This window comes from Haematobia irritans, chromosome 3 (genome assembly GCF_050003625.1).
Source record: "Haematobia irritans isolate KBUSLIRL chromosome 3, ASM5000362v1, whole genome shotgun sequence".
NCBI lineage: Eukaryota > Metazoa > Arthropoda > Insecta > Diptera > Muscidae > Haematobia > Haematobia irritans.
The window spans coordinates 12,270,098-12,342,186 of record NC_134399.1 but is presented as its reverse complement, the minus strand read 5'-3'; the positions used below and the strand labels follow the sequence as shown (position 1 = coordinate 12,342,186).

Genomic DNA, 72,089 nt, shown 5'->3' with positions numbered 1-72,089 from the left:
ACTTTTCTATACGAATAAAATTATGACAAAATTTTCTACAGAGATAAAATTTTGACAAAATTTTTCTATAGAAATAAAATTTTGCTAAACTTTTCTATACGAATAAAATTTTGACAAAATTTTCTACAGAGATAAAATTTTGACAACATTTTTCATAGAGAAAAATTTTCTATAGAAATAAAATTTTGACAAAATTTTCTATAGAAATAAAATTTTGACAACATTTTCTTTAGAAATAAAATTTTGACAAAATTTTTTAAAGAAATAAAATTTTGACAAAATGACGCAAAAGAAGTTTCGACAAAATTTGCTATTATGACAAAATTTTCTATAGAAATAAAATTTTGACAAAATTTTCTATAGAAATAAAATTTTGACAAAATGTTCTATACAAATAAAATTTTGACAAAATGTTCTATACAAATAAAATTTTGACAAAATTGTCTATAAAAATAACATTTATAATCCTGCACTGTAATTAAAAGATTTTAATCTTGTTGTGTAGGTACTCAATAAAATGAAATGAAAATGAAAAAAAAAAATAAATAAAATCTTGACAAAATATTCTATAGAAATAAAATTTTGACAAAATTTTCTGTAAAAATAAAATTTTCACAAAATTTTCTACAGAAATAAAATTTTCACAAAATTTTCTACAGAAATAAAATTTTGACAAATTTTTCCATACAAATAAAATTTTGACAAAATTTTTCATATAGAAAAATTTTCTATAGATAAAATTTTGACAAAATGTTCTATAGAAATAAAATTTTGACAAAATGTTCTATACAAATAAAATTTTGACAAAATTTTCTATAGAAATAAAATTTTGACAAAATTTTCTATAGATATAAAATTTTGAAAAAATTTTCCATAGAAACAAAAGTTTGACAAAATATTCTATAAACATAAAATTTTGACAAAAATTTCTATACAAATAAAATTTTCTATAGAAATAAAATTTTGACAAAATTTTCTATAGAAATAAAATTTTGACAAAATTTTCTAAAGAAATAAAATTTTGACAAAATTTTCTATAGAAATAAAATTTTGACAAAATTTTTTTCTATAGAAATAAAATTTTCTATAGAAATGAAATTTTGACAAAATTTTCTATAGAAATAAAATTTTGACAAAATTTTCGAAAGAAATAAAATTTTGACAAAATTTTTTTCTATAGAAATAAAATTTTGACAAAATTTTCTATAGAAATAAAATTTCGACAAAATTTTCTAAAGAAATAAAATTTTGACAAAATTTTCTATTAAAAAAAAATTGCAAAAATTTTCTATAGAACTAAAATTTTGACAAAATTTTCTATAGAACTAAAATTTTGACAAAATTTTCTATAGAACTAAAATTTTGATAAAATCTTATATAGAAATAAAATTTTGACAAAATTTTCTATAGAAATAAAATGTTGACAAAATTTTCTACAGAAATAAAATTTTGACAAAAAATTTCTACAAAAATAAAAAGTTTACTAGGATCCAAAGATTTTTACCTGTCCTTAATGTTTTTGGTATTGGTTCCGAATCAAAGATTTAGAATGCATTATCTTTCATATTAGTTCAATATTTTTTTCAGTGTATTTAGAAATGATTTATTACTCTTATTAATGCAAAATTGTTGCAAACACAATTCTGAACCAAATCAAAATCTGTCCATCCGTCTATTAAAATGATGCTAACTTCCGAATGTACTCTCAAGGTTTCTTCGGTCACATGCAACTAAATTTACTCATTTATTTTTAAAATTTTCTTTCGAAAACTTTAAAATAAATTTTAAAAGCACGTGCTTTTCTCTTCCCAACAGCCTCCCAGGGCACACGAAAAAAATTATTATTGATAAGGTTCCCTCCAAAGCAGAGTCCGCTCCTTGTCTGCACATATTGGCCTTATAAACTTTCATGAGTTATTGCCTTTTGTCAACGGTCATAATTTAAAATTTTATTTGATTGTTTTATGGAAATACATATAAATTAATTATAATAATTGCTTGTTGTATTGCAGTATTAGTGTGCGTGTGTGTGTGTATTATCCGCATATAATTGTTAATAATTTGCGATAAGAATTAGTCCGAATTTTAGCAACAACAAAAATAAGATTGATTATCAATTTATTGTGACACATGAAGAAACATTTTATATAAAATTTGAAAAGAAATATCGACGAGGTGATATGAAATCATAGTCGACTAAAATCATGTCGGGCAGCAGGATGCATTCATTCTGATTTCCGGATAAAATGGGAAAGAAAATTACTGCAATTTCGATCTACATACCCCCAAAGAAAAAATTATTTCCTCCGGAATGAAAATTTAGACAAACGAAGTTCTTCTTTCTTATAATGTATTTTTATTGTATTAATGGGTGCCCCAAAGGCTAGTCTCGTGGCATCAATGATTTCAAGTGTGCAAGGGACTACGTTCTGATTCATGGAAGACTTAGAAGCAGACTGCAGATCTTTGTATATGGAAAACTTGTCTTAATCATATCTCCTAAACTATGCGTCTTAGATCGAAAAAGAAGCTTAATACGTGATCAACCCCCAAAAAATCAAAAATTCCAAACAAAATTCTTAAAAAACTCGAAATTCAAAAAAAGTATTTTACTGATATCTTCGTCGTACACTGAAAAAAAAATAGACTTGATATGAAAGATTACACAGAAAAAAATTTCACGAAAAATTTTCCAATTAAAATTTTAATTGAGTTTTAAAAAATATTCAATTAAAAATTTAATTGAATCCACAAATTTTTTAATTGAAACAAAAATCAATCACACAAATTAATAGTATCAATTAATTTTTTAATTGTTTCAATTAATTTTTTAATTGACCTTCAATTAATTTTTTAATTGATACTATCATTTCTGTGATTGAAGACATTTCAATTAAAAAATTAATTGGATCAATTAATTTCGTGATTGAATCAGAATTTTTTTTTTTGTGTGTATGCAACCTCAATTTTCAATTTTCATCCGATTCGGCTGAAATTTGGCACATGGTGTTGGTATATGGTCCTTAACATCCAAGCAAAAATTGGTCCACATCGACCCATAAATATATATAGCCCCCATATAAAACGATCCCCAGATTTGGCTTGCGAAGCCTCAAAGAGAAGCAAATTTCATCCGATACGGCTGAAATTTGGTACATGGTATAAGTATATGGTATCTAACAATCATGCAAAAATTGGTTCATATCGATCCATAATTATATATAGCCCCCATATAAACCGATCCCCAGATTTGAACTCCGGAGCCTCTTAGAGGAGCAAAATTCATCCGATCCAGTTGAAATTTGGTACGTGGTGTTAGTATATGGTCTCTAACAACCATGTAAAAATTGGTCCATATTGGTCCATAATTATATATAGCCCCATATTATAAACCGATTCCCAGATTTGGTTTGCGGATCCTCTAAGAGAAGCAAATTTCATCCGATCCGGCTGAAATTTGGTACATGGTATTAGTATATAGTCTTGGGAGCCACCGTGGTGCAATAGTTAGCATGCCTGCCTTGCATACACAAGGTCGTGGGTTCGATTCCTGCTTCGACCGAACACCAAAAAGTTTTTCAGCGGTGGATTATCCCACCTCAGTAATGCTGGTGACATTTCTAAGGGTTTCAAAGCTTCTCTAAGTGGTTTCACTGCAATATGGAACGCCGTTCGGACTCGGCTATAAAAAGGAGGTCCCTTGTCATTGAGCTTAACATGGAATCGGGCAGCACTCAGTGATAAGAGAGAAGTTCACCAATGTGGTATCACAATGGACTGAATAATCTAAGTGAGCCTGATAGATCGGGCTGCCACCTAACCTAACCTAGTATATAGTCTCTAACAACCATTCAAAAATTTGTTCACATCGGTCCATAATTATATATAGCCCCCATATAAACCGATCCCCAGATTTGAACTCCGGAGCCACTTGGAGGAGCAAAATTCATCCGATCCGGTTCAAATTTGCAACGTGGTGTTAGTATATGGCCGCTAATAACCATGCCAAATTGGTCCATATCGGTCTATAGTTATATATAGCCGATCCCCAATCACATAAAAATTGGTCCATATCGGTTCATAATCATGGTTGCCATTCGAGTCAAAAATAATCTAGCAAAATTTTATTTCTATAGAAAATTTTGTCAAAATTTTATTCCTATAGAAAATTTTGTCAAATTTTATTTCTATAGAAAATTTTGGCAAAATTTTATTTCTATAGAAAATATTGTCAAAATTTTAATTCTATAGAGAATGTTGTCAAAATTTTAAATCTTTTGAAAATTTTGTCAAAATTTTATTTCTATAGAAAATTTTGTCAAATTGTTATTTCTATAGAAAATTTGGTTAAAATCGTATTTCTTTAGAAAATTTTGTCCAAATTTTACTTCTATAGAAAATGTTGTCAAAATTTTATTTGTATAGAAAATTTTGTCAAACTTAATTATATACGTATTTACCCAAGTAATTCGATTGTGGATGACAGTCTTCAGTAGAAGTTTCTACGGAATCCATGGTGGAGGGTACATAAGCTTGGGCCTGGCCGAACTTACGGCCGTATATACTTGTTAATGAGTAATTTTAGTTTTTGTTTTGTCTCAAATAGGTTAAGAACAGATTATTATTAATGAAATGGTACGAATTATTATTATATTTACATTTGGTTAAAAAAAATACTAAATCCATTCCAGAAGTATAGCGATTTTTTTTAAATATGTGAAGTCAAACGTTTCAGACAAGCGTTAGAATGCATTAAAAATCATAAAAAAATATAAAAATTATTTATTTTGCAAAAAACCACAACATTTTTTAATCCACATCCTAAACACTGCATTTGGATTACACCTTAAGGAGCGATGCAAATTCAGTGCAAAGGCACTGAATGGGACATCCGTCCTATGACAAGTCCACGTTAAATTCATCGCTTCTGCACCAATTTTGCACCACTTCCAGATACAAAAATAACAATTGCACTGTTTTTTGTCGACGCTTTTTTTGCTGGGTAATATTTCAAAATATGATTATCCACATTAAATAAAACTCAATATTAATATTAGACTTTCAACCCGGAGTGCAAATCAAATATCACAAACATTTATCGTCTGATAAGAATTTCGAAAATGTTTGGCAATTTAGACACATATACCCATGAAATAGAAAAATCGCATTAAATTCACGTTTTTGCAAAAAAAAAACTATCACGAGATTAGCATATTTTTATTGCAGCAAAATAAAAATATTAACTCAATAGCGAAGATTATCTGACCTAGATTTTAGGACAATATATTTAAACTATTTGAAGGGCAATTTTTTTTATTAAAAAAAAATATTATACACTTTGTTTTGAACAAAGTTTTATTTAAAAAAAAAATCCAAAAATATCCAACTAATAATCTCATTTATAACAACATTGAATATATTTTCCAACTTTGGTTTAAAGTGATTTAAAATAAAATTTGAAATGTGAAAATGAAGTTTATAACATTTTTTATTTCACATCAAAAAATAAAATGAAACTCCATTCAATCAAATCTATATAATGGTTTTAAATATCATATGGAAAATTTTTGATTTATAGATCATTTATTTCGCACATTCATTTAGCGTATTAATCTAAACAATAGGATAGTCATTGATAATGGGAAATGACCTTATGACTGACTGTGACTGCATTTTTTGTTTTGTGTGCTTATGGAGGATGCAGCCAAAATTTAATATAACATCAAAATTCTATCGTAGATAGATGATTAAACAAATATAATATAAAATAAAATGAATAATAAAATTAATATAAAATAGTATATATTTTCTTATCAATTATATTTATTTTTGGTTGTAAACTTTGACCTATTTTTTAGATGAATGAAATTGCTGCAGTTAAAAATTATTTTCCATTTATAAGAATTTACCTTAATTTCTAATTTCGCAAAAAAAAAATACACCAAAACAAGTATAAACGGCCGTAAGTTCGGCCAGGCCGAAGCTTATGTACCCTCCACCATGGATTGCATTGAAACTTGTACTAAAGACTGCCATCCACAATCGAATTACTTGGGTTGCGGTAACACTTGCCGATGGCAAGGTTTCTTAAAACTTCTTAACACCGTCTACTTAAGTGTAAGTTAGTCCATACGGAGTATATATTAAACAAAAATAGGTCGATTAAATACTATATAATTCAATTAGACAAAATTTTCTATAGAAATAAAATGTTGACAAAATTTTCTATAGAAATAAAATTTTGACAAAATTTTCTACAGAAATAAAATTTTGACAAAAAATTTCTATAGTAATAAAATTTTGACAAAATTTTCTATAGAAATAAAATTTTAACAAAATTTTCTATCGAAATAAAATGTTGACAAAATTTTCTATAGTAATAACATTTTGACAAAATTTTCTATAGAAATAAAATTTTGCTAGATTACTTTTGGGGATCGGCTATATATAACTATAGACGGATATGGACCAATTTTGGCATGGTTGTTAGCGGTCATATACTGCACAATGTACAAAATTTCACCAAGTACCAAATCTTAACCGGATCCGATGAATTTTGGTCCTCTAAGAGCTCCGGAGGTCAAATCGGGGGATTGGTTTAAATGGGGGTTATATAATTAAGACCGGCATGGACCAATTTTTGAATGGTTGTTAGAGACCATATACTAACACCACGTACCAAATTTCAACCGGATTGGGTGAATTTTGCTCTTCCAAGGGGCTCCGGAGTTCAAATCTGGGGATCGGTTTATATGGGGGCTATATATAATTATGGACTGATATGAACCAATTCATGCATGGTTGTTGGATACCATATACTAACATCACGTACCAAATTTCAACCGAATGCGATGAATTTTGCTCTTCCAAGGGGCTCCGGAGGTCAAATCTGGGGATCATTTTATATGGGGGCTATATATAATTATGGACCGATTTCGACCAATTTTTGCATAGTGGTTAGAGACCATATATTAACATCATGTACCAAATTTCAGCCGGATCGGATGAAATTTGCTTCTCTTAGAGGCTCCGCAAGCCAAATCTGGGGATCGGTTTATATGGGGGCTATATATAATTATAGACCGATATGGACCAATTTTTGCATGGTTGTTGGAGACCATATACTAACACTATGTACCAAATTTCAGCCGGATCGGATGAAATTTGCTTCTCTTAGAGGCCTCGCAATCCAAATCGGGGGATCGGTTTATATGGGGGCTATATATAATTATGGACCGATATGGACCAATTTTTGCATGGTTGTTAGAAACCATATACCAACACCATGTACCAAATTTCAGCCGGATCGGATGAAATTTGCTTCTCTTAGAGGCCTCGCAAGCCAAATTTGGGGGTCCGTTTGTATGGGGGCTATACGTAAAAGTGGACCGATATGGCCCATTTGCAATACCATCCGACCTACATCAATAACAACTACTTGTGCCAAGTTTCAAGTCGATAGCTTGTTTCGTTCGGAAGTTAGCGTGATTTCAACAGACGGACGGACGGACGGACGGACGGACGGACGGACATGCTCAGATCGACTCAGAATTTCACCACGACCCAGAAAATATATACTTTATGGGGTCTTAGACCAATATTTCGATGTGTTACAAACGGAATGACAAAGAATGGGGGTATAAAAATTTTATTCCTATAGAAAATTTTATCAAAATTTTATTTCTTTAGCAAATTTTATCAAAATTTTATTTCTATAGAAGATTTTGTCAAATTTTATTTTTATAGAAACTTTTTTTCAAAATTTTATTTCTATAGAAATTTTTGACAAAATTTCATTTCTATAGAAAAATTTTGCAAAATTTTATTTCTCTAGAAAATTTTTGCAAAATTTTATTTCTGTAGAAAATTTTTGCAAAATTTAATTTCTATAAAAAATTTTGTCAAAATTTTATTTCTAGAGAAAAATGTTTGTCACAATTTTATTTCTATAGAAAATTTTGTCAAAATTTTATTTCTATAGAAAATTTTGTCAAAATTTTATTTCTATAGAAAATTTTGTCAAAATTTTATTTCTATAGAAAATTTTGTCAAAATTTTATTTCTATAGAAAATTTTGTCAAAATTTTATTTCTATAGAAAATTTTGACAAAATTTTATATCTATAGATGGTTAGCGCAAAATTTTATTTCTATAGAATATTTTGTCAAGAGTTTATTTCTATAGAAAAATTTCTCAAAATTTTATTTTTATAGAAACTTTTTAGTCAAAATTTTATTTCTATAGATGGTTAATTATGGACCGATGTGGACCAATTTTTGCATGGTTGTTAGAGACCAAATACTAACACCATGTACCAAATTTCAGCCGGATCGGATGAAATTTGCCTCTCTTAGAGGCCTCGCAAGCCAAATCGGGGGATCGGTTTACATGGGGGCTATATATAATTATGGACCGATGTGGACCAATTTTTGCATGGTTGTTAGAGACCATATACTAACATCACGTACCAAATTTCAGCCGGATCGGATGAAATTTGCTTCTCTTAGCAGCCTCGCAAGCCACATCGGGGGATCGGTTTATATGGGGCTATATATAATTATGGACCGCTGTGGACCAATTTTTGCATGATTGTTAGAGACCATATACTAACACCATGTACCAAATTTCAGCCGGATCGGATGAAATTTGCTTCTCTTAGAGGCCTCGCAAGCCAAATCGGGGGATCGGTTTATATGGGTGCTATATATAATTATGTACCGATGTGGACCAATTTTTGCATGGTTGCTAGAGACCATATACTGACAACATGTACCAAATTTCAGCCGGATCGGTTGAAATTTGCTTCTCTTAGAGGCCTCGCAAACCAAATTTGGGGTCCGTTTATATGGCGGCTATACTTATAAGTGGACCGATATGGCCCGGAAGTTAGCGTGATTTCAACAAACGGACAGACGGACATGCTCAGATCGACTCAGAATTTCACCACGACCCAGAAAATATATACTTTATGGGGTCTTATAGCAGTATCTCGATGTGTTACAAACGGAATCACAAAGGATGGGGGTATAGGATGGGGGGTATAAAAATTTTATTCCTATAGAAAATTTTGTCAAAATTTTATTTCTATAGAAAATTTTGTCAAAAATTTATTTCCATAGAAAATTTTATCAAAGTATTATTTCTATAGAAAATTTTGTCAAAATTTTATTTCTATAGAAAATTTTGTAAAAATTTTATTTCTATAGAAAATTTTATCAACTTTTTTCCATAGAAAATTTTGTCAAAATTTTATTTCTACAGAAAATTTTGTCAAAATTTTATTTCTATAGTAAATTTTGTCAAAATTTTATTTCTATAGAAAATTTTGTCAAAATTTTATTTCTATAGAAAATTTTGTCAAAATTTTATTTCTATAGAAAATTTTGTCAAAATTTTATTTCTATGGAAAATTTTCTCAAAATTTTATTTCTTTAGAATATTTTGTTTTCTATTGCAAATTTTGTCAAAATTTTATTTCTATTGAAAATTTTGTCAAAATTTTATTTCTATAGAAGATTTTGTCAAAATTTTATTTTTATAGAAACTTTTTAGTCAAAATTTTATTTCTATACAAACTTTTGTCAAAATTTTATTTCTATAGAAAATTTTTGCAAAATTTTATTTCTATAGAAAATTTTGTCAAAATTTTACTTCTATAGAAAATTTTGACAAAATTCTATTTCTATAGAAAATTTTTGCAAAGTTTTATTTCTATAGAAAATTTTGTCAAAATTTCATTTCTATACAAAATTTTCTCAAAAGTTTATTTCAATAGAACATTTTGTCAACATTTTATTTCCATAGAAAATTTTGTCTACATTTTATTTCTGTAGAAATTTTTGTCAAAATTTTATTTCTATAGAAAATTTTGACAAAATTTTATTTCTATAGATAGTTATCGCAAAATTTTATTTCTATAGAAAATTTTGTCCAAATTTTATTTCTATAGATAGTTATCGCAAAATTTTATTTCTACAGAAAATTTTGGCAAAATTTTATTTCTACAGACAATTTTTCCAAAATTTTATTTCTATAGAAAATTTTGTCTAAATTTTATTTCCATAGAAAATTTTGTCAAAATTTTATTTCTATAGAAAATTTTGTTAAAATTTTATTTCTATAGAAAATTTTGTCAAAATTTTATTTCTATAGAAAATTTTATCAACATTTTATTTCCATAGAAAATTTTGTCAAAATTTTATTTCTGTAGAAAATTTTGTCAAAATTTTATTTCTATAGAAAATTTTGTCAAAATTTTATTTCTATAGAAAATTTGGCAAAATTTTATTTCTATAGAAAATTTTTGCAAAATTTAATTTCTCTAATTATACAATTATTTTTCGAGCTTTATGGACAGATATAGACTAAGGAACATGGTTAATAGAGCCATTGAAAAGAAAACGCCAGATACAAATCTATACACGCCTGGACTATACATGTTTCGGTTCGGGCAAATGAACCTTTCCACAGCCTTTAGTATAGATCTGCTTGGGAGAGATAACTCAATTTTGGTCCCTTTATGCTAACTCCTTATGGAGAAAACATTTGGGAAATTTCCTCTTACAAATTGAATCATCTTTTCTCCCACTGTACATCATCTTTTCATATAACTTACAAGTCCCTTAATCGTATGTTTATTTCGTTTTTGTTACATAGTAATGCAACAATTTGTAAGAGGAAATTTCCCAAATGTTTTCTCCATAAGGAGTTAGCATAAAGGGTCCAAAATTGAGTTATCTCTCCCAGCCAGATCTATACTAAAGGATGTGGAAATGTTCATTCGCCCGAACCGAAACATGTACAGTCCAGGCGTGTATAGATTTGTATCTGGCGTTTTCTTTTCAATGGCTCTATTAACCATGTTCCTTAATCTATATCTGTCCATAAAGCTCGAAAAAAAAATTGTATAATTAGATATAATGCATTTGGACGTCAATTGCCTGTTTCGGTATCAGGCTAACATGAAATATAATAAAATTTAATTTCTATAGAAAATTTTGTCAAAATTTCATTTCTATTTGACGAAAATGGACTAAAATCAATATAATTCCTTTTGGTCCGATGATCGGACCAATTTTAAAAATTAAAATTTTTTTGGACCAATTTTGGTCCGATCGGACCAAAATGGTGTTACAAAAACTTCTATAAGTGCACTCAAACCAAACGTTTAGTTAAAATCAAGGATCTTGGCTTTACATTAAAGATTTCGGCATTGATTCCGACCCAAAGATGTTGCATCTTTAAAATAAAGATATTTTTAGGGAGTGTTCTTTAAATCTAGGCTCCTTAAAATTAAAATGACAATACAAGTGTAATTTTCCCAATTTTCATTCTCTTTTTGCGATATATTAACAAGGTTATTCTTGTATAAATAAATTTCAGTTTAAAAAATCCAAATGCTATGTACACTAAAAAATATTGTCATGAGATTAAATGTCTTTAAATACGAATGGGAATTTTGCTTAGCATAGAAGACGTATTTCTCTGATATACACTTTTTTTCCTTGGCCAAAAGTCATGATTTTTTAATGTAGTAATTTTGTCCTTATAGTTAAGTGATTCGACTTAAAACTTTAAAAGTTTGTTCGACTTAGGTCACCTTGTCTTTAGTAATTCTGAAAAATTCTTCAAAATTAATGAAATCGTCTTTAAATTTGTTGACTTTTTGTATCTGGATTAAAATTTGTTTCCTAGAATCGAGTAAGCAAAACTCAAATTTAAAAGAGAATGGTATCTTAAATATATCCATTCTTCATTTTTCCGTTCGTAATCTATACCAAAATCATTTCAAGAGAGAAGTTTATAAATTTTATGCATAAACATTAGTTAATCTTTTTTTGTTAAAATTATTTATAAAATGTTTGCTAAAATTTATATTTAACTTGTTTAATCTCTTACTCCTTTTGTTGTTCATTATTATGTTATAAATTATGAACTTCGTATAGAGCTAAAGACTTGTTCACAATTTTAAATTCCAACTCTTTCAAAACTAAGTTGCTTAAACAACTGAAAAAAAAAATAAATTTTCTTAAATTGTAAAAAAAAATATTAACGTATTTGTATCATGTTTAGTAAAATATTTTAATTTATATTTTCTAAAATAAACTAAAGGTATGATTTCGTGTGAAATTTCTTTGAGTCTACATGATGATGCTTTTTTTGGAATGTCATTGACAATTTTTAGTTTAGACGGGACTTTTATCAGGTTGCGAACCTTTAATCCTCTGCGGTCAAGGTGAAAATTTTTGTTTGCCCACTACACTATAGTGGTAAGGAATTCTATTAAAAATTCTCTCTCTTCCAATAACTAACTCATTTCCCCTAATTAATAAACGTCGCTGGGAATCGGGCTCTCTTATCACTAACAACTATATTGGAAAATAAAATACATTTAGAAAAGAAAGAAAAAAATGAAAACAATCGTCATCTTATGGTCTTGCACTTGACTTTAATCGATTAATAACCCAATTACAATGCTATAAAAGATTTGTTTTTTGCCGGTTCTCTCGCGACATTTGAGATATCAGACTTTTGCCATCTCTTTCGTCGTTGGCAATCTTGAAGCCTATATAAAAAGCTATGTTTCCGTCATTAACTAACATTTCAAGGAATGTGACAGAAGTACTCAGTGCTACGCTAACAAGTAGTCCGGTCATAAATTAATAATCAAAATACAAATTTAAGTAGTTTTCCATTTTTCCAATAAATAACAAAAAAAACAAATAAATTAAAATAAAATAAAATGCGCATTTTACAAGAGGTATTAAATCACAAAAAAAATTTATAATAATATTAAGTGTTTTGAAGTATAAAAAAAAAAACAATCAAAATGTTTTGAAAAATTGTTTATGAGTGTGTATGTGTTTTTTTTTCATTATTTTTATAAATACAGCATCAACTTGATTTTATCGATCCCTCGGAATTATTGCGACCCGAACCCACATTTGCTGAAAAACAAATTTCTAAATTTCGTGACTACAGTGTCGATGAAAATGATCCTCTTAAGGAACGTGTTCGAAAAACCTATCGCCTAATGCATCAAAATCAAACTGTTGATTTTGTAAAAAGTCGCCATGATCGTTGGCTTCAATTCAATACGCTGAAAGCAACTGTCCGCCAGGCTTTGGAAAAACTAAATGATCTTATAGATGAATCCGATCCCGATATAGATTTACCAAATATTGTTCATGCATTTCAAGCAGCCGAACGGGCAAGAGAAGAATACCCTGAATTGGATTGGCTGCATTTGACTGCTTTAATTCATGATTTGGGTAAAATAATGGCATTCTATGATGAACCTCAATGGTAAGTTTGAATACCATAAACATGCATCATATTTTAAATTTTTTCAAAATTTTTTTTTCTATAGAAAATTTTGTCAAAATTGTATTTCTATAGAAAATTTTGTCAAGCTATAGGGATAAGTTTGTCAAAATTTTTCAAAATTTTATATCTATAGAAAATTTTGCCAAAATTTTATTTTTATAGAAAATTTTGTCAAAATTTTATCTCTATAGAAGGGAGCCACCGTGGTGCAATAGTTAGCATGCCCGCCTTGCATACACAAGATTGTGGGTTCGATTCCTGCTTCGACCAAACACCAAAAAGTTTTTCAGCGGTGGATTATCCCACCTCAGTAATGCTGGTGAAATTTCTGAGTGTTTCAAAGCTTCCCAGCAAAAAAATTTGGAAGTTCTTCCAAAGGCACAACTTTAAAAGCACTTCCAGAAGATGCACTCCCAATGAAGTTCTTTATTTTAACTACACAGGAAGTTCTTTTAATTCAATTTTTTATAACTTGGTTTGTTCATACATTTAATGGGTAAAAAATGCTAAATCCAATCTGAAAAATTGTGATTTTTTGAAAATATGTGAGGTCAAACGTTTCCGACAAGCGTTAAAATCCATTAAAAATTATAAAAAAATATCACAGAATTTTTTAATTTACATCCAAAACATTGAATTCGGATCACACCTAAAGAAGTGATGGAAATTCAGTGCAACGGCTGTTGAAATGGAGGACTTCCGTCCTATGACAAGCCCATGTTAAATTCATCGCTTCTGCGTCAATTTTGCACCACTTCCGGATCCAAAAATAACATTTTCATTACTTTTTTGGCTATGCTTTTTTTGCTGGGCTTCTAAGTGGTTTCACTGCAATGTGGAACGCTGTTCGGACTCGGCTATAAAAAGGAGGTACCTTGTCATTGAGGTTAACATGGAATCGGGCAGCACTCTGTGATAAGAGAGAAGTTCACCACTGTGGTATCACAATGGACTGAATAGTCTAAGTGAGCCTGATATATCGGGCTTCCACCTAACCTAACCTAACCTTATATCTCTATAGAAACTTTTGTCAAAATTTTATTTCTATAGAAAATTTTCTTAAAACTTTATTTCTATAGAAAATTTTCTTAAAATTTTATTTCTATAGAAAATTTTCTTAAAATTTTATTTCTATAGAAAATTTTGTCCAAATTTTATTTCTGTCAAAAATTTATCAAAATTTTATTTCTATAGAAAATGTTTTCAAAATTTTATCTCTATAGAAAATTTTGCAAAAATTTATTTCTTTAGAAATTTTTTTACAAAATTTTATCTCTATCGAAAATTTACTCAAAATTTTATCTCTATCGAAAATTTACTCAAAATTTTATTTCTGTAGAAAATTTTGTCAAAATTTTATTTCTATAGAAATTTTTTGCAAAATATTATTTCCATAGAAAATTTTTGTAATATTTTATTTCTATAGAAAATTTTGTCACGACTTTATTTCTATAGAAAAGTTTGCAAAAATTTATTTCTATAGAAAAATTTTTAACAAAATTTTATCTCTATCGAAAATTTTCTCAAAATGTTATCTCTATAGAAAATGTTCTTAAAATTTTATTTCTATAAAACATTTTCTCAAAATTTTATCCCTATAGAAAATTTTATCAAAATTTTGTCTCTATAAAAAAATTTGTCAAAATTTTATTTCTTAGCAAATCTTTCACAAAATGTTATCTCTATCTAAAATTTTCCCAAAATTTTATCTCTATAGAAAATTTTCTTAAAATTTTATTTCTATAAAAAAATTTTCTCAAAATTTTATTTCTATGGAAAATTTTGTCAAAATTTTATCTCTATAGAAAAATTTGTCAAAATTTTATTTCTATCGAAAATTTTCTCAAAATTTTATCTCTATAGAAAATTTTCTCAAAATTTTATTTCTTTAGAAAATTTTGACAAAATTTTATTTCTATAGCAAATTTTCTTAACACTTTATTTCTATAAAAATTTTTCTCCAAATTTTATTTCTATAGAAAATTTTGTCAAAAATTTAATTTTGTAGTACATTTTGTCAAAATTTTATTTTTATAGTAAATTTTGTCAAAAATTTGTTTCTATAGAAAATATTTGCAAAATTTTATTTCTATAGAAAATTTTTGCAAAATTTTATTTCTATAGAAAATTTTGTCAAAATTTTATCTCTATAGAAAATTTTGTCAAAATTTTATCTTTATAGAAAATTTTGTCAAAATGTTATCTCTATAAAAATTTTGTCAAAATTTTATCTCTATAGAAAATGTTGTCAACATTTTATCTCTATAAAAAATTTTCTCAAAATTTTATTGATTCCTTTAGAAAATTTTATCTCTATAGAAAATTTTGTCAAAATGTTATCTCTATCGAAAATTTTCTCAAAATTTTATCTCTATAGAAAACTTTCTCAAAATTTTATTTCTATAAAAATTTTTGTCCAAATAAATTTGACAAACATTATTTTCCTCTGTTGGTTAAGCTCCACTTGTAGTTTAGTCAATGTATGGTTTTAAACTGCAATAAAAAACAACAACAATTTTGTCAAAATTTTATTTTTATAGAAAATTTTGTCATAATTTAATTTTATGGAAAATTTTTTTACAAAATTTTATTTCTATAGAAAATTTTGTCAAAATTTTATTTCTATACAAAATGTTGCCAAATTTTTATTTCTATAGAAAATGTTTGCAAAATTTTATTTCTATAGAAAATTTTTGCAAAATTTTATTTCTATAGAAAATTTTGCAAAAATTTATTGCTATAGAAAATTTTGTCAAAATTTTATTTCTATAGAAATTTTTCTCAAAATTTCATTTCTATAGAAAATTTTGTCCAAATTTTATTTCTGTTGAAAAATTTATCAAAATTTTATTTCTATAGAAAATTTTGTCAACATTTTTTTTGTCATAGAAAATTTTGTCAAAATATTATTTTCATAGCAAATGTTTGTAATATTTTATTTCTATAGAAATTTTTGCAAAAATTTATTTCCATAGATTTTTTTTTACAAAATTATATCTCTATCGCAAATTTTCTCAAGTTTTTATCTCTATAGAAAATTTTGTCAAAATTTTATCTCTATAGAAAATTTTGTCAACATTTTATCTTTTTGTTTTTATCTCAATAGAAAATTTTCTCAAAATTTTATCTCTATCGAAAATTTTCTCAAAATTTTATCTCTATAGAAAATTTTGGCAAACTTTTATTTCTGTAGAAAAATTTACAAAATTTTATTTCTATAGACAATTTTGTCAAAATTTAATTTCTATAGAAATTTTTCTCAACATTTTATTTCTATAGAAAATTTTCTCACAATTTTAATCGTCAAAAACTGTATTTCTGTAGAAACATTTGTCAAAAATTTTATTTCCATAGGAAAACTTGCCAAAATTTGATTAAAATTTTATTTCTATAGAAAATGTTTGCAAAATTTAATTTCATTATTGTTGTTTTAGATTTCAGCTTAAAACCATGCATTGACCAAACCACAAGTGTAGTTTAACCAACAGAGGAAAAGAATGTTTGTCAAGCCGGCTATCGTAAACCCTTTTTCGGAAGGTTCAAGTGTGGTTCACTTTGGGTTTAGTGAACTGCCTGAATTTATTCTGATCATTGGTTGATAGTTTTGCTGCAAGTAGAGGATGCTGATGAGAAATGTGGTAATTCCGAAACGTGCGTCCATCCAACCATCTTGCTGTCTATAGGGCTTTGTCCAAATAAATTTGACAAACATTATTTTCCTCTGTTGGTTAATCTACACTTGTGGTTTAGTCAATGCATGGTTTTAAGCTGAAATCAAACAATCAAATGATTAAACAACAACAATGATTAAAGAAAAAAAAAACCAACAATAACAAAACAAAAAAATTTATTTTCTATAGAAAATTTTCGGAATTTTATCAAAAATGTTTTTTTCTATATAAAATGTTCTCGAACCAGATGAAAAATATTTAAAACCTAAGTTTTTACTCTTACAGACTAATTTGTGGACAATAAATTAATTTATATCTTTTCTATTATTATTTATTTTTTGCATATTTAAAAATTTTATTTCTATAGCGAATTTTTTGCTAAATTTTATTTCTATAGAAAATTTTGTCAAATTTTTATAGAAAAATTTCCCAATTTTTTTCTATAGAAAATTTTTTCAAAATTTTATTTCTATAGAAAATTTTTGCAAAATTTTATTTCTATAGAAAATTTTTGCAAAAATTTATTTCTATAGAAAATTTTCTCAAAATTTGATTCCTATAGAATTTTTTTAATGATATTTTTGTATTATTTTTTATTTTGCCTAATTTTAGGTGTGTCGTTGGTGATACATTTCCCGTTGGTTGCGCTTGGGGTGATAGTATTGTTTATCGCAAAGATAGCTTTGAAGGTAATCCTGATGGTGATAATCCCATGTACAATACAAAATATGGCATATACCAGCCCAACTGTGGTGTTGACAACCTTATGATGTCCTGGGGACATGACGAATATATGTATCAAGTACTAAAGCATAATAAAACCAAACTTCCCGATATTGCCTGCAAAATTATACGTTTCCATTCATTTTACCCATGGCATAATGGTGGAGATTATGAACATTTAACAAAACCTGGAGATGAGGAAACTAAGAAATGGGTTTTGATTTTCAAGTAAGTACATTCAAGGAAATTCGTTGGTATACATAGCAGAAAAATCTGCTAAAACAGCAAAAAGTATGCTGAAAAATGAAAATCAGTGGGTGTAGCACAAAAACATTTGCTCACGAATCTGAAATTTTCTCAAATTAATTCATAAACTCTTAGAACTTTCTCCACATTTGGGAGGTGTCCACTTATGAGGTGTCCGCTTTTCACAGTATCCAAGTATGAGAGGTTTCACTGTGTAATAATTTAAGAGCTGGATCTCTCTCATCAGCCTCCTGCTTATTCGAAAACAAATAAGTAAAGTCTAAAGTCGGGCGGACCCGACTATATTATACCCTTCACCACTATGTATACCAAAAGCTTTTATTGAAAAATTTTTAATACCATCTTAACTCCTTCAAATTAGGACAAAATATTTTAAACTTTTACAAAATCTCTAGACTCAAAATTTAAATCGGCTATCGCCCTGGGATAAAACACAATATTAGTAAAAACAAGTAAGGAAAGTCTAAAGTCGGGCGGGGCCGACTATATTGTACCCTGCACCACTTTGTAGATCTAAATTTTCGATACCATATCACATCCGTTAAATGTGTTGGGGCTATATATAAAAGTTTGTCCCAAATACATACATTTAAATATCACTCGATCTGGACAGAATTTGATACACTTCTACAAAATTAGTTGTTAGTAAAAAATAAATATGGGAAATATTTAAATCTGAAACAATTTTAAGGAAACTTCGTTAAAGTTTATTTACGATTTATCGCTCGATATATATGTATTAGAAGTTTAGGAAGATTAGAGTCATTTTTACAACTTTTCGGCTAAGCAGTGGCGATTTTACAAGGAAAATGTTGGTATTTTGACCATTTTTGTCGAAATCAGAAAAACATATATATGGGAGCTATATCTAAATCTGAACCGATTTCAACCAAATTTGACACGCATGGCAACAATGCTAATTCTACTCCCTGTGCAAAATTTCAACTAAATCGGAGCAAAAAATTGGCCCCTGTGGTCATATGAGTGTAAATCGGGCGAACGATATATATGGGAGCTATATCTAAATCTGAACCGATTTCAACCAAATTTGGCACGCATAGCTACAATGCTAATTCTACTCCCTGTGCGAAATTTCAATTAAATCGGAGTAAAAGATTGGTTATTGTGGTCATATGTGTGTAAATCGGGCGAACGATATATATGGGAGCTATATCTAAATCTGAACCGATTTCAATAAAATTTGGCAGACTTGAGTACACTACTAATTGTACTCCTAGTGCAAAATTTCAACCAAATTGGAGTAAAACTCTGGCTTCTGGGGTCATATAAGTCCATATCGGGCGAAAGATATATACGGGAGCTATATCTAAATCTGAACCGATTTCAATAAAATTTGGCACACTTGACAATAGAACCAATTGTTCTTCTTGAGCAAAATTTTAAGCAAACCAGGGTAAAACTCTGGCTTCTGGGACCGTATTAGTCCATATCGGGCGAAAGATATATATGGGAGCTATATCCAAATCTGAAGCGATTTCAATAAAATTTGGCACACTTGACAATAGTACCAATTGTTCTTCTTGAGCAAAATTTTAAGCAAATCAGGGTAAAACTCTGGCTTCTGGGGCCATATAAGTCCATATCGGGCGAAAGATATATACGGGAGCTATATCTAAATCTGAACCGATTTCAATAAAATTTGGCACACTTGACAATAGTACCAATTGTTCTTCTTGAGCAAAATTTTAAGCAAATCAGGGTAAAACTCTGGCTTCTGGGGCCATATAAGTCCATATCGGGCGAAAGATATATACGGGAGCTATATCTAAATCTGAACCGATTTCAATAAAATTTGGCACACTTGACAATAGTACCAATTGTTCTACTTGAGCAAAATTTTAAGCAAACCAGGGTAAAACTCTGGCTTCTGGGACCGTATTAGTCCATATCGAGCGAAAGATATATATGGGAGCTATATCTAAATCTGAACCGATTTCAATAAAATTTGGCACACTTGACAATAGTGCCAATTGTTCTTCTTGAGCAAAATTTTAAGCAAATCAGGGTAAAACTCTGGCTTCTGGGGCCATATAAGTCCATATCGGGCGAAAGATATATACGGGAGCTATATCTAAATCTGAACTAAATCAATAGGGTTATATTCTGAGCCAAAACACATATTTGTACCAAATTTGAAGTCGATTGGACTAAAACTGCGACCTAGACTTTGATTACAAAAATGTGTTCACGGACAGACGTACAGACGGACATGGCTATATCGACTCAGGAGCCCACCCTGAGGATTTTTGCCAAAGACACCATGTGTCTATCTCGTCTCCTTCTGGGTGTTGCAATCATATGCACTAATTTATAATACCCTGTTCCTCAGTGTGGCGCAGGGTATAACAATTTAACAGAAATAAATTTTATTTAGCACATCTATTCAAGGACCTAGGTTAGGTGGCAGCCCGATGTATCAGGCTCACTTAGAATATTCAGTCCATTGTGATACCACATTGGTGAACTTCTCTCTTATCACTGAGTGCTCTTCCAAAATCAATAGGGTTCTATTCTGAGCCAAAAGGCATACTTGTGCCAAATTTGAAGTTGATTGGACGAAAACTGCGACCTAGACTTTGATTACAAAAATGTGTTCACAGACAGACGTTCATGGCTATATCGACTTAGGAGCCCACCCTGAGCATTTTTGCCAAAGACACCATATGTCTATCTCGTCTCCTTCTGGGTGTTGCACTAACCTATAATACCCTGTTCCTCAGTATGGCGCAGGGTATAAAAATTTAACCGAAATAAATTTTATTCTATTCAAGGACCTAGCTTAGGTTAGGTTAGGTGGCAGCCCGATGTATCAGGCTCACTTAGACTATTCAGTCCATTGTGATACCACATTGGTGAACTTCTCTCTTATCACTGAGTGCTGCCCGATTTCATGTTAAGCTCAATGACAAGGGACCTCCTTTTTATAGCCGAGTCCGAACGGGGTTCCACATAGCAGTGAAACCACTTAGAGAAGTTTTAAAACCCTCAGAAATGTCACCAGCATTAAGCAAATCAGGGTAAAACTCTGGCTTCTAGGGCCATATAAGTCCATATCGGGCGAAAGATATATATGGGAGCTATATCTAAATCTGAAGCGATTTCAATAAAATTTGGCACACTTGACAATAGTACCAATTGTTCTTCTTGAACAAAATTTTAAGCAAATCAGGGTAAAACTCTGGCTTCTGGGACCGTATTAGTCCATATCGGGCGAAAGATATATATGGGAGCTATATCTAAATCTGAAGCGATTTCGTCCAAAATCAATAGGGTTATATTCTGAACCAAAACACATATTTGTACCAAATTAGAAGTCGATTGGACTAAAACTGCGACCTAGACTTTGATTACAAAAATGTGTTCACAGACAGACGGACAGACGTTCATGGCTATATCGACTCAGGAGCCCACCCTGAGCATTTTTGCCAAAGATACCATATGTCTATCTCGTCTCCTTCTGGGTGTTGCACTAACCTATAATACCCTGTTCCTCAGTGTGGGGCAGGGTATAAAAATTTAACCGAAATAAATTTTATTCTATTCAAGGACCTAGGTTAGGTTAGGTTAGGTGGCAGCCCGATGTATCAGGCTCACTTAGACTATTCAGTCCATTGTGATACCACATTGGTGAACTTCTCTCTTATCACTGAGTGCTGCCCGATTCCATGTTAAGCTCAATGACAAGGGACCAGCATTACTGAGGTGGGATAATCCAACGCTGAAAAACTTTTTGGTGTTCGATCGAAGCAGGAATCGAACCCACGACCTTGTGTATGCAAGGCGGGCATGCTAACCATTGCACCACGGTGGCTCCCATTCAAGGACCTAAAAAAACCTGGTTTCAAAAATTCAGTTTAATCCGATATAAAATAAAATACTTTAAAAGCAAAATCAGCTTATATTAAAAATTATACCATGGAACTCTTGGATACATTTGCTCAGAAAAATTTATAAGCTTTCCTAAAAAAAATCAAAATATCATTTTTTTGAAGCTATGAGGAATTTTGATTTTTTGTATTTATTTTTATTATTTTTTTTTTAATTTCAGCCGATACGATTTATATACCAAAAGTGAAAAAATACCCGACATTGAAGCTTTGTGGCCATACTATCAATCATTAATAGATAAATATTTACCAGGAGAATTGGAATTCTAAGCTTCCTAGATATCAATGTATTATATCATTAATAAATTTAGTATAAGAAATCAATATGTATATATGTGTAAATAAAAATCAATATGTCTTTGTTAAATTGTATGTATGGGAGCGTGTTTAAATTGTAAAGAATAATGGCTAAATTAATAACGGGGAAAATTCGTTCTAAATTTTTTGGTAATGTAGTATGGATATCGGGTAGTATCAATGGAGTCTAAGCATTACATTTGTCCTAAATATTATATTAATAATTAAAAACAATTTTGGATTTGATGGTATTATGCCTAAGGATATTTTCCGTATACCCTATACCTTTGGCCCTTTGATCTTAATGGAAAAGAAATTGTAACACATATTTGTATATATAAACAAATTAAAATGTCTATATCTTTATTGCCAACACTTAATTCAATTGCCTAAAACAATTTGAACAACTATTATAAATCATTTTTTTGTATAACATAGATATCTATATACAACCACACTATAAGTATATAATTATTTTATATGTGCGTTTGTAAAAAAAAATATTTTTGATTTTATGTTCTTTTTAACTGCACTCGTACCTATGCCTTTTCTCTTTGTAATGGTGATGATGATGGTGACCATCTGATGTACTATCATCAGATGAAACGGAATGCCTACGACTCTTCGTTGATCGATAATTACTGCGAGAGCGGGATCTTGATTTGGACTTTGTACGTTTTTTCGACTTCTTTTTCGATTTGGATTTCTTTGATTTGGATTTTTTCGATTTATGTGACTTGGATTTGGAGCGTGATTTTGAGCGATATTTTTCCCTTTCTTCTTCTTCGTCTTCTTCATCTTCTTCGATGTTATTATCCGATGAGCAGGAGGACGAGTGAGACTCTTGTTTTCTATATTGGCGTTTATTCGATGTAGTCACCCCATAGTCTCTACTTCTCGATCTTGATTTCCTTTTTCTAATGCTATTTAATTCGGGTATTAATGAGACATGATCTGGTTCAATGGGTTTTGTAAGTTTCGTTCTTGCGATTTTCGACTGTTCAATGGGTGAAGGAATTTTATGAGCTTTCGAAGTTTCCTCTGGATTTTCATCTTCACTATTCTCATCAGGTCCATACGAAGTGATTGGTATAGATCTTACCGAATCATCGGAATCATCACTTACAATGGGATCTTTGCTATCGCTAACCTTGTCGCTTAATACATCATTTGCAGGACAATTTTCACCAGATGACACAGCTGAAATACAAAAAAAAAACAATTAATTATAATTAAACCCTGTCTACTAAGTAAACAAGACTCACTCATCACTTACCTTTTATTTGATTGAGAAATGCCATAGCTTTACGTTTACGCTCCAATTGCAGTTGTTTCTCCTTAGACACTAGGCCTCCTAATTTCTCTCTGGCAATTTGAGCCAATTTATCCTTGACCTTTTCTTCAGCTAAATAGGGAAATATGTTTAGAAGTAACGCAACGAAATACTTATTTAGAACCATATTCGAAATTAACAGGAATCGTTTGAATTATTTTCCCATCCGAAACAGTCAAAAAATCTCTTTTTAAAAGCTAAATCAAATCTCTCTATATAAACGTGACACACAAACATCGTATATGGAATATCTAAAGTACACCCTAGAATACAAATATAAATTTTGGTACTTAGGCTCACTTAGACTATTCAATCCATTGTGATACCACAGTTGTGAACTTCTCTCTTATCCCAGATTGCTGCCCGATATTATGTTTAGCTGAATGACAAGAATCTCCTTTTTATAGCAGACTCCGAGCGACGTTCCACATTGCGGTGAAACCATCTTGAGAAACTCTGAAACTCCCAAAAATGTCACCAGCATTAATGATTTGGGATAATCCACCGCTGAAAAACTGTTTGGTGTTTTTATATTTTCTTTATGCCCTTGACAGTGGGTCCACCCGTGTACCGGACTCTATCACACTCGATGATACTGGCCAAAAACTCATTCCTCTTCTCTTGGAGTATGAGTATGTTCTAGAAAACGCCTTATAGCCTCCCAGGTCCTCCCTCCCTTTTTACCACAATCTTGTGGAAACATATGCCCAATTTCATTCTCAAGCACTCTCCGCCATTCTGCCCAAGACATCATCCGTGATCTCTTTTTCTTCGTAATTGCAGTTTTCTGAACAGCAATTCCTCATACGTTACAAATATTTTCAAAAGTAGCCGTGGCCAAAGAGTAACTGAGTCATATAAAACGTCACTTTCGTATCTTCCCTCTGGCCATAATTGTATGTCAGTTATAAGTCGGTGTGTCTACCTTCCCTTTGTCTCGTCCATGCTATTTATCTCTGGTATCTTGTAGCGCCTTGGTGTTTGGCCTCGAAAACCTTTTGACCGCTCAATCGCGTGGAGGTCTATTGGGATCATTCCTGATTTTACTAAGCCGCTTCCCCTGATACTATGTCGTATGCTGACATAATTTTCAGATCTGCGGTTCTCTGTACTGAAAGCAGCTATAGTTCGTATCTGTAAGATCGACGTCCATATCTCACATCCAAAATTTTATTTCTATAGATAATTATGTTAAAATTTTATTCCTATAGAAAATTTTGTCAAAATTTTATTCCTATAGAAATTTTTGTCAAAATTTTATTCCTATAGAAAATTTTGTCAAAATTTTAATTCTATAGAAAATTTTGTCAAAATTTTATTTCTATAGAAAATTTTATCAAAATTTTATTTCTATACAGTTTTGTCAAAATTTTATTTCTAAGAAAATTTTGTCACAATTTTATTTCTATAAAAAAATTTTATTTTTATCGAAAATTTTATCATAATTTTATTTCTATAAAAAAATTGTCAAAATTTTATTTCTATAGAAAATTTTGTTAAAATTTATATTTATAGATATTTTTTTCAATTTTTTTTTTCTACAAAATAAATTGTCAAAATTTATTTTTAATAGATATTTGTCTTTCAAAATTTTATTTCTAAAGAAGGTTTTGTCAAAATTTTATTTCTATAGAAAATTTTGTCAACATTTTATTCCTAGAGAATATTTTGCCAAAATTTTATTTCTATAAAAAATTTTGTCAAAGTTTTATTTCTATAAAAAATTTTGTCAAAATTTCATTCCTATAGAAAATTTTGCCAAAACTTTATTCCTAGAGAAAAATTTGTCAAAATTTTATTTCTATAGAAAATTTTTTCAAAATTTTATTTCTATAGAAAATTTTGTCAAAATGTTACTTTTATAGAAAATTTTGTCAAAATTTTATTTCTATAGAAAATTTTGTCAAAATTGTATTCCTATAGAAAATTTTGTCAACATTTTATTTCTAAGACAATTTTGTCACAATTTTATTCATATAGAGAATTTTGTCAAAATTTTATTCCTATAGAAAATTTTGTCAAAATTTTATTTCTTTGTTGTTGTTTTTTATTGCAGCTTAAAACCATACATTGACTAAACTACAAGTGTAGCTTAACCAACAGAGGAAAAGAATGTTTGTCAAATTTATTTGGGCAAAGCCCTATAGACTGCAAGATGGTTGGATGGACGCACGTTTCGGAATTACCACATTCCTCATCAGCATCCTCTACTTGCAGCAAAACTATCAACCAATTATCAGAATAAATTCAGGCAGTTCATTAAACCCAACAATAAACCACACTTGAACCCTCCGAAAAAAGGTTTTACAGTGATAGCCGGCTTATGGCGAAATAAATTCAAAACAAACAAATCTCTTTCTTTGGAACTCATTACCTCCATCAATCCAATTCATTGGCGACGCTAACACCTTTAAAAAATCAATTTTTAACTATTTTTCAAACTTATCGTAGCTTTTTATTGTCTTTTTTGAGTTTTTAAATTTAACTTTGTTGTTTTAAATTTATTCTTATTTAATTTTTATTTTTAATTTTTAATTCTTGTTTTTATTATATAAATATTATTTTTTTTTTTGTTTTTACTTTCATTTATTTACTTTTTCGGTTTTTGCCCATAAATTTTTGTATCAATTGTTTTATTTTAATTAAATATTTATTTTGTCTGTTATTATTATTTTTATAATTATTTTTTATTTTTTATTCCTTGTTTATTATCACCTTGTTAACTAGCATTCAACTTGACTCACATACTGTAATTATAAGATTATTAATATCTTGTTGTATGTGAAACTTGAAAATTCAATAAATTCAAAATGAAATTCAAAATGAAAAATAGAAAATTTTGTCAAAATTTTATTCTTATAGAGAATTTTGTCAAAATTTTATTTCTATAGAAAATTTTCTCAAAAATTTATTCCAATAAACAATTTTGTCAAAATTTTATTTCTATAGAAAATTTTGTCCAATAGAAAAAGTGTATCTTAGGTGAAGATGAATAGTTTGAAAAATCTACCAAAACATCAAGTATGCTACCAACCTAAATCTACATTTTTTGGTAGAATTCTACCAATTGTGGCAACCATGCTGGGAAATCCTTCTTCGCGGCACTTTTTCTCGAATATGGTCATTAAAATAAAAAATTTTGAAATACCTTTCTTTAATTCCTTATGCCTTTGTTGCTGTTGTTGCTCAAATATGGCATTACGTTCTGCCTCTTTGCCTGATATGGTTACTTGACCAGGAACTCCAGTTGCTTTTGTTGGATGGGGTTGAGTTACTGGTAGATTTGGAAGAACATTTTTAATGGGTATTATATTGGTTTGTCTTAAAGCCAGAGCAGCTGCTGCAATTTGAGCATTTCTAGCCATTAGTTGGGATTCCACCAATTCAATGGCCTTTTGCACATGAATCGGAACATGACGATTGGCCTGTTGATTTGCGGTGTTATTTGTAGCAGCAGAGGCAGCGCTTTTATCTTCGTCATCGCTAGTGTCTTGAGGTAAAACTGTTTGTTGTAAAGTAGTGGTTGGACTTTCATCCTTTTTTATGGAAAATGAAACGGTATCTATGAAAAAATGGAAAAAGGATATTTGAAAATATGTGTTTTCCATGTTTTTCTTTTTGTTTGTAATTTGTAACTTACTATTTGTCGTTTTATCTCTCGTTAGTCCCTTTTTACTTAACAAAGCCTCAGCCACTTCTTTGGCTTTGCGTTGTTTTCTTTCTTTGGAAGCAGCATTATGATCTCCAGTGATTTTGTACATATAATATGGATAAAATTCATTATCGGGCAATAGAAAAGTAAAACGTTCAGCAGATTTACTACGCAGCGTTTCTTCAAATTGTCTACCATTCTTAATGACATAGACCGCTGTCTTGTCAATAATATTTTTAAGATTATCCGTTGGTAGGGGGAAGTCTAAATTGGGTGGAGTCTTTTCTTTTTCAAATGTGCTTTTCGCTTCTTCCTCATTTTCACTCTCCGAATCCGAAGAATAATTTTGTGCTAAAGCTAAGGCACTGGAATTCTTTAAAATCTCCACCTTTGGTCCCGACTCATCCAGATCTGGAGTTTTGTCATTATTAGCATCTTTTTTGCGGCCATTCGAATCTGTATCGGTATCCCCTTGTTCGGTTACAAATGTTGCTCCATTATATTGTAAGAGAACAGGCGTTATAGAAGGAGATGCACTGGAACTTTCTGGTTGTTCTGTCGTCCCTGTACTATGTCGTGACGATTCATCATGTAATTCCGACAAAGGTACACCCTTGATTTTACTTATGAGTTGTGTATACGCACAATCGGCTGAGGGTTTGTATTTTACCATAGGCACTAGGACCACAGGTTTTTGGCTTTTATCATCGTTTGTAGTTGCATTTGCACTATTGTCATCTTTTTCGGAATCTTTGGTATCGATTACCTCGGGATAGGTGCCATTTTTTATGGCATTAACTACATGCTTATAGTATGGATACAATACAGAACTTTGTGATAGAAATTCAAATTGGACATTGTTTGATTGTTTGGCTTTTAGGAGTATTTCCATTTGGACTCCCTGCGATGCAATAAATCGTGCAGTTTTCTCTATAATGGCATGTTGTTTCATTGTTTCAGGCTGGAAATGATGAAGAGAACAATATACAGATGTATTTTACAATACTAAATAAAAGGATATTAACCTAAATAAAATTAGGGTTGGGCATTGGCAGCCTTCAATCGACGTTTCATAATATACAAAGCTTTGGCTGCTGATAAAAATTTATTAATGGGCTTTGGAAGGTGACCAAAAATAATTATGAGTTTGCATAATTATTTTTTGGTCAGAAAATATTGAAAAATTTTTCTATAGAAAGAAAAATTTGACAACATTTTCTATAGAAAGAAAATTTTTACAAAATTTTCTATAGAAATAAAATTTTGACAAAATTTTCTATAGAAATAAAATTTTGACAAAATTTTCTATAGAAATAAAATTTTGACAAAATTTTCTATAGAAATAAAATGTTGACAAAATTTTCTATAAAAATAAAATTTTAACAAAATTTTCTATAGAAATAAAATTTTGACAAAATTTTCTATAGAAATAAAATTTTGACAAAATTTTCTATAGAAATAAAATTTTGACAAAATTTTCTATAGAAATAAAATTTTGACAATATTTTCTATAGAAATAAAATTTTGACAACATTTTCTATAGAAAGAAAATTTTTACAAAATTTTCTATAGAAATAAAATTTTGACAAAATTTTCTATAGAGAAAAACTTCGACAAAATTTTCTATAGAGAAAATTTTCTATTGAAATAAAATTTTGACAAAATTTTCTATAGATATAAAATGTTAACAAAATTTGTTTCTATAGAAATAAAATTTTCTCTTTCTAGAGACATAAAATTTTGACAAAAATTTTCTATAGAAATAAAATTTTGACAAAATTTTCTATAGAACTAAAATTTTGACAAAATTTTCTATAGTAATAAAATTTTGACAAAATTTTCTATAGAAATAAAATTTTGACAAAATTTTCTATAGAAATAAAATTTTTACAAAATAAAATTTTCTATTTCTAGAGATATAAAATTTTGACAAAATTTGTTTCTATAGAAATAAAATTTTGACAAAATTTTCTATAGAAATAAAATTTTGACAAAATAAAATTTTCTATTTTCTATTTCTATAGATATAAAATTTTGACAAAATAAAATTTTCTATTTCTATAGATATAAAATTTTGACAAAATTTGTTTCTATAGAAATAAAATTTTCTACAGAAATAAAATTTTGACAAAATTTTCGATAGAAATTAAAATTTTGACTAAATTTTCTATAGCAAGAAAACTTTGACAACATTTTCTATAGAAAGAAAATTTTTACAAAATTTTCTATAGAAAAAAAATTTGAAAAAAATTTGTCAAAATGTTATTTTCTATCGAAAATTTTCTCAAAATTTTATTTCTATAGAAAATTTTCTCAAAATTTTATTTCTATAGAAAATTCTGTCAAAATGTTATTTCTATAGAATTTTTTTTTTTCAAAATTTTATATCTATAGAAAGTCTCTTTTTCTATAGAAAATTTGTGAAATACACCTTAGTTAGAGAGGAAAATTTTGCAAAATCTACCAAAATATTAAAAATTCCACAAATCTACCAAAAGTAAAAAATCTAGCATTTTTGGTAGAATGCTACCATCTGCCGCCTCAATATTAAAAATTTTTTCTTTGAAAAAAAAAACTCCATTAAATTACTCACCAATTCCATAGTCAATGGAACTTCAAAATTGTGTGGCAGTTGAAAGAGTTGTTCAGGTTCTTCGCATGTCGGAGACTGTGTATCTTCCTCTCGAATTGGTCCAATTGGTTGGCTCTGATCATAGGAAAAACCAACCTGGCTATAACCACCGCCATTTGTTTCCTGTTTCAGACGCTTTAATTCTTCCTCTGTTTACATCAATGCCGATGGGGTAAGCCCAAAATAAACCCAAAAAAGCATTAGAAGAAATACAAAAGACCGGCATGAGACATTGCGTGCTTTAGACAGCATTTACGTAATAACAACAACAACAACAACAACCGAAGTTGTTGAGTAGTTTGAGAATTTGTTTAATCAATTGTAGGAGGTACAAATTTAAAACTAAAAAAAATCAATTCTTTGAAAATTTAATGATGATTGGCTTTTGGTTCCTTGTTAGCTGAGAATCTGAAAGTATACATTAGTCATTTAAATATCGGGCATTATATTTACCTGGGCAAAAAATAAACAAACGTCTTTCGTTCCTATAACTAAGGCAATGGCTTTAAAAGAGCTCTCCCGCTTGGATTGCAATTACATAGACCAGCATCTGTGGAAACTACTTACGTGTGGGCTCTTTGGTTTTTTTTTTCAATAAATTTCTAAAAGTTTTACTATTGATTTTGGTTTGTTTTTGTCAAAATTGTAAACTTAAAAATTATTTGGTTTCTTTATGGTTTCGCCACATGGGCTTATACAAAACTTTCCTAAAAACTCTTGACTGTTATACAATTAAAGGTAGTAGCTCGTATTTGTTACCAACTTACCTTGTTTCGTTGTAACGTCTTCCTCATTTTTGTATAAAAATAAGTAACGCTCCTCTTCGCATAATTGTTCAGCCCTTTGCTCATCGGCAGTCAAACAATCTAACCGATTCTCATAACCACCTGGTGGAGGTTCATAGGGTGTTAAATCATATAATGCTCCTCGTACATCGTATCTGCATTTTATTTATGGTCAAGTATGGTCGATGGGGAGCGTTTTTGAATCATTTTTTATTTTTTAACAAATAGGTTTCGTTGTCAAATCGAGTATGAAAAAAGAAGTAATAGCCAACAATAACATAAAATTAAAAACACGATAAATAGATTCGAAAAAAGAATAAACAAAAAATAAAAATAAATAACTGGAAACGGAAGAGAGAATTTCCTTTATAGGGTTTTCTTATATGTTCGATACATACCATTTCCTTCGTTTGCTTTTTGGGTTTAATTCGTACATTTATATCCAGAGTGAAATGTTAAAGAATATATTCTACACATCTAAATAGTCAAAAACAACGACCGGCTGATTTAAGTTGATTTTCCAGGTTTCAGCTAGATTTTATGATGCAGTGATTCATATATCCTACTTTTATACGCCAATATTGAACAAAAGCATTCGAACAAGCTTTAAGAAGTTTGATTTTTCACTATCATATACCTGGGTGATATTAATTTAAACAAATGTTCTTTGGATCTACAAAATGGAGTAAATGTTTTAAAGTCGTTTTCACAATCTACCCAAACAAAAGTTTCCCAATAATTGTTTTATTAAAAAAAGTAATTGTTTTAATTACGTTTTTAATCGAAACAAAAAGAAACATCAAGAATTATTATTGGGACCTTTTAATTTTTAATTGACCTAGGTGATTTAAACACTTTCAATTACATATTAATTGGATCAAATAATGTCATGATTGATGCTAACAAAAAGTTCTTTAGAATTTAATCGGGTATTGAGAAAAAGTGACGACAGAATTAACTATGACACAAACCAATTGCTTTTTAAAAAATTCCCTTTAAAATGTAACTCTCAGAATTAGGGGCTAAAAGAATATGTTCCTTTTTGAAATTCAAAAAAAAAATATTAGAAAAAAAATCGTCGACTATGTCTAGTGAATTTTGATTTTCCTAACGACTTTCGGCTAACGCTTAGTAATAAGTTCATTTTTGTGCAAAACGAATATCGGCTTAAATCACCATGAATAGGGTCCGAATAATGATGCATGTTTACTTTTCCGTTGAATCAATATGTATACTTAGAAGCTTCAAACCAAGATTTCGCAGTTACGCCAATCGAACATCTCCCCCGTAAATCTTGAAATTGAATATTTCAAGGGACCATCAGCGAAGTGCAAAATATACAAACAAAACATAAACCAATGCAAATAAGTACATCTATTGTCTAATCCTATAAGAAAGTTTCTTTTTCTTCTATTTCGAAAGACAAGTCCCTTCCCACAAAAAATTCTAATTCTTTTAGAAGCTTATCTGAATATAACTGCTACTAAAACATCTTGCTAGTTTTATGCAATATTCTTTCCTTGGAGTAACGTCTACATCAGAATTTAATGTGCAATTTTATTTTGATAGAAAAAAAGTCGAGTGGTTCGGCTTCCATTGTGTATTAAATTGTGTATTGTGATTAATAGAACTACTTCCTTCGGAAATATAAAAAAAATTGTTCAGGAAGACTCATCTCTTTAGTAAGTATCAATTGGATAATTAGAAGTAGTGCGATATTTAATTAATTCCCTACTACATTCCCATTTTGGGAAATTTTTGCTCGGTTAATATTTCGCTTTCGAGTAGGAGCCAAACTTATACAAAATATGCTAAGAAAAAAATAAAAAATTAAAAGTTGATTGATTGAATTGTCAGTCAAAAATTTAAAAATTAGTGACTTCTTTTCTTTCGAATGATCTTCACATCTTGACCACGGGATCTGCAGGCACGGCTGCAGACCAAATCCCAAAAAAACTTCCAAACAAAAGGATCTCTTTTTGCAAAATTTTATTTCTATAGAAAATTTTTGCAAAATTTTATTTCTATAGAAAATTTTGTCAAAATTTTATTTCTATAGAAAATTTTTGCAAAATTTTATTTCTATAGAAAATTTTGTCAAAATTTTATTTCTATAGAAAATTTTGTCAAAATTTTATTTCTGTAGAAAATTTTGTCAAAATTTTATTTCTATAGAAAATTTTGTCAAAATTTTATTTCTATAGAAAATGTTGTCAAAATTTTATTTCTATAGAAAATTTTGTCAAAATTTTATTTCTATAGAAAATTTTGTCAATTTTGTTTTCTATAGAAAATTATATTTCTATAGAAAATTTTGTCAAAATTTGATTTCTATAGAAAATGTTGTCCAAATTTTATTTCTGTTAAAAATTTTATCAAAATTTAATTTCTATAGAAAATTTTTGTCAAAATTTTATCTCCATTCGTTTTGTTTTGTTATTGTTGGTTTTGTTCCTTAATCATTGTTGTTGTTGTTGTTTTTTTTTTATTTCAGCTTAAAACCATGCATTGACTAAACTACAAGTGTAGCTTAACCAACAAAGGAAAATAATGTTAATGTTGTTAATAATGTCAAATTTATTTTGGCAAAGCCCTATAGACTGCAAGATGGTTGGATGGACGCACGTTTCGGAATTACCGCATTCCTCATCAGCATCCTCTACTTGCAGCAAAACTATCAACCAATTATCAGAATAAATTCAGGCAGTTCATTAATTTTATTTCTATAAAAAAATTTGTCAAAATTTTATTTCTATAGAAAATTTTGTCAAAACTTTATTTCTATAGAAAATTTTGTTAAAATTTTATTTCTATAGAAATGTCAAATTTTTGCAAAATTTTATTTCTATAGAAAATTTTGTGAAATTTTTATTTCTATAGAAAATTTTGGCAAAATTTTATTTCTATAGAAAATTTTGTCAACATTTTATTTCTATAAAAAATGTTGATAAAATTGTATTTCTTTAGAAAATATTTGCAAAATTTTATTTCTATAGAAAATGTTTGCAAAATTTTATTTCTATAGAAAATTTTGTCAAAATTTTATTGCTATAGAAAATTTTATTTCTATAGAAAATCTTGTCAACATTTTAATTCTATAGAAAATTTTGTCAAATTTTTAATTCTGTAGGAAATTTTGTCAACATTTGATTTCTATAGAATATTTTGTCAAAATTTTATTTCTATAGAAAATTTTGTTAAAATTTTATTTCTAAAGAAATTTTATTTTTATTTATATGGACATATATTATAATTAAAATTACAATAAAAAAAGATTTAAGAACTGGCAACTAAAGCTATCGGCTTAATATATAGAAAATGCAAAATCTACTAAAACATCAAGAATTCTACCAAACAATAAAAAATATATCATTTTTGGTAGAATTCTACCAACTGTGGCAAACGTGTCCGCAGGTCGAAATATTCTAAAAATTGCTCTAATATCCGCAAATCGCTAGTGTAAATGACCAAGACAGAATATGCTCTATAATGCGATATTTATTATTTGTAAATTTCGAACTGCATTAGCAGAATTTTTATACAAAAATTTCCCCCAAGATTTTTAATTTGTGTTTATGTTGATATTACGGGAAGAGCTATCGTGACAACTCCTTTAATCATGTGGAATGAAGATTTCTTTTCTTTTTTTTCATTTTTAATCAGGTGTTTGTTGATAGGAGGAGCTAACGTGATCATCTCAAGATTTATGTTGACTGATGAAATGTTCTTGTTGATTGAAGATAGGGCATGGATGTAGATTGAATTTTGGCACCATTCTCATCCTTTTGAGGCACTGTCGTATATTTTATTATGATCCGATGTAAATCTATCTGCATACACGCGAATAATAATTTACCTAAGAATAGTTGTACCTCATTCACATATTTGTGAACATATTTTTTCCATAGAAGGATTGGAGATCTTGCTCAAGATAAATCGGAATGCTATAAAGGTCGTATATATTTGAGATGGTTTATGGGAGATATATATGTAACTCTGGGCCGAAATGGTACATCCATTAGGCGATGATGCGATATCATAAGAAAACATATATTCTGTCTTAATTTTAAAACTATATTTTTTTAAGAATCTTATACGCACTATAAGGATATTATAAACAAAAAACAAACATTCTACTATTTATAAATTTTAGGCGATACAGACACGAAATTCAGTATGGAGATATTCTCTAAGAAGCACAAAGTTATTCTATTCAAGATTTCAGGAAAATAGGAAGAATAGCAATTGCGATCAACCTACAACAGACAGGCAGCCGGACGCAAGGCAAAGACTTGATCGAATCAGACCTCAGTACTGAGTCGTATATGAAATACTGCCGTTTTCTTAAAGTCAGAGTAGCAGAACGATATGGTGGGACCATTACTGTTGTAAAGTTTAGTTGTCTGCAGCTCGGTAAAGAGAATATCCCATTGGCTATGTAATCGACGATTTCAGTAATGTTCCTCGTTTCCTCGTTAGCCCGTTGCAGAACTAAAAGCCACTCAGTTTGCCTTTGCCTACTGTGTATTGTAGAACTTTAAACGTAAAAGATAATATATGAAACCTGCAAATATGTGATACAATACAGCTTCTCCGCAATAGAAAAAAGTTTATGTTGCATTTCTGGTAAAATTTCTTAGTCATTAAGCTACCACCCGACAACAATGGAAATCCAAGCGTGTCGCATTAACCATCGTTTTATCTAGGCAAAATGATGCTGTTCATCCCTTCGATGGGGCATAATTTCACCTCTTACCATTTCAGCTTGAAAAATATTTACGATCTCTGCATGAAATCATTATATATTCACTATCTATTAAATTTATCATAATTACTTTTTTGATTCCACATACTTAGTGGAAACCTAAATATATTTGGCGGAAAATAGATTTTTTTGCAACGTGTGGCCAATGATCATTTAAGAACAACAAAAAAAATATATTCATAAAAAAATAGAAACTTATATGCACATATACATATATATGGAAAAAATGGAAGTAAACAACAAATATTAACCTGTCAATTTTCAAATTATTTTCTCCCATCCATGGGATTAAGTGTTTCCCTTGGTCAATTTCCCTGGCCTTCACATCATCGCGATATAGTTTTGCTTGATAGCCAAAAACGAGAAGATCCAAGTGACGTTCTGGAGCATCCGATATAGTTGTGGTTTTTCGTAAAATTCCGGGAGTATCATTTCGTGGTAGCGACATTTTTTTGTTATAGATTATGGTTTCGTTCAAGCTCACAATATAAATTTATTCTAGTGGTATTCTTTTTTCCTTTTTATTCGCTGCCTTTTCATAGCACTCTACTCCTACTCCTTGACATTTGTTGTCTGTTGACATTTATTCTTGTATTGTTGCCAATTACGAGGTGTTGCCAACTGCCGTTCACATTTACACTCATAATACGTTCCCACTATACGTCTGATCGATCTTTTCTTTGCTCTTCACACACAATTGGACTCGAATCCTGGGATTTAACACCTTGCGACTTTTTTAAGGAAATAAACGCCCGCCGCGTGCTGAAAGACCTAATTCGTGAGATTATTGAAGGCGGCCACTTTGTTATGCTGCATTTCATAAAAGAGTATGTGGCCATTTGCCTGATTCTCATAAAATATCAAAATTTGTTGCATATTATTACGCACCAAAAAACCCTATTATTGGGACAATACTCACGATACTACAAACTAATTTTGGTTTTTGCAGCAACGAATTTATTTATAACCATTCAGGTAAAAACATTTCAAATCACTTAATGCGCTTTGCAGATTATCAGTTATTCCAGACGGAATTTGTGTGTTAAGGCCGGTACTCTGTTCGGTTTTCGCGTTGAAACTCCATACAAAACCAAAAAATGCGAAATTTTTTCCATTTGTGATACTTTGTTTTTTCGTGTTGAAAAACTGACGTTTATAGCACGGCGCCATTTGCAATGTGAATTAAGAAATAATTTATTTATTAAAAACTATTTGTGCGGGTTTATAAATCAAACACGGACCATATTTTTGTTCCGAAACTATACAAAGGATCAAAGGAATAGCAGATCACCCTGCCAACATTTTTTGAATTTGGAGGCGCTTCTGAGAATCCCCAGTACGTCGAAAACAATCATATACGATATCAAAAACTCGTCGGAAAAGCGCCGTCACTATTGAGAAGTTGTACCACGCCAAGTTACTACAAAAAGGTTTCGCATGAGTGCAATTATTAGGTGCCTTTATAGATCAATTTAGAACGACGCCAATAAGAGACCCTCCAAACAATCAGAAAAAGCACATTTTAAGATAGTGGTAAAAGAATCATTGTGGTCGAGTAAAACACGTTTGTTTAGATATTTATTAATTTGATTAATCATTTACAAATTCTTAAATATATAACATTTATACCACTATCACATCACATTTAACATAATTTTTTGCATTAATGATGATGTAGAGTTACAAGTAGTGAGTTACATGTTGCAGCGTCTATCAGCTAGTGTTTTTATTCGATGGAGGCAGCGTGTCTGTAAAATATTTGAAAAACAATCACTTTATTCCATTTGGAAAATCAAAAATTGTTCACCAATATACCTTTCACAATTTTAAGCGTAAAATCTATGTTTTCAGAACTTTATTTTCGTTTTTATTTAAATAAAATATAACAAGCTGGTTGCGCTTGGCGTTTCACAAAAAATAAAATGGTTTTTGTAAAAGTAGTGATGGCAAAATACATGTATGAAGTACATTTTGTACTTTATGATATGCTGCCCCCCATCACAGTAGGATGGTTGTAGTGACATTTACGAGTCTGTGGTAGCGATGAAGATGAAATGGAACTTTGAAATGCTGGCAGGGCAGTTGCCCAAGGAAAAATAAAATGTTATTTTTTAAAAACAAGCAACAACCACCAACTTAATCCAATATCGCTCCCTGTAAAATAGCGCTCCAAGCTACCTAAAAAAAACGCCGCTTTCTATGTGCGAAATAATGGTTTCCATAAAATTTTTTCGCAAGAATGAACATAGTACCGGCCTTTAAGGTGAGTATTAAGTTCGAGTTTAGCCGCTAAAATCGCTAAAGTGAAAACTAAATCAGTAAGAAAAATGCATGAAATTATACATATTTGTTGCAAATTTTATGATACCTTGATGGGGAAAAGCCCAAAGCAAATTTTCACAGAGTTTGTATTCCTTAAAATGGATTATTAAAGAAAAGTAATCGTGAGAAAATGACTTTTTAGCGGCTAAAGTGTGTCGGATCGATAAGACTTGTCGGCGATGACTAAATAATCGGTAAATGTGTTATCGATCCCATAAACATGCAGCAGTATCGATTATGCCTTCGGACTTAACTTATAATGTGCACAATATATGGGATATGTTCGACACGAGCACTGTCGTCCGGAATAACTGATAATCTGTAGAGCGCATAATGTGCACAATATATGGAATATGTTCGACACGAGCACTGTCGTCCGGAATAACTGTTAATCTGTAGAGCGCATAATGTGCACAATATATGGAATATGTTCGACACGAGCACTGTCGTCCGGAATAACTGTTAATCTGTAAAGCTCATAACAAGCTTGGTGTGAACGCGTTTTAAACGACGTCTATTTGACTCGACTTTGTAGTGTAACAAAAACATGAGTTGGCAATGCGTACACAAAAAACAAATATTTACCAAAACCAAAAACAATTGGTTTTTGACCAAAACCAAAAACAATTGTTTTTGACCAAAACGCTGATAGCAGTAAACATATTGAACAAAGCACATGTTTGGAAAACAAACCATTTTTTCCATCTTCCGAAACAAGGATGTCTCAAACAAAAAATAAAATAAAGTTCCAAGGCAAAGAATGTTTCAATCGGATGAATTTTTTATACCAAGCCTCTATTCTAATGGCTGGAAAGAATAACACACTGGCATCATATTATGGTGAACTTTGCAAAAATGTTGGCAAGAAAGCAGTATTAAGAATGTAAGTTTTTATACTTAGTTGAGGATATTTAACCAATGTCTATGTAATTTCAGGGAGCCAAATGCTAAGCGTGTCTTGTGCAAACGTTGTTCCATTGCTCAGAAACCTGGTATAACTTGTGAAATAACTGCTAAAACCAGAAAAAACTCAAAAGCCCTCCCCACATCCAATATAGATGAAAGGTCTGAATTGATGAGCCAGTGTACATTTTGTGGAAATAATAAAAAGTTCATAATTAATTCAAATTATGAATTTTGGTTGGAAAATAAAGATTCTGTTGCAGAAGTTCTATCTGCGGAAACGTAAACAACTTTGTTTCTATTTGTTGACAATAAATGTCAGAAACAGCTGACCAAATTAAATGTATTGAACATAGCTCTGTTCATTGTGGACATTAGACTTTTCCCGAATGTTTACAAGATAAGATAATTTAGTTTTTTGGAAATCTCTTACCATTCCTTATTGTAGTATTCAAAAGTGCTGTTAAAATGTCGCTTAGACAACTCGTTGAAGGTGAATGTGGGGGTGCCAATCCCCTCATGCAGTTGGGTGGCCAATTTACCCGAGATGCTGCACACAAAGATGACTTGGGTTCCCAATTAGCTTTTGAGCGTAGTATGCGACAAGATGAACAAATGGTCAATGAGTTTCTTGGCCAAGTGGCAGGACCACCTCAATCATTTCAAATGGAAACTTTATTGCAGGAAATGAGAGAAATCGAAGGACAAGCTTCCCAGCTACAATTACATTCAGCCCCTCGGGTCATCGACGAAGTTTCAAATCAATGGTCTAAAGAATTTGGCACCCAAATGTTTAATCCCCATGCACCACAACAACAACAAATGTCTCACGTTCGAGATTTCTTCGAAGAACCGGGCACGTCTTCATCGTATAGACCTGTTGCTCCGTACATGCCAATGTACCACCAACCAATGCCCATGATTGAACATCAACAGGCGCAATCCGGCTTGACAGATAAATTCTTTGAAGAAGCTCAAGCTATGGAAAATGTTCAAGACCTACCACAAGCGTTGCAAGGAGAAGATTGGGTAAACGACTATAAGCTCAGCAATGAGAGCAACGAGCAAGCTGCTGCAAACTATAATGAAAAATTTTGGCAACGTTTACAAGATGAATGGGCTAAAATATCCGAGGAATCTGATCATCCGTGGCTTTCTGAATTCGATGAAAGTTATGATCCTTATAAGGAATACAAATTTGCCGAGGAGAATCCTATGCAAGATGTGGATAATGCTTTTGAAAAAGGAAAGGAATATCTAGCAAAAGGCGATATACCAAGTGCTGTTTTATGTTTTGAAGTAGCTGTCAAAAAGGATCCCGATAATGCCGAAGCATGGGAATATTTAGGTATATCACAGGCTGAAAATGAAATGGATCCCTCGGCCATAGCTGCTTTAAAGAAGTCCCTGGATCTAAGACCAGATAATGGCAAAGTTATGATGGCCCTTGCCGTTTGTTACACAAATGAAAGTCTGCAGTCACAAGCGCTTAAAATGCTAACCAATTGGTTAAAGGCAAATCCCAAGTACAAACACTTAGTACCACCACAACCTGAAACACCTGCAGATGCGGCAGCGCAAATGGCATCATCGTTAATAAAAGGCAATAAATTACAAGAAATCCAAGATATGTACCTCGAAGCTGTGCGCTCAAATCCTCAGAGTGTAGATCCTGAAGTACAAGAAGGCTTGGGCATAATATTTAATCTTAGTTCCGAATATGATAAGGCGGTCGATTGTTTCAAAGCTGCACTTCATGTCAATCCACAAAATGCCAAAATTTGGAATCGTTTGGGAGCAAGTTTAGCAAATGGTTCACGATCAGTTGAAGCTGTTGAAGCCTATCAGAGGGCATTGGAGTTAGAACCAGGATTTATTCGTGTACGGTATAATGTGGGAGTTTGTTGCTTAAATTTAAAAGCTTACAGACAAGCCTGCGAACACCTTCTAACGGCATTGAACATGCAGGGAAATGTCGCATCTGACCTTCCAGCCGGTTCTTCTGTTGGTAATGGCAATCAAATGTCCGAATCCATTTGGAGTACATTGAAAATGGTGATTTCATTAATGGGACGAAATGATTTACAAATTCATGTTAGTGATCGTAACCTGAATGCCTTGAATGAAGCATTTAAGGATTGAATTTTAGGCATTTTATCTGTAATATAGAAATTTGGGTGTTGGGTTGGGTTGACTACATTAAAATGGATCTTTAGTTTATACGATATGTTTTGCATATAAATCAAATAAAGAAATCTAATTTGCTACATTTTCTGTATACTCTTGAAAATTAGTGTTAGAAAATACATCGAAGGTAAAAAACAAAATATTAGACCTCAAGGATTGATAGATTCTGTCGTAGCAAAGAAAGCTCAGCGAGCACTGGGGGGGATAATATATTAGCGAAAGTTGTGACTTTTTGAGGAAAGCTCATAGATATCGGTATACCGCTTTCTTTTCTTGATCAGATTTTTCATCGATTTATCGAAAAAGCTTCCAAATAAACAGATCTACCGATTTTATTTTAAAATCTCCCTATCTAGATTTTTTAGCGTGAAATTTTCATAAACATTCGGTATGTTTGTGAAGATTTCCCATAAATTGTTGTGCTGAAAACGGAATATGTCAGCATTCGTAATCTCCTTGCAATGTGTCTCAGCCGAAGTTTCCTCACCGGGCCGGAGGCTTTGGAATGTTATGGTATTGTCAAAATTCTGAAAATTACGAGTAGCTGACCTGATTTCTTAATTTGTCCCTGGATTCAATCTGACCAAAGATTCCAGTATAAATGAATTGTAGATACCGACCACAGTAGCCAAGACTTTTGTGACTCATTCCGAGTCGACAATTGTCCATCTGCAACATGTATTCTGCCAACCACGCAGTACAATGACATCATTAAATTCCAATCGACGATTTAACCAACCCAAGCAGTGACACAGGACGGTGCTTGTGGTCGTGATGAATTCCCGAAGTGTATACAAGATGAATACCCGAAGTGTTGACATACGCCTACCTTTTCACATGTCCTGGAAACCTAACGCATTTCACACCAGCTTTACATTGTGTACATCTCCTGAATGCAGCTCGCAGTTCCAATGAGCGGGCTCTTTCAAATGTAACTGAAATAAAACTTCTTTCTTTTCTCCAAAAAACAAATGCCATATTTATTTATACACATTTATTTATTTATTATTATATTATACAATTAGCTTTTTCTCAAACCCGGAATGGCTGTGAAGTACAATTTTGTTTTAGTTTTTCGCTAACACTTTCTTAATAACAAATATTGCTGTAACACCGACGGCAAAGGATAAAAGGCATAAGGTGATTTCCCTGGGAATATAAAATAATTTTTTATGTATTAAATTGGTTTTGCTCTATAGTTAGGATACTCCTACAAGTGAGATAAGTAAATAAAACACAACATTGCTTTTCTAACAAAGGACGCATCATTGACATCTACAAAAGAAAAGTGGTGGGACAAAGGAAAAATGCATTTAAAAAGCGGTGATAGGAATACGTTATAGTGCTGCGCTATGAATAACACATAGATGTGTATGCATATGATACCTTAATGAAGGAGGACTTACATGCGATAACAATGTGAATGGTTGGTTGTATTACACTTTATTGCATTTATTAGATCTGTAGAACCTTATCTTTTTCGTTGGATAGAAATATCTACAACTAGTAAATGATTAAACAAATTAAATAATAATAATAAATTTCATTGCTTTCTACAAAATTTTGTTTCTTTTTTTATAATAATGGGTTCTGCTATAACATAAATACAGTGTTTTGTTTAAGAATCGAACTTGGAAACATTTTTTCTCTTTGTCTGGCATTAGAAGTGTCATGTCTGATTTATGTACAGATGATGTACGAATTTTAATGTTTAACTCAGATACTTATTTTGTTTATTATTTTACAAATTCATTAAAAATACATAGGAATTCTTAGCATTTTGGTAGAATTGAAATTATCCCATACAAAAAAATTAAACTATTATACATGTTTATGATGAAAATGCCGACCAAAACTAGAAACCGCATATCAATTAAAAAGACACTAATTTAAATATTTTATTATCGTATTACTTTCAATGTTAATGAGATAAGACAAAAAAAGCTTTAATACCGATTTTGTTATAAAGCAGAGAATAATACACAATACTTTCTAGCAAGTCTAAATCGCAAGTTGTACTCAATATATAAGTGTATTTGAAATATGTATATGTACATGAAAACCTAACCTCATGCCATAGCCCAATGAATATAGAATTAACATAAATTTTAAATATATTACAATTACCTGAGTGGAAGTTTTCCTTTACAATCTTTAGCAGCCAAATCTCCAATGTAATATTTCTTCATTATTTCCCTTAACGCAAGAAAAACAAAATAATTTCCAATTAAAAAAAGAAGAAATATATAGCAGCTATACTTACCTAGCCTCCTGACTATGGCCAACTTCGAGGAAGTCCTTGGTGCCATCTTTACCAGCTACTTCGTCTAAAGATTCTTCACCTCCTGGATGCTGTAAGAATTCATATTTACAGAGAGAATATATGACTCAAAAACATGCAAATATACCCTCAATTACCTCACTCCGGAACTTTGTTACGTCGTACACTTTGTTCTCTATTACTATCCATAAATCGGTGGGTTTATTGTGTTGTTTTACTGTTTCCAGAGTTATTTCGTTCACCATTTTATTTATTTAGTTGTTAACAATTTCCTCTTTCCAGTTGAAAAATACCTAGAGTTCATAAGTACAAAGTATATGACGTTTTTCACAACACTATTGAACGGTTTTTCTTAGTTTAGAACCGGTTCTCCTCTGACAGCATTTATTAAAATATGTTTCATGTATTTTGCACCGGTTCGGTTTTTGGCAAATGTTCGCTCGTCAGGGATGATAAATGGCATTCTTGAGTGTGTAAATATAACCATAGCGATAGGCGGTAGGCGAACACTTATTTACGTGTATTTCTTATGGGAAGCCCGAAATCCGCGACGGAATACCGTGACGGCTAGCTGCGTGTCGCTAAATTAAGTGTGTAAATATAACCATAGCGATGGGCGGTAGGCGAACACTTATTTACGTGTATTTCTTATGCGCTTTACAGACTATCAGTTATTCCGGACGATAGTGCTCGTGTCGAACATATCCCATATATTGTGCACATTATAAGTTAAATCTGAAGGCATAATCGATACTGCTGCATGTTTATGGGATCGATAACACATTTACCGATTATTAAGACATCGCCGACAAGTCGTATCGATTCGACACACTGTAAGATTCTTTACAAACACCGTCATTCCGTCCGGAATAACTGATAATCTGTAAAGCGCATTATGGGAAGCCCAAAATCCGCGACGGAATACCGTGACGGCTAGCGGCGTGTCGCTAAATTAAAACTTAGTGTGTAAATATAACCATAGCGATAACCGGTAGGCGAACACTTATTTACGTGTATTTCTTATGAGAATCCCAAAATCCGCGACGGAATACCGTGACGGCTAGCGGCGTGTCGCCAAATTAAAACTTATTCTAACTCCTTGGCGAAAACTGGTATAGTGTTGCCATCGCTTATCAATTTTTTTAACTCACCACTAGGAATTGCTGTTGCCTGGACACGTGTAGATTATTTTTTCTTGAAATAACTCAACAAATAACAAGCCATTGTATGTTTTTATTCAACTTCATTGTTTAATATTGTCAAAGCATGCTGTATTGACAACAAAAACGCTAGGAAAACTTGTAACTTATAAGATATAAAATCTTGTTGTGCTAGGACAAATCAAATTTATAAATAAATAAATAAAATAAAATAAAAGTGAAAAAGGGAATTATTCGCAGTCAAGCTTATTGTATTTGCCGTTGCGGCAAAAATGTTTCGCCTACCGCCTATCGCTATGGTTATATTTATATGGTTATCCTTTACGACATAATCGATATTGTTGCTTGTTCATGGGATCGATAACACATTTGTTGATTATTTAGTAATCGGCGACAATTCGTTTCGAATGGCCACACTGTAAGATTCTTTACAAACACAGATATACCATCCGGAAAAACTTATAATGTGGACTGGGCATAACATGCAAAGGCCTATTAATCTCTGCAATAAGGCCTTTGGCGTCTACCCGTTTCGTACTCCAGTATATAACTATGGTACCGCAAAACACCAACAAATTCTAATTGTTTATAAGTAAACAAAATAAAAAATATATTTAAAGTTAACAATGCCCGATTTGGAAGAGAATGAAGATGGAAATGTTTCTTTGCTTCTTAATAAATTGTGTTATTGCATTTTGAATCAATATGATATGCTAAACCAAGAGCAAAAGTCAACAGCTGTTGCGAAACTAAGGAAATTGTCCTTTGAAATTCTTTTGACACAAAAAGGGAAATATGATGAGGACGAGTATGAGGATTTTGAGCGTACCTTGGATGTACAAATGTTTTCGGCTAAACTCAATAGTCGCACAAATTATGTTAGCACAAATTTTTCATCCATTGAAGAGCAATTTGATAACATAAAAAATGAGCAATATTTCACAGATGGTACAGGAAAAGGTGTACTTCAATTCCTATTGGCTCTACAAGGCAATATTCAAGATAAAACTGAAGTGGTAAGAGGAAAAACACAATCCATTATAAATTATTCCATTAATCAATGAGTTTCTACAGCCTACTATGAGTGCTCCAGAATTGCTGGTTCCTGGACCATTTACCCTTCATGCGGACTATAAAAATAGTAAACATTATCCCATGATTAATGGGCGCGATAATAATATAATGCAACCAGTGCCAAAATATTTCAAAGGTGTCACACATTTAAAATCCACCGATAATCCATTTCTACCAAAATTTATATTCGAAGGTGAAAAGGACCAACTTTTAGCAATTGATTATAAATTCCCACAGATGCCTTCTCATAATGTTGATGAAACGGAATGTTCCTTTACGGGAATGACAAAACGTTTGTTGGGATCATCTCTGCGTATAAATTTGAATTCTTTAAGATTATTTCCAGAAAGTTTAAAATTACAACAAACTAAATCACTTACCATGCTTGTACCCAAGATAGAGGAGGGTAGAGGAACGAATAAAGAAAATGAGTTTTCTTCTGATAGCCAAATGAAAAAAATATTCTCTTGGAATTGGGAAGGATTGGGTTGTTTCGGTATATCGTGTACGAAACCATTTGCAGGAGATACAAATGCGTCTTTGCTTTTAAAATGCCACATAGATCGAACGAACAAGAAACCATTTGAATCAAAAATCTTAAAAGAGAAAGATTTTATTACAGATCTTAAATCGTTGATAGGTAATAGTGAACCCTTTTTTTCTACCATTTTCTTTTAAAATAAAAATTTGTATTTTTCTAGTGGGCATACAATCAAATACCTTTAAACATGATGAGTTCATTATTTTTTCCATGGAAAAAAATATTTGTATAGAAGGTGTTTTACCAGGAACTCTTCTAGGGGCCATAGATGAATTTCTAGAATGTGGTTCATGCTATAAACGCCTACAAACCATGATCTTGAAAAAGGATTACAAACTAATGTTTGAAGGATTTATGTTTAAGGTAAGCTCTAATACGTTTTTGACAATGCTTCATCGATTTTCATTTGCAGGCTTTATGCTCGGCCATTGATGAATACCTCTTAACATTTCGTCAATATGTATTTGCCCGAAATGATAAGCATATATTGGGATTTTATAAGCGTATTAAACCAATGATGAAGCAGATTGCAAATCTTTCGCAGATAATGGCTATACATCCCAATGGTAAGTGCTTTTATCATTATTCATTTGGTTAATATATTTATGTTTAATGCATGAAAATTTTCTTTAGTAATAAAATTTTGACAAAATTTTCTATAAAAATTAAATTTTGACAAAAATTTTTATAGAAATAAAAATTTGCCAAAAATTTTCTATAGAAATAAAATTTTGAGAAAATTTTTTATAGAAATAAAATTTTCAGAACATTTTCCATAGAAATAAAATATTGAGAAAATTTTCTAAATAAATAAAATTTTAATAAAATTTAACATTTTGAGAAAATCTTCTATAGAAATAAAATTTTGAGAAATTTTTCTATAGAAATAAAATTTTACATTAATTACAATTTTAAATGCGAGCTAATTGGACATGAAGAATAAGGAATTGGTATTATTATGCTATTGAAAAGAAAAAAGAAAAGAAAAAAATGTTGGCAGAAATTTCTACAGAAGTAAGATTTTGGGAAAATTTTCGATAGATATAAAATTTTCTGTAGAAATACAATTTTGCAAACATTTTCTATACAGATAAAATTTTGAGAAAATTTTCTATAAAAATTAAATTTTGACAATTTTTTTTATAGAAATAAACTCTTGCAAAAATTTTCTATAGAAATAAAATGTTGACAACAATTAACAATTAAGTTTTGAGAACATTTTCTATAGAAATAAAATTTTGCAAAAATTGTCTATAGAAATAAAAAATAGACAAAATTTTCTATAGAAATAGAATTAAAATTTTGAGAAAACGTTCTATTGAAATACAATTTTGAGAAAATTTTCTATAGAAATAAAATCTCGACAAAATTTTCTATACAAATAAAATTTTGACACAATTTTCTATAGAAATCCAATTTTGAGAACATTTTCCATAGAAATAAATATTGAGAAAATTTTCTATATAAATAAAATTTTAATAAAATTTTTTATACAAATAACATTTTGAGAAAATTTTCTATAGAAATAAAATTTTGAGAAAATTTTCTATAGAAATAAAATTTTGAGAGAAATTTCTATAGAAATAAAATTTTGACAGAAATTTCTACAGAAATAAGATTTTGAGAAAATTTTCGATAGATATACAATTTTGAGAAAATTTTCTATAGAAATAAAAATTTAACAACATTTTCTATAGAAATAAAATTTTGCAAAAATTTTCTATAGAAATAAAATTTTGCAAAAATTTTCATAGAAATAAAGTTTTGAGAAAATTTTCTATAGAATTAAAATTTTGAGAAAATTTTCTACTGAAATAAAATTTTGACAAAATTTTCTATAGTAATAAAATTTTGACAAAATTTTCTATAGTAATAAAATTTTGAGAATTTTTTCTATAGAAGTAAAATTTCTATAGAAATAAAATTTTGAGAAAATTTTTGGTAGAAATAAAATTTTGAGAAAATTTTGTATAGAAATAAAATTTTGAGAAAATTTTCTATAGAAATAAAATTTTGATAAAATTCCCTATATAAATAAAATTTTGACAAAATTTTCTATAGAAATAAAATTTTGACAAAAATTTCTATAAAAATTAAATTTTGACAAAATTTTTTATAGAAATAAAATTTTGCAAACATTTTCTATAGAGATAAAATTTCGACAAATTTTTCTGTAGAGATAAAATTTTGACAAAATTTTCTATAGAGATAAAATCTTGACAAAGTTTTCTATAGCGATAAAATCTTCACAAAATTTTCTATAGAAATAACATTTTGACAAAATTTTCTATAGAATTATAATTTTGAGAACATTTTCTACAGAAATAAAATGTTGACAAAATTTTCTATAGTAATAAAATTTTCTTTAGAAATAAAATTTTGAGAAAATGTTCTATAGAAATAAATTTTTGAGAAAATTTTCTGTAGAAATAAATTTTCTATAGAAATAAAATTTTGAGAAAATTTTCAATAGAAATAAAATTTTGACAAAATATTCTATAGAAATAAAATTTTGACAACATATTCTATAGAATTAAAATTTTGTCAAAATTTTCTATAGAATTAAAATTTTGAGAACATTTTCTACAGAAATAAAATTTTGACAAAATTTTCTATAGAAATAAAATTTTGACAAAAATTTCTATAAAAATTAAATTTTGACAAAATTTTTTATAGAAATAAAATTTTGCAAACATTTTCTATAGAGATAAAATTTCGACAAATTTTTCTGTAGAGATAAAATTTTGACAAAATTTTCTATAGAGATAAAATCTTGACAAAGTTTTCTATAGCGATAAAATCTTCACAAAATTTTCTATAGAAATAACATTTTGACAAAATTTTCTATAGAATTATAATTTTGAGAACATTTTCTACAGAAATAAAATGTTGACAAAATTTTCTATAGTAATAAAATTTTCTTTAGAAATAAAATTTTGAGAAAATGTTCTATAGAAATAAATTTTTGAGAAAATTTTCTGTAGAAATAAATTTTCTATAGAAATAAAATTTTGAGAAAATTTTCAATAGAAATAAAATTTTGACAAAATATTCTATAGAAATAAAATTTTGACAACATATTCTATAGAATTAAAATTTTGTCAAAATTTTCTATAGAATTAAAATTTTGAGAACATTTTCTACAGAAATAAAATTTTGACAAAATTTTCTATAGAAATAAAATTTTGAGAATTTTTTCTATAGAAGTAAAATTTTGACAAAATTTTCTATAGAAATAAATTTTGAGAAAAATTTCTATAGAAATAAAATTTTGAGAAAATTTTCAATAGAAATAATATTTTGACAAAATTTTCTATAGAAATAAAATTTTGACAACGTAGAGTTAAAATTTTGTCAAAATTTTCTATAGAATTAAAATTTTGAGAACATTTTCTACAGAAATAAAATTTTGACAAAATTTTCTATAGTAATAAAATTTTGAGAATTTTTTTATAGAAGTAAAATTTTGACAAAATTTTCTATAGAAATAAATTTTGAGAAAAATTTCTATAGAAATAAAATTTTGAGAAAATTTTCAATAGAAATAATATTTTGACAAAATTTTCTATAGAAATAAAATTTTGACAACGTAGAATCAAAATTTTGTCAAAATTTTCTATAGAATTAAAATTTTGAGAACATTTTCTACAGAAATAAAATTTTGAGAACATTTTCTACAGAAATAAAATTTTGACAAAATTTTCTATAGTAATAAAATTTTGAGAACATTTTCTACAGAAATAAAATTTTGACAAAATTTTCTATAGTAATAAAATTTTGAGAATTTTTTCTATAGAAATAAAATTTTGACAAAATTTTCTATAGAAATAAAATTTTGACAAAATTTTCTTTAGAAATAAAATTTTGAGAAAATGTTCTTTAGAAATAAATTTTTGAGAAAATTTTCTATAGAAATAAAATTTTGAGAAAATTTTCAATAGAAATAATATTTTTACAAAATTTTCTATAGAAATAAAATTTTGACAACATATTCTATAGAATTAAAATTTTGAGATTTTTTTTTATAGAAGTATTATTTTGACAAAATTTTCTATAGAAATAAAATTTGGCAAAATTTTCTATAGAAATAAAATTTGAACAAAATTTTCTATAGAAATAAAATTTTGACAAAAAAGATTTTTTTAAATTAATTTAAATTTATATGACATATATGCCTGATTATTTCACAAATTTAATTTAAATTTCTATTACAGTTGACGTAAATTTTAAACCTCCAATGGGATCTCAGTTTCTAGGCTACTTGTATGGAGAAATAATGCGTACTACGGAAAGTGATTTCTTGTCTGTATTAATATTTATACTGAAAAGATGTTGCCATGTTTACTTCAAGTAGGTTTATGGCTATTTCTATATTATCAGTAATCACTATTTAATTAATTTCCTATATTTTTTACTAGACATTTACAGAAATGGATATTTTATGGCCTATTGGATGATCCATGCAATGAATTGTTTGTGGGATTTGTTGATCATTATAGAGAAAATACAAAGTATTATTATGATAAAGCCTATTTTGTGAGGCGAGAAGTTGTACCTGGGTTCTTTCAAAATTTCGAAGATCAAATTTTGCAAAGTGGAAAATATACAATGTTGCTGAAGGCATATAATCCCAATGTAATAAAACGTTTATATATTGATGATATTTTTTGAAATACCTTTTAATCATTTATACTTTAGCATCCCATATTTGAATTGGAATACCCATCGATATCTGTTTGCCTTTCTGTGGGGGACCTTCAAGACCTGGAAAGAACATGTAAAAATTATTTTGAAAATGCTCGCAAGTTATGCTCAAACCCTATAACCATACAAAGTGTTTTCGAGTCAAGATCAGAGGAGAAACGGCAATTTTTTCAACGTATGGTTGAAAAATCTAGAGCTAATCTCGAAAAATGGAATGATGAACAAAATGAGGTTGCTCTCATAAAGGCAGAAAAGAAGAAAAAACGTTTGGAAGAATTATCAGCACAATTGCAAGACGCTAAGCAACGTAAAATCCTAGAAAGAAAAGCTGGAGTTGAATTGGAACTGAAATATCTGCGAGAGGCGGAAAAAATTGAAGAACAGCGTACAGCACAAGATAATATAAACTTACGCAAGCGTATAGAATACTATCAGGAACTATATGACACGATTAAGGAAAAAGAACAAGGAAAGCCTTTGACTTTAGCCATTCCCTCATCTGTTATGCAGCCACAATCTGCCCGAACTCCTGCAAGTGCTGGTACGGATTTTGAATCTTGTTTTGGAGAGGATGAAGATCAAAGTTCAGAATATGAAGAATGTGTCTCGGAAGAATTTATTGATAAATTTAATGAAAACCAACTGGAAACGGTAGAGCAAATAAGCGAACCAAATGTTTTGGACAAAGATTTAACCACAGAAACGGAAATACGGGGCATAGAAAATGTCGTCAAAGTTACAGACATAATCAATCACAACAGTAGGGATTTCTCAATGGAGAATAACAATATCCTACAACAGAATCGTCAGAAAATTATGTCAGGCTTCAATGTGGGTCAATGCATACAAACCTTGGGAAACGATGATAGGCAAAAATCAAATACAGTTGAAGAAAAATTAGGTGAAACCTATAGTCTTAAAATAAATACTAAGGAAAAAGGTATATAAATAATAGTCTTTAATAAAATATTGTATATAAATAAATCTATAATTTCAGATATTACCGCAACAGTACTAACAGATGCCCAAAAAAATAAATTTAAGGTTCTGAATCAAGAATATGGAATTTCCCATCAAAATACTCGTACGAAATCAATGCCTGATATTAATCTCAATATGCAACAAGAAGGTCCCAATGAGTTGAGTGATTTGCAACGCAATCGTCAACGAATGATGCAAAATGATTTGTTTAGTGAATATAATAAGCCAAGCGAAACTAGAGCCTCGAACCTGTACCTAGATTTGGATAGTGAGCGGGCAAGAAATCGTAGAAAAGTTTTGGAAAGTGAATATAATATACTCACTGGAAAGGGTCAAATAATACCATCTATTACAACAGAAACTGTTGATACACCAATAACACCAATGTCTACAGCCTCTGATGATATACCTCTTACGGAAACCATAAGTGATAATGAAGCGGATAAAAATAATGGAAATATTTCGAAAAATAATCTCCCAGAAACCACAAATCAAATCGAAAATGCTTATGAACCTAAATTAAAATTGGATGTTTCTTGCTTCAAGCAACAAGAATCAGTCTTACTCAATACACCCAATACAGTGTTAGATACAACACCCGAATGTGCTTTGAATACAGCTGGTATTATGGCAAAACAAGGCTTTTCTTTTCCTCCCACTGAATCTCATAAAAATCAGCAAAAATCTTCTACAGACGGTCCTGTGAATAACAATGCTTTGCAACATGAAGATGCATGTCCTCAACCGGATTACTTGAATCCCTATAAACGTTGCAAAGAACTAATTGATACAAATTTTACATGCAATACAATTAGCCCGTATATACGTCTCAATAGTTGCAAAAGAAATGCCAATAAAAGCAATAGTGCCACGCTTACCGAATTTCTCACCGAGTTCTTACAGAAATCTCTTATCATACCAATGGAAACCCATTTGGAATTAATCAATAATGAAGTTATGCGTATGTTTTTGGATGATTTAAAAGTTCTAGATCATTTTCGAAGTTTGCGTAATTATTTTTTTATGATGGATGGTGAATTTGGCTCAATCATATGTGATGGCATCATTGGTAAATTGGAAGAGGGTGCAAAACCTGAGAAATTATTAAATTATCAAATACTCCATTCAATTTTGGATACTGCTTTGGGCTCAAGTATTACAGGTAAGTCGAACTTACTAAATTTTAAAATTTGTATTTTGGTATATGGATATCTAACTTCTTTGACGGATATTACCATCTTCAATCACGAAATTAACAGATCCGACTAAATTTTGATTGAGATTTCATCGATCACAGAAATTGTGGTACTAAACACCAAAGTCAATTAAAAAACTATTTGATACAAGTTGGTCCTATAAACCGATATGGTACAATACTGGTATCGTGTTACCATTTTCCAAGTATATGGAACAACAGTAATTCGATGTGGATCATATTAGTGACTTCCGAAAAACATTGACCTTTGACTTCCCGGCCGATTTTATTTCTATATAAAATTTTGTCAAAATTTTATTTCTATAGAAAATTTTGTCCAAATTTTTTTTCTATAGAAAATTTTGTCAAAATTTTATTTCTATAGAAAATTTTATCAAAATTTTATTTCTATAGTAACTTTTGTCAAAATTTTATTTCTATAGAAAATTTTGTTAAAATTTTATTTCTATAGTAACTTTTGTCAAAATTTTATTTCTATAGAAAATTTTGTCAACATTTTATTTCTATAGAAAATTTTGTCCAAATTTTATTTCTATAGACAATATTTATGGTCCCAAAATACCCCCAGATTTCCAATTTCAGGCAAACCGGATTGTAAATACAGTTTCTAGACTCCCAAGAAGTAAAATCGGGAGATCGGTCTATATGGGGGCTATTCCAAAACATGGATCAATACACTCCATTTTCAACACACCAATTTGTAGTCCTAAAATACTTCTAGATTTTGATTTCAGGCAAATCGGATAGAAAATACAGTTTCTAGACGCCCAAGAAGCTAATTCGGGAAATCGGCTTATATGGGGGCTATACCAAAACATGGACCGATCGACACCACTTACAGCACAACTTTTTATGGTCCTAAAATACTTCTAGATTTCCAATTTCAGGCAAATTGGATAAAAACTACGTTTTTTTATAAGCTCAAGACGCCAAATCGGGAGGTCGGTTTATATGGGGACTATATCAAAACTTGGAAAGATGGGTTATATCTTCGAACTTGACCTGCTTTGTTACAAGCGGAATGACAAATTTATTATAACCCCATCATCATTCTATGGTGGTGGGTATAAAAATGCAAAACGGTGGGTATAAAAAAAATCAAATTCAGCAGCGCCTCTAGTGGAGAGTAGCGTCGAAAAATCAACTAAGCCACAGTCCCTTGCATCCATTTGCATTAACTGTTAATGTACATCCGCCTAACACGCTAATCGGCTGCTTCGAAGCCGAAACGAAGTCAAGATGAATTTAAATATTATCATCTTCTCTCTTGGGAGCCACCGTGGTGCAATGGTTAGCATGCCCGCCTTGCATACACAAGGTCGTAGGTTCGATTCCTGCTTCGACCGAACACCAAAAATTTTTCAGCGGTGGATTATCCCACCTCAATAATGCTGGTGACATTTCTGAGGGTTTTAAAGCTTCTCTAAGTGGTTTCACTGCAATGTGGAACGCCGGTCGGACTCAGCTATAAAAAGGAGGTCCCTTGTCATTGAGCTTAACATGGTATCGGGCAGCACTCAGTGATAAGAGAGAAGTTCACCAATGTGGTATCACAATGGACTGAATAGTCTAAGTGAGCCTGATACATCGGGCTGCCACCTAACCTAACCTAACCTATCTTCTCCAAACCATAAAATCCAGAAAAAAATATTCTTTAAATTGTATATATTATAATTTCATTGCTAATGCTATTTTTATTCGTTTTCTTTTAGGAAAAGATAAAAATGCCGAAAATCTTTCCTTTATTGTCAATGATGTACCGGAAAAATTCGAACTCAATTCACCGGATGTATTAAATAATCTCAGTCTTAGCTATCGCATCAATTGGCCATTAAATCTTATATTAAATCCCGAAACTTTGGAACAATATGCAAATATTTTCAAATATCTGGTGCGTGTGCGTCGCATTAGTTGGATATTAGAAAGAGCCTATCAAATACTAAAAGAGAGTGTAAAGCGTAATGGCAAGGATGTGCTAAAATCACCGCAATATAGGCACATACAATTGATACGCCACAAATTTTATCATTTTGTACATGCTCTGCAAAATCACATAACAGGAAATGCCTTACAAGCATCTTGGAAGACCTTTAAAGATGAGCTATTGGGCGCAAAAACAATCGAAGACATTTATCGGAAACATACTACATACATAAAACGCATACTATTTCTGTGTATGTTGAATAAACGAAGTGCTGAGTTTTATAATACTATCGATAGTGTGTTTAAGATATCCATACGTTTTTATAAGTAAGTACAATGTTGAAAAAGGAGAATGAACTTCCTAATATTCTACTTTTGAAATTGAAATAAAATTAATTAAAACATTTTTTTTTTATTTATTTGCTCGATTTCAATAGAAACTAAAAATTGATTTTATTTAAAAAAATATATATTATTTCTTCTAAAAAAAAATGATTTAAAAAATTAATTGATCTAATCCCTCCACCATTATAGATTTTTTATTAATTAAATTGAAATAAATAAAAAATTCCATTTAAATTGTTTATAAAATATTATCTTATTTCTTTACAGCAATTTAAAGTCTCGCGAGTTCAAGCTTAAACCTGGCGAGGATTATTACACACATTCCCGTTACGATAAGCTGGTCAATGATGAACTGGAATTTAATAAATTCATCAAATACACCATATATTTGGGCAATAAAATTGTTCGACATGGTTATCAGGCAGAAATTGGTGAATTCATTAATTTACTGAACCACAATCAATACTATATGAAATCGAGTTTTTAAAAATAAATTGTTTAGTAATTTATTGTTCATGTTAATGTTAAATTTAAGATATATTTTTCTCTTAATGCTTATTTTGTAGAAACACACACATTTTAAATCGTTTAATACAATGAAAATCTATTAATCACTGAGCCTAGCAAAGCTTTAACATGTACAGTGAGCGTCAAAATAAAAAGTATAAGGGGTTTGTAGTGTTGAGATTATTGTTTTGATGTTTAAGTAGAGTCTTTAATGCTCTATAGGCCAACCAAATAATGTTTATTTATTTTTATCTTTATTTATCAATTTTTATTCATGGCCAAATACATTTGTATTACAAAGTATTAATAATCTGAATAGAAGTGAATGCAGTAAATTTAAATACAACTAGAAATTATATAAAATAAACTAAAAGTATAATCTAATGATTTAATAATGATTGGCTCCCCAGCCATATGTAATGCAAGAAAGATATACAAAAAATAAATCCCATTAGCAAACATGTACCAGCAACACTACGAATCAGAAAAGTGTCTGAAAACTTTAATACGAAACACATTATTCGAGTGCAGTTCAGCGGGCACGGCATTCCAACGATTTAATAAAATCGTAGATATAAAGGCTGAAATAAAAAGTATTTTGAAATAAATTCGTATGTACACTTTATTATGACGCTCACTGTATATCATTCACAATGAAGGCAATTTCAAGCAAGTCCATCTCAAATTATTAATGCGGGATTGACAACAGATGGCGTAGTTCTATATTCATGTCATAACCTCCTACTACACACAAATAAAAAATTTTCTCATTCAATCACGAAATTAATTGATCCAATTAATTTTTAATTGAAAAGTCTTCAATCACAGAAATGATAGTATCAATTAAAAAATTAATTGAAAGTCAATTAAAAAATTATTTGATCCAATTAAAAAATTAATTGATACTATTTTTTGTTGTGATTGATTTTTATTTCAATTAAACAATTTGTTGAATCAATTAAATTTTTAATTGAATATTTTTTAAAACTCAATTAAGACTTTAATTGGAAAAATTTTCGTGAAATTTTTTTCTGTGTATACTTTTCATTTTCAGTATGTGTCATTTACCCGGAGTGTAAACAACATAGTTGCTACTTGGTTCTATGTATGTCGAGTATCGAGCCCACGAAACAGTATTAGCAGGAAGTTTACGAACAGATGTTTTTTTCTTCGCATGGCATCGTTACTAGTGATGCAAAGTGAATCTATAACGACCCAAGCGAAAAGTATCACATGGTTACCAGAACCATGCCTTAACATAGGCAGCAAAGCAAAAAATCCATGGAAAAATTGAGGATATTTGCTAACAATTCCTCGGCCACCCTATTCACTGTCAATTTCAAATGTCACAGTCAATGGCGAAACAATTCCGACTAAAAATTATCCGAAGATTCTCGGTGCACATTTGTCATCCTTTTCAAATCGTCGGCCCCTACTACTGCAATTTGTGATAGGCTCCGCTTTAGAAACAAGGTCCTCAAGTAGCTTTTCGGCAGTACTTGTTATGCGGACAAAGAAAACGGGCCGGTCAGTGGTAAACTATGCAGCGACAGTGTGGACACCACAGACAAGTGATAAGTGATTGATTAGGTCATTGGACCTAATCAAGATTTTCGGAATCCGACCACCGCCCATACCACCGGAGGAAAGAAATATCTTACGGCAGACTATAGCCACACGACAGCCCAACTAAGATCAGGCAAGTACAGCCGCGTCAATTCCTACCCATCAGTGATTGATAGCAGCGTAGCTAGCGCGTGTCCCATCTATAACCAAGAGCCACATGACACGCTATCAAATAACTCCTGACGCATGTCATCTTAGTCGCTGAGTTCCTCGATACTAAACGTATATATTCCTTTCGATTCAGTTTGTCAGGCAGAATATAAGCCTGTGCTGAGGCAATACCTCAGTAGTGAGCAGAGAATGAAGCCGACCCATTTTTGTCGGCGGCGGCTGACACTAAATTTTTGCCTCCGGCGGCGGCGGCTTGACGGCTAAGCCGATATAAATATGTCTTTTCGGCGGCGGACAATTATCCATTATAAAATCAAGTTATTCGAATGGTAATGAGATTGGCTGTACAACTAATCTTACTATCAAATTTAGATTTCATTCATATTTTCTGAGCTAAATTTTTGAAAATTATTATACAAGTTTGAAATTGATTGATTGCCGGTGAAAGGTTCAAAGAAATGGCAAAAATATGACAATTATTAATACATTTTTCCTATTTAAACCGATATTTTAAATTAATTGGTGGCTAAATTTGAGTCGAGATGAGTCAACATATTCAGCGGCGGCGTCGACTGGCAAAAAATGGTCGGCGTCGAGTGAAATCGGTGGTGCGACTCGTCGGCTTCATTCTCTGGTGTTTAGTAAACCATCGCGTTAGGCGACATGTATGCTCATCATGACAGTTGGTACTCAGAAATTGGATGTGACGGCAGAGGAGTTGATTTCGAATCAGGTAGATGGCACAGATTTCTGTGTGTTAAATGAAAACCTCGCATAACGACCTGATGTCACCATGGATAGTTCTGACCTCGTGGCATGTAGACATGAACTCTGAACTTCGACCACCTCCCGATCGCAGTAAGAATTGACTTTGGAATAGACACCGTTATTCCATAGAAAAAAACATTTGTAAACTTTGGTAAATCTAATTGTGAGCTATTTACTTCGCTAACAGAGTACGAGTTTGCCAATGGCTCACTGCAAACGTCAGTGCTGGAGAGAAATTCAGGAATGTCTTTAAGTGGGCGTCTACGATCCCGAACCTCTCGAATCCCAAAAAAGATAGCATTTCCATTTCATTTGGTGAGGAATCTCCGATGGACGACACCCATGTTTCGAATGCATACTGAAGATAAGCACCCCAAAACAGTAGATCGTGCAAGCAGAGGGTAATGGCGAGTTTTCCTTTGCACTCAGACAGGACAGCTCCCCTATTGTCATCAGTCACGAGTGTGTACTCCAGGCGATAAAGGCCGCCAAGAGGGCCACAGCAATTGGCCCAGATGGCCTGGCTACGAGGATGTTGAAGCACATTGGAGAGAATGGCGCTAGGTTTCTGGTCCATAACTTCAATGTTTGCCTCAACACTCTCGAAATCAGACATCTGGAAAATAGGGAAATTTGTTCGTGTTCTGAAACCAGAGCGACGGCACATTTTGGAGACTCGTATCGATCAATTACCTTCTTTCCCATGTTACGAAGATTCTGGGAGCTATTTTACTACGCTACTTCACAGAACACCTAATGTTAACAGCATGTTATTCACTCGGGCAGGAGTACGACTAATTGTTAATTCACGCGTTGTGTGAATTAACAATTAATATTACAAAGCGATTGAATAGTAAGAGGGCGCAAAAACGTTCCACTATCGTAGCATTGGACTTGTTTAAAGTGTTTCATAAAGTAAACCACGCCACCTTTTTAGGAGTTATTATGGGAACTTCTCTCACTAATTCCGTTAAGAGATAGTTGACTAACCATATGGTTGGAAAGTCCTATGTGGAATTCAGAGGAAAAACATCTTCGCCTAGGAGGCGGTGTACTTTCCACTCCTTTTTAACTTTTACGTGGCAGGAGCTACTCTTCCACAATCAGGTGTCCACTAGATATTCTATGCGGATGACTGTCAAATCAGGAATGGGACATTAATTGATCTCTTGATCGGCGATGGCAGTGATAAGGGGAATGGGACGATATTGTGGGCGGCACACTCAGCAGCGATTCAGAAGGCTATAGTAGAGTCGTACCAGTGCAGTATTGTGTTAGTGGAAGACCACCACCTTTCAGCGATGACGAGAGACGGGTGCCTAGAGAGACTAGATCGGTGTTATCCCAGCTAAGATCTGGCATCTCCAGGTACTTGAATATTTACGTCTGTCTTCTGAACCTGGCTATTCAAGATTGCGGACAGTCACCCCACATCACGAGGTATCTCTTCGCGTGTCCAGCAAAACCAATAGACCTGACACCTACTTTACTCCGACTTCGGACTCATTCGGTAGAGGCAGCTAGCCTCTAACCGCTTGCATTTTTTTTGTCAGCAGAAATGTGAAATGATTCAAGTCCATTCGGTTCGATTTCGTGAAAGATATACAGTTAATTAACCACTTGATCAGCGATGACAGTGATAAGGTGAATAAAGACGCCACTGAGGGCGGCAGACAGCGGTTCAGAAGGCTATAGTAGAATCCTACCAATCCAGCATTGTGTTTGATGGAAGACCACCACCTGTCAGCGATGACGACAGACGGCTGCCTAGAGAAACTAGATCGGTGTTATCCCAGATAAGATCTGGAATCTCCAGGTATATTTACGTCTGTCTTCTGAACCTGGCAATTCAAGATTGCGGACTGTCACCCCACATCACGAGGTATCTCTTCGCGTGTCCAGCAAAACCAACAGACCTGACACCTTCTTTACTCCGACTTCGGACTCATTCGGTAGAGGCAACTTGCCTCTACCACTTGATAATCTATGCAGGTTCCATAATCACATCAAGCCGCTTGCATTTTTTTTGTCAGCAGAAATGTGAAATGAGTCAAGTCCATTCGGTTCGATTTCGTGAAAGATATACAGTTAATTAACCACTTGATCAGCGATGACAGTGATAAGGTGAATAAAGACGCCACTCATTGCGGCAGACAACGGTTCAGAAGGCTATAGTAGATTCCTACCGATCCAGCATTGTGTTGGATGGAAGACCACCACCTGTCAGCGATGACGACAGACGGCTGCCTAGAGAAACTAGATCGGTGCTATCCCAGATAAGATCTGGAATCTCCAGGTACTTGAATATTTACGTCTGTCTTCTGAACCTGGTAATTCAAGATTGCGGACTGTCACCCCACATCACGAGGTATCTCTTCGCGTGTCCAGCAAAACCAACAGACCTGACACCTACTTTACTCCGACTTCGGACTCATTCGGTAGAGGCAACTTGCCTCTACCACTTGATAATCTATGCAGGTTCCATAATCACATCAAGCCGCTTGCATTTTTTGTCAGCAGAAATGTGAAATGAGTCAAGTTCATTCGGTTCGATTTCGGGAAAGATATACAGTTAATTAATCACTTGATCAGCGATGAAAGTGATAAGGTGAATAAAGACGCCACTGAGGGCGGCCGACATCGGTTCAGAAGGCTATAGTAGACTCCTACCAGTGCAGCATTGTTTTAGTGGAAGACCACCACCTTTCAGCGATGACGACAGACGGCTGCCTAGAGAAACTAGATCGGTGTTATCCCAGATAAGATCTGGAATCTCCAGGTACTTGAATATTTACGTCTGTCTTCTGAACCTGGCAATTCAAGATTGCGGACTGTCACCCCACATCACGAGGTATCTCTTCGCGTGTCCAGCAAAACCAACAGACCTGACACCTACTTTACTCCGACTTCGGACTCATTCGATAGAGGCAGCTTGCCTCTACCACTTGATAATCTATGCAGGCTCCATAATCACATCAAGCCGCTTGCATTTTTTTGTCAGCAGAAATGTAAAATGAGTCAAGTCCATTCGGTTCGCTTTTGGGAAAGATATATAGTTAATTAACCACTTGATCAGCGATGACAGTGATAAGGTGAATAAAGACGCCACTGAGGGCGACAGACAACGGTTCAGAAGGCTATAGTAGATTCCTATGAGTCCAGCATTGTGTTGGATGGAAGACCACCACCTGTCAGCGATAACGACAGACGGCTGTCTAGAGAAACTAGATCGGTGCTATCCCAGCATCCCCAGGTACTTAAATAGTTACCTCTCCCTTCTGAACCCGACAAATTGTGGACAATCATATCATATCACGAGATACCGCTTCGCGTGTACTGAAAAACCAACAGAACCGACACCTACTTCACTCTGGACACATTCAGTAGAGACAGCTTGCTTACGCGAACTAGATTTAGGCGCTTAAATGTCTTTTTATTCTCCCTATTTGTTTTCATGCATCAATTTCCAGGGGCTACAACAACATCCATGGAAAGCAACTTATGTTGTGTATTTGATGGATCCAGCTAGAAACGAGTGAAACGATCACAAGAGATTTGTATCGAATTCAATTGAAGCGTTTGAGCCAATAGTTTGACAATAAACGGCCACAATATTTGGAAAGCCACGATAATCGTCGGCCTCATATTGCAAAACCTGTAAAATCTTAAGGTACTATGTATTATGTTCGGTTTTCGAGTTGAAAATCACTTTATTATCGCGATTACTTTTCTGAAATAATAAAATTATTTAATGAAAACATATATATTCCCATAATGTCTTGAACAAAAAACTGCACATCAATTGAGTTAATTTATCTGCTTTATATTGAACTGTTTTAATAAAGTAACCGCGAACTTACCTTTATTTGGAAACACTAAAACGGGCAATCCTACCCCAGACATTCCGTATAGCCCAGATATTGCTCCTTCTGATTACCACTTGTTCCGATCGATAACGCATGACCTGGCTGATGAGCATTTTCGTTGTTTTGAGGAAGCCAAAGATTGGGCCAATTCGGTTGGTTAGAGTCAATAGACGAGCCGTTCTTGGTGTTTTAGCGGATGTTTTCTTAGAATTTTTGTTTGCGATAAGATCTATTAATAAAACGATCGGCTTATTTTATTTATTTATTTATTTTTTTTTTTTTTTTGACTAAAAATTTTATAAATATTTATATTCTTTTTCTTTAAACCCCTTATATTTCCTTGTTATTTTTTTTTATAAATTTAAATATTTCCTAATTTCAAAGGATTCTATATCACAAATATTTATGAGAACATTAATTAAAAAATTACATGTCGGAGTAAGCACCATGCTTGTCTTTAATAATCCAAAATGAATCAATAATATCACCATTTTTATCATCGGAAACTTGCTCAAAATACAAATGCGTTCCATTATGGGCCTTAAGACGTGTATAGCCATAGTCCTATATAAAAAAAGAAAAAATAAAATCATTACAGATTAAGTTCAACGAAATAACACAAATCTATCGTACATTTGAGTGGAATGCATTCCAATCTGGTAGAACTTTCGAAAATGGTTCCCGATTCTCATTACATCCTGCTGAGCCTGTTATTATTTGTATTGGAGCTTTGGCATTGGTATATGGGGCCTCTATGGAACCATTATAAACCTTAAAATCATATATTGGCCATAATCGAGTGTAGAAATGTTCGTGGGCAAAAAATTCCACATCAACACCATATTTATAGAATAGATCCTCTAATCCGAACATCTTAACAACAGGTAAACCTTGTCGTATATACGTTTCCAATTTGTCATTACAATCGTACTCTTTGTCATCGCTGCAATACATAGGTCGATGGCCAAAAGTTATTATCCAAGGGCGAAGGGCACGGTTTTCTGGTTTATTAGCCTCTTTCAAATCGTTCTCCAACCATTGGTATTGCTTGGTTAATAATTTATAGCCATAATTCAGAAAATAATAAACTTCTGTGGAGAATGAAACAAAGTGAATTGGCCCCATATCAAAGCTGTACCATAATTTTTCTTGGCCCAAAGGGCTAAAGCGGGATTTGTAATTGGAAAAATTGCTGAAAACAAACAAAAAAAACAAACTTAATATAAAATTGTCCATTACATTGCTAAATAGACAAATATTACTATTTCTCTTCATGGTTTCCGGGACAAACAATATATGGCACATAGGCTGCTATAGATTCAATTTGCCTCATAAAAGCATCACCAACTTCAGCATCATCGGTATCCATGTCATAAGCAAAGTCGCCAACATGAATGATGGCATCATACATCCCCTTTTGGGTGTCCTGTTGTAAACGTGCCAAAGACTGGGCATTCTCATTTCCCATGTCTCCATAAATGGCCAATGAGGGAGACCAATCATGACCTTGAGGTGGTGTAACAAATGAGAATTTTGCCGACCAACCAAAATCACTTCCACAATTGTATTCATAACGTGTTCGGGGCTTTAGATTTGTCAATAATACCGTATGTATATATTGACTAGATTTCTTAGGTCCCCCATCTACAAACAAAGACGACGAACCCAGGGCATATTTCAATGAATGAACTTTTCTAAAATCTTCACCATATACCACTACCGATTGATTTGTTGAATTTCTTGTTGACCACATCACTATAATTTCATCAGTATTTTCTGAAAAGTTTAAAGATTTAATTTAATTCGATGGATATCATTAAAAAAAATTAATCAATGTCATAAAAATGAGACAATATTTGGTGATTAAAAATTTGCTTTATTTATAGTTGATTGATATATAAAATAAAAATGATATAGTACAAAATTATTTTAATACAAAATAGTGAATCTATTCGATGTTTTTAATTTCATCTCTTGTCTTTTATAACCCAAAATTTATCTATGATGGAACCCTTTTTATCATCGGAAACTTGTTCGAAATATAAATGGGTTTTATTGTATGCTTTGAAACGAGTATAACCAAAATCCTGAAACAGAAATTATGTTGCAATTAGCATTTGAAAACAATAAAATCAAAAAAACTCGATTTCCGCAAAAGTTTTCCAGTAAAACAAATATCAAACTCACGACATAATTTTATTAGCAATAATAGGACAAAAAATGTCAATCTCTAAAAAGAGAAATCTCCCACTAACTGCTAAAATAACATAATCTGCTGTCAATGATCTAGCATATATGAAAAGTGGCAACCAATCCCTTTTCTATGGATTGGTTTCATCCTCTGTAACCTAACATAACCACGGACTTGCATTGCTTTCTAACGAGAACGACAAGTAATTTAAGAAATAACTATACAAGGTTTATGAACTTCAGTAAAGCTAAATGCGAGCTATTTGCCTCGCTTACTGAGTACAAGTTTGCTACTGTCAAAGTCAGCGCCGGGATATCTTGAAGAAGGCGTGCACGGTTACCACTCGAGCCAAATTTTACCGAAAAACTGCCAAACAAAGAAATCTTATTTTGAAAAAATTTTTCAAAATGTTATTTCAATAGAAAATTTTGTTAAAATTTTATTTCTATAGAAAATTTTGTCAAAATTTTATTTCTAGAGAAAGTTTTGTTAAAATTTTATTTCTATAGAAAATTTTGTCAAAATTTTATTTCTATAGAAAATTTTGTCAAAATTGTATTTCTATAGAAAATTTTGTCAAAATTTTATTTCTATAGAAAATTTTGTCAAAATTTTATTTCTATAGAAAATTTTGTCAAAATTTTATTTCTATAGAAAATTTTGTCAAAATTTTATTTCTATAGAAAATTTTGTCAAAATTTTATTTCTATAGAAAATTTTGTTAAAATCTTATTTCTATAGAAAATGTTGTCAAAATTTTATTTCTATAGAAAATTTTGTCAAAATTTTATTTCTATAGAAAATTTTGTCAAAATTTTATTTCTATAGAAAATTTTGTCAAAATTTTATTTCTATAGAAAATTTTGTCAAAATTTTATTTCTATAGAAAATTTTGTCAAAATTTTATTTCTATAGAAAATTTTGTCAAAATTTTATTTCTATAGAAAATTTTGTGAAAATTTTATTTCTATAGAAAATTTTGTCAACATTTTATTTCTATAGAAAATTTTGTCAAAATTTTATTTCTATAGCAAATTTTGTCAAATTTTTATTTCTATAGAAAATTTTGTCAATATACTATTTCTATAGAAAATTTTGTCAAAATTTTATTTCTATAGAAAATTTTGTCAAAATTTTATTTCTATAGAAAATTTTGTCAAAATCTTATTTCTATAAAAAATTTTGTCAAAATTTTATTTCTATAGAAAATTTTGTTAAAATTTTATTTCTATAGAAAATTTTTTCAAAATTTTATTTCTATAGAAAATTTTTTCAAAAATTTTATTTCTATAGAAAATTTTGTCAAAATTTTATTTCTATAGAAAATTTTGTCAAAATTTTATTTCTATAGAAAACTTTTTAAAAATTTTATTTCTATGGAAAATTTTGTCAAAATTTTATTTCTATAGAAAATTTTGTCAAAATTTTATTTCTATAGAAAATTTTGTCAAAATTGTATTTCTATAGAAAACTTTTTAAAAATTTTATTTCTATGGAAAATTTTGTCAAAATTTTATTTCTATAGAAAATTTTGTCAAAATTTTATTTCTATAGAAAATTTTGTCAATATTTTATTTCTATAGAAAATTTTGTCAAAATTTTATTTCTATAGAAAATTTTGTCAAAATTTTATTTCTATAGAAAATTTTGTCAAAATCTTATTTCTATAGAAAATTTTGTCAAAATTTTATTTCTATAGAAAATTTTTTCAAAATTTTATTTCTATAGAAAATTTTGTCAAAATTTTATTTCTATAGAAAATTTTGTCCAATTTTAATTTCTATAGAAAATTTTGTCAAATTTTTATTTCTATAGAAAATTTTGTCAAAATTTTATTTCTATAGAAAATTTTGTCAAAATTTTATTCCTATAGAAAATTTTGTCAAAATTTTATTTTTATAGAATATTTTGTCAAAATTTTATTTCTATAGAAAATTTTGTCAAAAATGTTATTTCTATAGACAATTTTGTCAAAAATGTTATTTCTATAGAAAATTTTGTCAAAATTTTATTTCTATGGAATTTTTTTTTTAATTTTATTTCTATAGAAAATTTTGTCATAATTTTATTTCTATAGAAAATTTGTGAAGGGGAATATTTTGCAAGATCTACCAAAATGTCAAGAATTCTATCAATCTAGCAAACAGTAAAAAATCTACCATTTTTGGTAGAATTCTACCAACTGTGGCAACACTAGGAAGTAGGAAACCCGATATCCGTCCGAATTTTCCCATAGAAGCATCAATGTTGGCAGATAAGAGGAAAGATATCCGGAAAAGAAAACCCAGCCGATCCCTGGATCTAAGGAGATCGACCGGCGAGAAGTGGCGAAAGCTTTTGGAAGAGTCCGACCTTGCATTTGGAGGTATTCGATTTTGAATCCAAACCATTGTGGTTGACGACTCAGAACCTCTCGAATCATTTGGGTGACAAACTCTGAAGTACGATACCCATATGGCGAATAGGCATTCTGCAGACAGTTAGCCGAGCACACTCAGACTGCAGACCGTGCAAGCAGAAGGCAAAGGCCTCCAAAAGTTTCAACGCAATGGGCCCAAATGGTTTAGTTACGAGAATGTGGAAGCACATCGAAGTGAATGGCGGCGCTAGGTTACTGGTTCATACCCTCAATGTTTGTCTTAATACTTTCGAAATACCAGATTACTGGAAAGTAGGGAAGGTTGTTCCGTTTCTTAGGTTAGGTACAGTGGCAGTCCGATATTTCAGGCTCAGTCCATTGTGATATGACAGTGGTGAACTTCTCTCTTAGCACTGAGTGCTGCCCGATTCTATGTTTATCTCAATGATAAAGAATATCCATTTTATAGACGCGTCCAAAATGTATTCCACATTGCGGTGAAACCACTTGGAGAAGTTTTCTAATACTCAGAAATGTCACCAGTATTGCTGAGAGGGGTTGATCAAACCCTGCAAAACTTTTTGGTGTTTGGTCGAAACTGGGTCTTCCTCCTTAAGATATCAGTTATAGACATCAAGGAGCTAGATATGAACATTAATGACTACCTCCCTGGGCTTAGATATTTCTTTCTTTAGCAGGAATCTGATACACTCTGCCCCTAAATCGACGGCAAAGTTTTTCACTTCGTGGACCAAGGATCCACATGCAAGAACACCAAGGTTCTTGGTGTGACGTTTGATAGTCTGTTCTTCTTTGCAAAGCATGTGGAAATGATTGTTAAACCGCTGGGCGTATAAACAAGACCCTGAAGCGATTGTCTGATAACACGTTGGGGGGTTTATTGGTCGTTCCCTTATCGATTATGCGGCCCCAGTTTGGACTCCCAGTATAAGTGAGACGCAATGGAGAAGTCTTCAGAGTAATGCGCAGAGTAATGCGCTGCAAATTTCCGCTGTCACTCCAAGACACCAGAACAGTACATGCAGCAAAAGTCCGAAATGATCGCGATGAGGCAACACTGCGACCTCCTCACCAACCAGCACCAGATAAAGTGCAAAGTAGCAAATCAAGCCGTGACAGTTTACAAGCGATATTCAAAAACCCTATGTGATTTCGGGAATACTTTGACCAAAGAGAGTCTTTCTCCTTATCGTCAGTAAGTGTTCGCATCCGTTGTTCTAAATCAGCTATTAATGTTATAGCAGACAAATTGCTCTTGTCCACTGGTATAACGAATTTTGATCCAATGGAGAGAAGCCATTACAGATCACAGAATATTTTACAAATATTTGGTTTACTGGATAACTTTTGAAAAACCATTAACTTCCTAAATTTTACTCACTTGGCTATGAAAAGCACTCCAATCTGGAATTTTCTTGCGAAAAGGTTCACGTCCCTCTTTGTTGCCCGCAGCTCCTGTAATTATATGTACTGGCCCTTTTGGATTACGATACGGCTCGCTTATGGATCCATTTAGAACTGTATAATTATATATAGGCCATAAACGCTCATAACAATGTTCATGAGCCCATATTTCTACATCTACACCATACTTGAAGAACAATTCTTCTAATCCAAAGGAACCCAAAACGGGAAGTCCCTGACGAACTACAGTGCTATGATGTGAACAATCATCTCCATTGTTATTGCTGCAATACATGGGTCGATGGCCCATGGTTATTATCCATGGAACCTTTGAACGCCTTTCAGCAGTTGAGGCTAACTTCAGATCCTCTTCAAGCCATTTATATTGGAAAACCAACGGTTTTAGGCCCAGTTTAAGGAAATAATAAACTTCCGTGGAGAAACCAATGAAATGAACTGGTCCCATGTCAAAACTGTAAAACAAACTCTCTTGGCCACCAGGCATACTAAAACGGGCTCTATAGTTTGAAAAATTACTAAAGAATTCAAATCAATATATTAAAATCTAATATTTTTGGTTATAACTTTTGACATACTATGCTTCTTCATGATTTCCTGGAACTACCATATAAGGGACATAAGCAGCTATGGTTTCGATTTGTCGCATAAACTCATCGCCAACTGTACCATCATATGAATGCATATCATAGGCAAAGTCGCCTACATGTAAAACGGCATCAACCGAACCGTTTTGCACCTCTTCCTGTAGACGTGGTAAAGACTGAGCATTTTCATTACCTAAATCACCATAGATAATAAGACTTGGTGACCAATCGGAATGATTTGGCGGAGTACGAAACCAAAATAATGGGGACCAACCCAGAGGACTACCACAATGATATATATAACGAGTGTTTGCCTTGAGATTTTTTATTAAAACCTGCAAAAAATTATAATTTATGATTTTCTTATATTCAAAAAAATACCCAAAGTACATACTCTGTGAATATATTGGGCTTTTTTGGCTTTGCCTCCGTCAATAAACTTCGTTGGACCCTTTTCATTTTCCGAAACATTTGTTAATGTCTCTGTTCCATATTTGCAGATGGATACTTTAGTGTTATCACGTGTCGACCATGTCACAACATAGTCATGTAAATTTTCTTTAAAAATAAAAGTACCAAATCTTCAATATACGAATGTAGAATGTATGTTGATGGTATGATTTGTACATATGCATATAGTTAAAATAATATATGAAATCATAGTCCTCAAGCTGAAGAAATAAATTTCTCTTATAAATTATGGATGGCAATTTTTACCATAACTTTTAATAGAAATGTCCGATAAATCCGAGCTTCTACTACCAAAATTCAATTCAATATTATCATCTTCCGGTTACAGTATGCAAATTCTATTACGAGTACTCAGCTACAATGTGTGTCTTCAATTGCCTTCTTTTGTTGCATATTCTCATAATATTTAACAATTTTTATGGTTACACTAATAACTAAACATTTTCTTGTTCTTTTCAGAATAACCATATTGTCATTTTGATTGCAACCATGCAATAATCTTAAGTATTTAGTTGATGTGGGGTTATTAACCCTTTCACTAACGATGTCTACTTTGAAGGACATTCGAAAGAGACACCAAATTATATTTTCCCACTTAGTTTCAATTTATTTCTCGATGTTATTATAAAGTAGAGGCTTTAATCTAAATAGGCTATAAATATTTTCCATGTAAGCGAGCACTAAAATACATTTTTAAAAAATTCTTTAACAATAAACGAAAAATACGAAAATTTGAGACAATTTTTCTACTATACGTTTCTAGTAAATGGACATTCATACAAAAACTGTAGCTGATACTACTTCGGTGTCTTTTTTGTATTTTTTCTCACACTTTGAAACATATTATAGGCCAAATAGAGCTTATTTTCGTAAGGCCATTTGGTCACAATTCAAGAATCAAGTTTTCAGAACAAGCTCATATAGCTCTTGAAGTAATTGAGGTAGGTTCTCAAAATGACAATTTATGTTATTAGTACAAGTAGAAACAGAAGAAGTTTTTGACATTTTATTTCGGTAGTGAAAGGGTTAAATTTTGGTTTCTTGGTGTTACTTTTTAAGTATAAGAGACCCATAAAAAATGGAAGTGTAGTGCTTCATTAATGATTTTTTCTTATGATGACGTTAGAGCAACACTTTATCTATTCAACATAAGTACAAAATATCATAGTGGAATTATGGTGCCGAATAAGGAACAAATTGGAAAAACTTTAAAGGCCAATTGGTTGGTTTTTGATACATTTCGAAAATTTTGGAAGTGTTTTTATATCTTCCATCCATGATTTGATGAAAAATTACCTAACATAAAATATTTTTATAAAATTTTAATTTATTTTCTTATTTTACCCAACGCACAATATCCCGCACAATTGCCAAAATTTTCTGTAAAATTTGGACAAAATTTTCTATGGAAATAAAATTTTAACAAAATTGTCTATGGAAATAAATTTTGGACAAAATTTTCTACGGAAATAAAATTTTGCAAAGATTTTGTATAGAAATAAAATTTTACAAAAATTTTGTGGTTTCTATAGAAATAAAATTTTCTATAGAAATAAAATTTTGCAAACATTTTCTATAGGAATAAAATTTAGCAAATATTTTCTATAGAAATAAAATTTTGCAACAATTTTCTATAGAAATAAAATTTTGCAACAATTTTCTATAGAAATAAAATTTTGCAACAATTTTCTATAGAAATAAAATTTTGCAAAAATTTTCTATAGAAATAAAATTTTGATGAAAATTTCTATAGAAATACAATTTTCTATAGAAATAATATTTGCAAAAATTTTATATAGGAATAAAATTTTGAAAAAAAAATCTATAGAAAAAATTTTACAAAAATTTTCTATAGAAGTAAAGTTTTGCAAAAATTTTCTATAGAATAAAAATTTTTCAAAAATTTTGTAGATATAAAATTTTGCAACAATTTTCTATAGAAATAAAATTTTACAAAAATTTTTTAGATATAAAATTTTACAAAAATTTTGTAGATATAAAATTTTGCAACAATTTTCTATAGAAATAAAATTTTGCAAAAATTTTCTATAGAAATAAAATTTTGCAAAAATTTTCTATAGAAATAAAATTTTGCAAAAATTTTTAATAGAAATAAAAAAAATTTTATAGATTGTATAGAAATAAAATTTTACAAACAATTTGTGGTTTCTATAGAAATAAAATTTTCTATAGAAATAAAATTTTGCAAACATTTTCTATAGAAATAAAATTTTGCAAAAATTTTCTATAGAAATAAAATTTTTGCAAAAATTTTCTATAGAAATAAAAAAATTTCTATAGAAATAAAATTTTGCAAAAATTTTCTATAGAAATAAAATTTTACAAAAATTTTCTATAGAAATAAAAAAATTTCCATAGAAATAAAATTTTGACGAAAATTTCTCTAGAAATACAATTTTCTACAGAAATAATATTTGCAAAAATTTTGTATAGAAATAAAATTTTGCAAAAAAAAAATCTATAGAAATAAAATTTTGCAAAAATTTTCTATAGAATAAAAAATAAAATTTTCTATAGAATAAAATTTTGCAAACATTTTCTATAGGAATAAAATTTTGCAACAATTTTCTATAGAAATAAAATTTTGCAAAAATTTTCTATAGAAATAAAATTTTGATGAAAATTTCTATAGAAATACAATTTTCTACAGAAATAATATTTGCAAAAATTTTATATAGGAATAAAATTTTGAAAAAAAAAAATCTATAGAAAAAAATTTTGCAAAAATTTTCTATAGAAGTAAAGTTTTGCAAAAATTTTCTATAGAATAAAAATTTTTCAAAAATTTTGTAGATATAAAATTTTGCAACAATTTTCTATAGAAATAAAATTTTACAAAAATTTTTTAGATATAAAATTTTACAAAAATTTTGTAGAAATAAAATTTTGCAAAAATTTTCTATAGAAATAAAATTTTGCAAAAATTTTTAATAGAAATAAAAAAATTTTTATAGATTGTATAGAAATAAAATTTTACAAACAATTTGTGGTTTCTATAGAAATAAAATTTTCTATAGAAATAAAATTTTGCAAACATTTTCTATAGAAATAAAATTTTGCAAAAATTTTCTATAGAAATAAAATTTTTGCAAAAATTTTCTATAGAAATAAAAAAATTTCTATAGAAATAAAATTTTGCAAAA

At 30.6% G+C, this 72,089-nt stretch overlaps 7 protein-coding genes across 12 annotated transcripts in view; 4 read left to right on the top strand and 3 right to left on the bottom strand.

Moving 5' to 3' along the window:
- Positions 1 to 12,593: 12,593 nt before the first annotated feature.
- Positions 12,594 to 22,267, top strand: Miox (Myo-inositol oxygenase). Its single transcript, XM_075302233.1, has 4 exons — positions 12,594 to 12,760; positions 12,893 to 13,305; positions 17,610 to 17,948; positions 22,057 to 22,267. The coding sequence occupies exons 1-4, from the start codon at positions 12,743 to 12,745 to the stop codon at positions 22,163 to 22,165; spliced, it is 879 nt and encodes a 292-aa protein (XP_075158348.1). The 5' UTR covers positions 12,594 to 12,742; the 3' UTR covers positions 22,166 to 22,267.
- Positions 22,268 to 22,520: 253 nt separating this feature from the next.
- Positions 22,521 to 35,919, bottom strand: su(w[a]) (suppressor of white-apricot). The gene is made up of 7 exons (XM_075302231.1): positions 35,611 to 35,919; positions 30,577 to 30,749; positions 29,771 to 29,958; positions 27,166 to 28,138; positions 26,674 to 27,087; positions 23,469 to 23,597; positions 22,521 to 23,392 (listed from the first exon to the last, which is right to left on the bottom strand). Exons 1-7 carry the CDS (start codon positions 35,805 to 35,807, stop codon positions 22,716 to 22,718), a joined length of 2,751 nt encoding a protein of 916 aa, XP_075158346.1. The 5' UTR covers positions 35,808 to 35,919; the 3' UTR covers positions 22,521 to 22,715.
- Positions 35,920 to 38,284: 2,365 nt separating this feature from the next.
- Positions 38,285 to 38,874, top strand: Rpp21 (ribonuclease P protein subunit Rpp21). The gene is made up of 2 exons (XM_075299172.1): positions 38,285 to 38,564; positions 38,618 to 38,874. Exons 1-2 carry the CDS (start codon positions 38,401 to 38,403, stop codon positions 38,868 to 38,870), a joined length of 417 nt encoding a protein of 138 aa, XP_075155287.1. The 5' UTR covers positions 38,285 to 38,400; the 3' UTR covers positions 38,871 to 38,874.
- A 60-nt stretch (positions 38,875 to 38,934) lies between these two features.
- Pex5 (peroxisomal biogenesis factor 5) lies at positions 38,935 to 40,851 on the top strand. The gene has a single exon (XM_075299171.1). It carries the CDS (start codon positions 39,053 to 39,055, stop codon positions 40,724 to 40,726), a length of 1,674 nt encoding a protein of 557 aa, XP_075155286.1. The 5' UTR covers positions 38,935 to 39,052; the 3' UTR covers positions 40,727 to 40,851.
- An 899-nt stretch (positions 40,852 to 41,750) lies between these two features.
- Positions 41,751 to 43,414, bottom strand: LOC142230034 (cytochrome b5). 5 transcript variants are annotated; one of them, XR_012720560.1, is made up of 5 exons: positions 43,190 to 43,407; positions 43,035 to 43,123; positions 42,899 to 42,967; positions 41,986 to 42,046; positions 41,751 to 41,920 (listed from the first exon to the last, which is right to left on the bottom strand). XR_012720560.1 is itself a non-coding variant. In XM_075300641.1 (4 exons), exons 1-4 carry the CDS (start codon positions 43,295 to 43,297, stop codon positions 41,839 to 41,841), a joined length of 348 nt encoding a protein of 115 aa, XP_075156756.1. In that variant the 5' UTR covers positions 43,298 to 43,406; the 3' UTR covers positions 41,751 to 41,838. The 5 variants fall into 5 exon arrangements, 4 of the variants coding, with proteins under 4 accessions (XP_075156756.1, XP_075156758.1, XP_075156757.1 ...); XM_075300641.1 differs by lacking the exon at positions 41,986 to 42,046 and having other exon boundaries at positions 43,190 to 43,406; XM_075300643.1 differs by having other exon boundaries at positions 41,832 to 42,046; positions 43,190 to 43,406.
- A 1,351-nt stretch (positions 43,415 to 44,765) lies between these two features.
- Positions 44,766 to 55,624, top strand: Grip163 (gamma-tubulin complex component 6). Its single transcript, XM_075299100.1, has 10 exons — positions 44,766 to 45,228; positions 45,287 to 45,926; positions 45,988 to 46,190; positions 46,240 to 46,393; positions 50,042 to 50,177; positions 50,246 to 50,462; positions 50,526 to 51,471; positions 51,529 to 52,674; positions 54,441 to 54,978; positions 55,264 to 55,624. Exons 1-10 carry the CDS (start codon positions 44,839 to 44,841, stop codon positions 55,481 to 55,483), a joined length of 4,590 nt encoding a protein of 1,529 aa, XP_075155215.1. The 5' UTR covers positions 44,766 to 44,838; the 3' UTR covers positions 55,484 to 55,624.
- A 6,499-nt stretch (positions 55,625 to 62,123) lies between these two features.
- Positions 62,124 to 72,089, bottom strand: part of LOC142232025 (acid phosphatase type 7) — a 16,222-nt gene continuing 6,256 nt past the window's right edge. Inside the window, exons 2-5 of one of the 2 annotated variants that reach the window (XM_075302723.1) lie at positions 68,849 to 69,012; positions 68,446 to 68,789; positions 67,827 to 68,385; positions 63,730 to 63,961 (exon numbers count right to left, since the gene is read on the bottom strand). In XM_075302723.1, the coding sequence (XP_075158838.1) occupies positions 63,842 to 63,961; positions 67,827 to 68,385; positions 68,446 to 68,789; positions 68,849 to 69,012 (1,187 nt within the window). In that variant the 3' untranslated portion in view covers positions 63,730 to 63,841. Of the gene's footprint in view, positions 62,439 to 62,507; positions 63,067 to 63,136; positions 63,651 to 63,729; positions 63,962 to 67,826; positions 68,386 to 68,445; positions 68,790 to 68,848; positions 69,013 to 72,089 lie in introns of those variants that run through there. The other variant, XM_075302722.1, reaches the window with a different exon arrangement.

Excerpts from the sequence above, each read along its gene's own strand:
- Miox (XM_075302233.1), top strand. Across the intron at positions 13,306-17,609 it reads TTCTATGATGAACCTCAATG|GTGTGTCGTTGGTGATACAT; the intron begins GTAAGTTTGAAT and ends GCCTAATTTTAG. Across the intron at positions 17,949-22,056 it reads AAATGGGTTTTGATTTTCAA|CCGATACGATTTATATACCA; the intron begins GTAAGTACATTC and ends TTTTAATTTCAG.
- Rpp21 (XM_075299172.1), top strand. The coding sequence starts at position 38,401 with ATGTCTCAAACAAAAAATAAAATAAAGTTCCAAGGCAAAGAATGTTTC. Across the intron at positions 38,565-38,617 it reads AAGAAAGCAGTATTAAGAAT|GGAGCCAAATGCTAAGCGTG; the intron begins GTAAGTTTTTAT and ends ATGTAATTTCAG.
- Pex5 (XM_075299171.1), top strand. The coding sequence starts at position 39,053 with ATGTCGCTTAGACAACTCGTTGAAGGTGAATGTGGGGGTGCCAATCCC.
- LOC142230034 (XM_075300641.1), bottom strand. The coding sequence starts at position 43,297 with ATGGTGAACGAAATAACTCTGGAAACAGTAAAACAACACAATAAACCC. Across the intron at positions 43,124-43,189 it reads TAACAAAGTTCCGGAGTGAG|CATCCAGGAGGTGAAGAATC; the intron begins GTAATTGAGGGT and ends GAATTCTTACAG. Across the intron at positions 42,968-43,034 it reads GGCCATAGTCAGGAGGCTAG|GGAAATAATGAAGAAATATT; the intron begins GTAAGTATAGCT and ends TCTTGCGTTAAG.
- Grip163 (XM_075299100.1), top strand. The coding sequence starts at position 44,839 with ATGCCCGATTTGGAAGAGAATGAAGATGGAAATGTTTCTTTGCTTCTT. Across the intron at positions 45,927-45,987 it reads AGATCTTAAATCGTTGATAG|TGGGCATACAATCAAATACC; the intron begins GTAATAGTGAAC and ends GTATTTTTCTAG. Across the intron at positions 54,979-55,263 it reads ATATCCATACGTTTTTATAA|CAATTTAAAGTCTCGCGAGT; the intron begins GTAAGTACAATG and ends ATTTCTTTACAG.